At 47.1% G+C, this 60,948-nt stretch overlaps 1 protein-coding gene and 1 pseudogene across 1 annotated transcript; one reads left to right on the plus strand and one right to left on the minus strand.

Annotated features, from left to right (window-relative positions):
• Positions 1-27,491: 27,491 nt before the first annotated feature.
• Positions 27,492-37,858, minus strand: LOC135895990 (uncharacterized; annotated as a pseudogene).
• A 15,443-nt stretch (positions 37,859-53,301) lies between these two features.
• Positions 53,302-60,669, plus strand: LOC135912807 (uncharacterized). The gene is made up of 6 exons (XM_070524584.1): positions 53,302-53,339; positions 53,519-53,724; positions 54,266-54,379; positions 55,361-55,456; positions 57,064-57,186; positions 59,998-60,669. The coding sequence occupies exons 1-6, from the start codon at positions 53,302-53,304 to the stop codon at positions 60,300-60,302; spliced, it is 882 nt and encodes a 293-aa protein (XP_070380685.1). The 3' UTR covers positions 60,303-60,669.
• Positions 60,670-60,948: the final 279 nt, after the last annotated feature.

Raw genomic sequence — 60,948 nt, forward strand, 5'->3', positions numbered from 1 at the left:
CGCGCCCACCATTACAACCGCTCTTTCAGCTTGTTTTAGCAGCAAAACTGCTGCGCTGAGAAAGAAAAATATTACCGCTATCAGCCTTTTTGTGGCTATGCAGGGGAATTGCTACGAGCGTGAGAAGCCTGCTTCTGCGCTGTTCTCGCGCGCTGATGAGCCAGAGACAGGCGTGTTAGCTGACAGCTCGCGCTCTTAACTACCACTGTATACAGAAAACTGTCCACGATTATTGCATCTGATGAATATTAACACATCTTTGCGGTGCATGCTTAAAAAACGATCCGGTTTAACTCGGCCTACCGGCAACATGCCAGCGCAAGCGCACTGAAGCTAACAGAAGCATACGGCGGGCGCTGCCGTAATGAGGGTAACTTGTGGCGCCACCTGTTGCAGCGCGCCGTCCCTCCTGAACAGTCACGTGATATTTACGCGGACACGCGCCACCGTAGCGAGCAGGTTGCAAGTAATAAAGCCGGTCGTGGTTTGCTGGTTGGATGGAGTAGGCTTACTTACTTCCACCCTGGGGGCAGGAGCCAAAGGTACCTGCTCGCTGCACGCGGGCTGGGCACTTGGCAATGGCCGCTGCGACGCTGCCCCCCGACGCGCCGCATCAACATATGGCGTGCTGTGGAACAGTGAGCACCTCTTACGGGCTTCCTTAAACGAAATGTTTTCTTTGTCTTTGAGGGTGACTATTTCTTTTTCTTCCAGTTCGGACAGGAACATGAGTAGGCTGGATGGTCACCACTGCAGTTCACACAGTGAGGTGTGCCACTCCAGTTGTCGGAGGGGTGGCCCTGGACTACACACTTTGCACAAGTTATTTGACCACGGCAGCTCTGCGAGCCATGGCCGAACCTCCGACTTTGGAAACATCGCCTAGGGTTGGGGATATATGGTCGGACAGTTAACCTGATATATCCCGTTTCGATGGTTTCTAGCAGAACGCTGATGCAAATGTTAGGACAAGATGCTTGGTGGGGATTTTCTTGTTGTCTCGTTAAGTATAATTCGTTTTACATTGGTGACGTTTTGTTCTTTCCACCGATCCAGGAATTCAGCTTCTGTCAAATCTTGGAGGTCTGCCTCTGACACGACTCCTCGTGAGATATTCATTGTTCAGTGTTGTGTAACAGAAATTGGTATATTACGAAATGTCACAAGACTGCCAAGCTTTTCGTACTGATGTTTCTGAGGGATCTCAAGAAGAAGGTCTTCGCTAGCCATTTTCGTTACTTTATAACCTGATCCTATGGCTTCGGTTAAAGATCTTGCAACTATGAAAGGGGAAATGAATCTGGCCTGTTCTTCAGTTTTCAGTGTGTACAACATGGTATTTTGGGTAGGTCTCTCTTGTTCTGTTGAAGCATGTAATTAGGTCATCGGTGCGTCCCCTCTTTTGAGCGTGACGATCAAGTATGCGGGGGAATGCCGATGTTCCCATAGTACTTTCTTTTGTTTTCGGCAGCAATGGCGGCCACCCACCATGGAGCCCAACTTGGGGACGCTGCAGCACTTGACGGGTAAGGTTGTTTGGCGCCAAACGTACATTGTCACTATAGCCTAACATATTACGCCAAAGGGGCACCTACACAAGGTTAACCTTAGCCGCCTAGGAAAATTAGGAAATGACGGAAGAGATGAAAGGACAGTAAAAAAAGAAGATAGGAAAGCAAAAGGTTGAAGAGGCAGACAGGAACAGGCGCCTGCTGATTTCCCCCGAGCGGGTCAGTTCGGGGGTGCTGTCTACGTGAAGAAGACGCCAAAGAGGTGTGTTGCCTCCACCGGGGTGTTTTAACGGTCCGAACACCCGGCATCGGCTCAACCCCCAGGACCCCCCTTTCCCCGGACACGGCTAAGCCGCGCACGGCTACACGCGGAAGGGTCCAGCCCTCATGTGCTCAGGTACGTGGTGTCGCAACACACCAAACGCCTGCTGATGCAGACGCCCCTGCGGGGGAGTCGCAAGGTGACCAACCGCCTCCGAGCCCTGCTACGCCTGGCAGCGGCTCACCGAAGACCATCTCGTCGAGCAGCTTGACCACCCTGCAAAGCATATCGCTCCCTGGGGAGCTGTCTCCGACGAGCGGCGACAAGACCCGGGAGCCTTACCCCCAGGAGCCCGGACAGCAAGCGTCAGCTTCATCAAGACTCCCACCGTTCACCCAATACCACCCAGAAGTCGAAGCGCTCCTGTCTCTAGTGCACCTTCCCACCTCTTAATCTAGTCGTCCGTTGCCGTCAGCAATCATTCATAAATTTCAAGCCAACCCTTGGCTACGTTCACTTCTACAGTAGTCAATAAAAAAATATATCTCTCTTGAGAGCACGAAAAACTAGAAAAAAGTTGTTGTCTTTCAAGCAGGAATTAAATTTCTATAGCCCAGGTATTAAATGCGCGGCATATGCATTACACCGAGGCCCCAAGCCAAGTATCAAGCCAAGTATCAAGGGGCTTTAAGGGTGCCTCGATGCCAGCGCCGGCGGCGCTGGTATCGAGGCACCCTAACTCCTCCTAAAGTCACTGACCCTTCTCTTCCCTGCGCGCTGCCCCCGTAGAACCGGTAGCACGTTGAATCACGGCTGGACTACAGGCAGCAGCGTGCGCTTCTTTTCTTGAATTTGCGAGTTATGGGGCACTCCGGCCAGCGAATCGTCGGAAGAAACCTGCGGCACCGCGGACGTTATGGTGCCCTTGCCTGTATGCGAGTGCTCTTTGTCCCGCATACCGTGAATCGTACATCGCACCATGCTGTACTGTTGTGTTCCGTTTTGCAAATCTCGGTCCGGGAAGGGTCCCGGTGTTTCTTTCCATCAGTTTCCTAGTGATGCAGAACTGCGCGCTAAGTGGCTGAAGAACATTTCGAGAAAAAAATCTCGTCATCAATGACAAGTCTGCATCAACTGTAGTATGCAACAAGCACTTTCGTGACAGTGATTATGCTCCCGGATGTCGCATCAAAAAGCTCCTCCCAGGGGCTGTTCCGACCATTTTTGAAGCGTGCCCCTCCTATCTGGCACCTTGCTCTAAGAAAGCTCGGAAAGATCCCACAGATCGAGACCGTGTACCCCCTCGGATACTAGTCAAGCGGAAAGCAGACGCAGCAGAATGTGAGCACGATGTTCCCAGCACAGCAAGCGATGTCCCTGAAAAGCGCACGATGCTTGATATCAGCACACAAACGACAAACAGCGCCACTCAGCGCGCCAGTCGATACCTTGCAGTCATCGGAAGACTTCGCTCGCAAGTTACGTATCACCGTTGTAGGTATACGAAGGTCCTGCAAGATCTCAAAGCCGAAGAGAAAGTGGTCGAGTACTACCGTAACAGCAAAAGCCATGCTTCGGTCAAGAAGATTGTTGCGGATTCGCAGGAAGGAAACAAGAAGGCAGTATTCCTCCTTCATCAGATTGAAAGCTATGGACTGCAACGACCATGCTACTCGGAGGAAATCATTCGAGAGTGCGTGATATCGAGATTTCTATCGCCAAAAGGCTATGACCACGCCCGAACATCCAGTCTTCTAACACTGCCAGCCAAGTGCACGATCCAGAGATACATGGGCCCAACTCCAACGTCATCGGGGATGAGCTCCGCGATGCCAGAGAGGCTGATTCACGAAGCTTCGATGCTTAGCAGCAAGCAGCACATGGCTTCGCTAATAATAAGCGAGGCTGCTATAAAGTCTAAATGTCTTTATGACAGAAAAGCTGACACAGCATTTGGCTTCAAAGACAGACCGAACGACAACGTGCCATCCAGCTCAAAGGCCACTCTAGCAAACAGAGTCTTGTGCTTTGTGCTCCACGGTATCACTAGCCAGTACAAAATACCGTGCGATTAATATTTTACCAGGCAGCTGAGTGGAAGGGACTTGCTAGCATGGACGAAAGAGGTCATAGCAGCTGCGGAGTCATGTGGCTTCATTATTGTCTGCATTGTTACGGATAATTACTCTGCCAGCACGACAACGTTCAAGCACTTGAGAAACGGCTGCCTCTCGACGGTAGTGGAACACCCCCATAATAAGGACCGAATAATCTTTTTGAGTTTCAACCCATGCCACGTACTCAAGAATATCCGAAGCCAATTTCTAGAGCGTAAACTGACGGACGGCGCAAGTGCCATCAGTGGTATATTGGTGCAAAAACTATATGAGTACCAAAAAGACGTGACGGTGAAATTGGCAAGGAATTTAACAAGGAAGCATGTGTATCCGTCAAATCTGGAGAAGATAAACGTGCTGCGACCTGTGCAGGTATTCTCGCCCCCCAGTGATCGCAGCGCTGGAGCACCTTCAAGAAAACTCGCACACTGACCGTGCTCTCTTCGTTTTCAAGGAGGCAAGCTCTTCAATTCACTTCATGACAGTGATGAAGAAATGGTTTGACATTCACGATACAACTTACAAAGGAAGTGGACAAAAGGTGCCGATTCCTGAAGAAGACGACGTTCGTTTGCTGTGGCTTGAAGGCCAATTTCCCAGCTACATAAAGAATATCCAGAACGTTTCAGTTGCCACGGGAAAGGATGCTTTCACGAGTGAAACATTCCAAGCCCTACTATTCACGTCAAAGTCAACTCTAGAGACAGTGCGCTGCCTGCTAAGGAGAGGTGTGAACTATGTGCTCACAAAAAAATTGAACAGAATTGAAGCATTTTTCGGCAGACTAGGATCGATGTGTGGTGGCAACGATATGCTGGACGCAAGAGCTGTTACGGCTGCACTGGATCATATCGTGAAAGAAAAAGTCTTACGTCCAAAAGACGTCAATGTACTTGAAGTTGACGCTCAGGAACTGGCTGCAACACTGTCGCCAGCTCTGTTAGAAGATCTCAAAAACGTGACAGAGGATTCTGCTCCTCCGACGCCCTCCGTAACATGATCGGGCCTCGCATATGTAGGCGGTTATATTGCAAAGCTAATCGCTGAATTTGGATGCGATGTCTGCACTCTGCTTGTCAACACTAGTAATCGCAGTGATCCAGTTTTCAAGCTTCCGCTGGGCCAAGACAGAAGTGGGCTCTATTATCCAAAACCAGGACTGTTAGCCCTTTTGGATAAAATAGTGATTTTCTTTGAAAAGGCTGTGGAGAAGTTGCCGCGGACAAATGTTCTTGAGGTGTTTCAAACAATACTCGAGCCACAGCTTGAAAGGTCGTGCCTGCTCAGATGTCCAGAAGGGGTCGATAATAGCCATGCTAGAAGGTCAGTCTGCTTAATTGCTGAGAAATTCGTAAGTATACTCCTCATTAATTACACGAAAACGGTCACTGATAAAAATGATAAGTCGTGTACCTATGTGCACAAGCCTTCAAGAAAATATTTCAGGCTCTAATGTTCCGTAAGATAGAGTTACCGCTGCATGTGTGCTTGAGATTTCATATTGAAGTAGTCCTTTGTAACAGAAAAGCGCGTTTCATAATTCGAACTTATTTTCATGGCAAAGGCGTGAATCCATATCTTAGTGTTTACATCGTAAAAGCATTATGAATCAGAGATGTTTTGCCATTTATATTATTTTAAGGAAGCTTGCTCGTAGTGTCGGATATCATTGATGTGAACTGCTCTGATAAATTAGTTTACTGTAAATAAAATATCTGTTAAACATTTTATTCTGGGTTCTTTAGTAAGGGGAGTGCTAACGTTTCCCTTCCTTTATTGCAAAGCTTGAGCAGAGTGTAACCGTTTACCGGTACCGTTGCCGTATGGCGGTGCACGTGCCGCTCACATCCGCAGTACCTGGGCAGCTAGAGCTTGACGTAACGGCAACTGCTGCAGAATCCAGTCCCGCTCTGCATTACGTCCCACGTATGGCGGTACGGGCGCTGCAACAATTTTGAATCAAGCCCGCGTTTCTTGAAGATATTTAACGGTGTTGTCATGTACGAGTAGTGATGTGAATGAATGAAGGGCATACACGGGTGTGCGGTAATCTGAAACATGTTCCTTGATTGGCCATGTGTCAACGCGAGTAAGATTTTTATAGCCTAGTGATCTCGTTTTTTTTTTTTTACGAATGCGATAGTTTTCGCTTTCTGCTGCGTCACTTGGTCTAGTGAACCGTAGGTATCTTTTGTAACAAGTTTATTGTTTTCTGTTCGAATTTTAGTTGCGAATAAAAAAACTTCATCTCACTGTCCGGTGGATTATGTTTCATTATGTTGGCTACATTTTGGCTACTAACTGTCTTGGCCTGGTTGTATGGTTGGCTATTTTTGGGCTACAATTTTCCTATACTTTGGCTACGGCACTTTGCGCCATCTGGCAACACTGCACATCGCACATTTTGGCTACTTCTTCGAGACGAGGGCGGGCGCACGCGGACGGAGCCGAGACGGACGGATGCCTACAGCTAAGTTCTATTTCTATTTTTATTTCTAATTGCAGCGGCGGGAAATCTGAATGGAGATAGGGCCAGCATAGAAACGTAGGTTGCAGAGAATTGGAGCACTGCGAAGCCAGGCGAACACTTAGCCGAAGTAGGGCGATAAAGTAGATCGTGGCCAACACATAACAGTTAGGACTAAAAGTTTAATAGTTAGGGCTAAAAGTGTGTTTTTTTTTCTTTGTCCTTTTTTCCCCCTGGTTATTGGTTTGGTTATTTTGCTAGCTCTCTTTATTCTTCTAGAGATTTCCAGTGGTCTTTATTATAGTTAATGTTTTCCCTCGCTTTTACACGGTTAAATAACAGTAGGACAAGAGAATTCATGGGACGACCGGCTAGAAAAGCCAATGAGGAAGGTGGGGACCTCGTCCAGTGTGAGAGGTGTGAACGATGGTGTTATTTGGATGAAACGACATTCAAAACCGTGGCGGAGGCGGAAGGGAACGGCTTCGTGTGCAGGCTGTGTAAGGTGATTGAGAATTTGGAGAAGCAGCTAAAGAGTGAAATAGCGAGGACAAAGGAGGAACTCGAGAAAGATAAAACGAAACGCGCAGAGTTTGAGGAAAAGGTCGAGAGGGAGTGGGCCTCAAGAATGGAGGCTGTAGAACGGATATGGAGTGAGGAACGAGAGAAAGGGCAGCAACTGAAAAAACAATTGAAAGAGATGAGAGAGCGAGAAGCTGAGAGGGAGGCACAGCAGGAATTGAAGGAAAAGGAAGCGGCAGGATCACCCAGTGGAGCAGAATGGGGGCGGACACGTTAACGTGGTGACCGCGGGAGACACAGGTACAGAGGGATGATACGACAGCAGGTAGAGAAGGCAAGGAGGCAGGGAAGACCCAGCCGACAGAGACAGGAGGGAGGCAAGATTTGCTTGAAGACAGAAAGGTGTGGGTCGTTGGAAGCTCTAACGTAGCGCGAATGCAAACAGCACTCCTCAGAAGTGTGCAGTATGACAGACGGGTGAAGGTTGAATGCATGCCGGCGGCTCGATTCGAAGCTGTGGTGGAGAGAGCCAAAAACAAACTGAATGAAAACAGAGAAGGAAGAAACCTGGTAATTTTGCACGCTGGGGTGAATGACGTCCTGCAGAACAGAGGGCGAATGCTGGGCAGACATATTCAGGACGAGTGCCGAAATTAAGGGCGACCTCTGAGGCGGTGCACATTGCCCTGTGTACTGTCCCAGAGGTCAGGGGACAGGGCCCTTTCATTGAAGAACAGGTAGTGGCGGCAAATGTAATGATTAGGGAGTTGGGGCGAGCCCTCAGGTGTGATGTGGTGGAGGTGAACAGAATGATTGGGGGAAAAAACTTCCCCCCTTTCGGCCCGGATGGCATTCACTACACTACACCAGCGGGATGGCAGGTAGGACTGAGGGTGGGTCGTAGGGCTCAGGCTTTTTTGCAGGCGCGCAGGGCGACCCTGCAAGCCAAAACGTAAAAGATGAAGGACAGGGAGGGGGGGGCAGGACAGGAGCACGGAGGAGGAAGAGGAAGGCAGTAAATGTAAGGTTCATCAACATGCAGGGGGGAAGAAATCGCAATAAGTGGTACGAAATAGAAGAACAGTTACAAACGGAAAATTTTCAGGTATATGCAGTTGCCGAAACCCATTTAAGAGATGAGGAAGAGCCACCATACATTGCGGGATACACCTGGGTTGGGTGCAAGAGAAAAAGGAAAGAACGCAGAGGAGGAGGCCTTGGGGCGCTAGTGAAGGGACAGGACTGGGAAAGGGTAAGGGAGAGCTGCAGTGAGCACGTGTGGCTCAAGGGCACCGTAGGGAATGTTGAGACAATCCTGGGAGTTGTGTATCTGAAAAGGGGGAATGAGTCGAAAGAGGAGAATGCAAAACATTTCAAATGTATGGCCAAGGACATCAGGGAGTTAGCTATGAAACGGGAGATAATCATCCTAGGGTACATGAATGCACATTTGGAATACTTTGACGGGGCGACAGATGCAACAGGGCAGATGTTAGTAGATTTTTGTGAGGCTCATGATTTTGTGTTAGTTAATACTGAAATTAAATGCGACGGGAAAATCACATGGGAAAGATTTAACACCCACTTGACAATTGACTACTGCCTAATGTCCCACAAGCTGTATGAACGGTTGGGATGTATGGAAATTGATGAAGAAGGTACAAAAAGCCTGGGGAGTGATCACAAACGAATCAAAATCAGTTTTGGAAGGACAGTACCACTGGTAGAAACTAAAGAAAGGAAAGGAATGAGCAAATTGAATGACAGACAGCTACAAGAAGTGGCGAAAAACATTGAAAGCATGGTATCCAAGCAACCGCAAAGGGCATGGACATACGACGAGTTAATAGGTATGTTTAAACGAGAGCTAGAGAAGGGACAGATTAGGAAACTAGGAAGTAAGCAGGGAAAATATAAACCGAAAAGCTGGTGGGACCGAGAAGTTAAGGAGGCCATAGAGCAAGGCAAAGATGCGTGCAGAAAACACAGAGCAGCGAAGGGGAGCCACACCAGAAGAGGTGGAGACAAAATGGGAGGATTACCGTGCAATGAAAAGAGAAGCATAGGCATTAATTCAAGCCAAGATAGCAAAAGTTGGGGTACAGTGGATGTTAGAGATACGAAAAAAAGACAGAAATGCCTCTAAGAAATTTTGGGAACACATAAGGCAACAGAGTAAGAAGACAGAGGTGGTTCAGGACTCACTGACCACACCAGAAGGAACAAAAGTAGAGGGAGAGGAAGCTCAGGAATATATTAGGTTAACAATCGAGGCAGCATTTGCAGAGCCAGTGGGTAGCGAAATGGAGAACAATGACAACAGCAGGACAGAATTAGAGGAGGAGTACAGAAGGATGACAAGTAAGGACTGGGACAGAATTGAACACAAGGTCCCCTTGGGAACAGCGACAGGACCTGATGGCATACCTATGAAATTGATAAGCATATTAGGACAGAAAAGTAAATTAAAATTACGACAACTTATTGAACAAATAGTAGTAGGGGGAGATGTTCCACAGGACTGGAAATCAAGCAGAATGATATTAGTTTACAAAGGTAAGGGAAGCAAGGACAACATTAAATCCTACAGGCCAATACCTATCACATCACTCATATAGAGTAGGAATGCAGATGGTGAAAGAGAGAATGGAGGAATGGGCTGAACGTGAAGAGATCTTGGGAGAACTGCAGAATGGATTTAGAAGGAACAGAAGGCTAGATGATAATTTATTTGTAATAACACAGTGCATAGAGATAGCGGCAGCCAGGCAGAAACCGCTATGGATAGCTTTTTTAGACGTTAGAGGAGCCTATGATAATGTAAACCGAGAAAAAGTTATGGAGCCAGTTGAGGGAATATGGTCTAGATAGAAAGATGATTGAGTTCCTACAAGTTTATACAGCTAATGAGGTGGAGATAACATGGGAGGGGGAAACTACAAAGCCAGCTAAAATAAGAAGTCTCAGGCAGGGCTGTCCATTGTCGCCTCTGCTTTTTATGATCTACATGAGCCAAATGGAAAAGAGACTAGAACAGAGCACAATAGGAACTGACATAAGCGATATGCTGGAAGGGCAGAAGGTAGCTCAAGTACTAGCCGGACTGATGTATGCAGATGATATTGTACTGCTTGCTGACACCCGAGTAGGGCTGCAGGAACTAATGAGCATATGTGGAGAGGGGGGAGAAAAATTGGGACTGCAATTCAGGAGAAAGAAGTCTGGGATAATAGTATACAATGAAGAAAGGGGGGAATCATTGGAAATACAAAGCACTAAAATTGATCATGTTGAAAAATACAAGTATTTAGGCATATGGCTAAACGAGGGCAAAAAGTACTTGGAAGAACAGGAAAAAATTATGACTGAAAAAGTGAAAACGAACTCAGCTGTAATAAAACACAAGGCACTTTGTAAATATAATAGGTACGAGGTGGTTAGGGGCGTATGGAAAGGGGTTATGGTACCTGGCCTTACATTCGCAAATTAAGTACTGTGCATGAAATCGGAAGTTCAGGCATGCATGGAAACGAGACAGAGAAGTGTAGGCAGGTTGGCCTTAGGAGCACACGGGAACACCCCTAATGAGGGAGTGCAGGGGGACATGGGATGGACGTCATTCGAAGGTAGAGAGGCAATAAGTAAACTAAAATTTCAACAGAGACTCCCAGCACTGGAGGAAAAAAGGTGGGCATGAAAAGTGTACAAATATCTGTACATGAAAAGTTTGAACACAAAGTGGACACTCAGAACGAGGAAGCTGAGGAATAGATACCTACAGCCGAGGGAGGGGGCCCAACGTGGTGCTAGTGTGGGAAAGGAGGTGAAGGAGACGGAAAGAAAAATGTGGGAAGAAAGAATGCTCGGAAAGCCAGCGCTATCAATGTATAGGTCACAAAAACAGGAGATTAAGAGAGAGCTCTTATTTGATAACTCGCAGGGCAGCTCACTATTATTCGAAGCTAGCACGGGGGTTTTGAGAACGAAAACATACAGGGCTAAATTTGAAGACGTGGACCTTCGGTGCACAGCTTGCGGAGCCGAAATGGAGACCACTGAGCATATAGTGCTAAGATGCACAGACCTTCGCCCGACCCTGGCAGAGGGAACAGTGGCAGATATGGAAGGGGCACTAGGTTTTCCCGGGGAACGAGGGCAAATAGACGAGAAAAGAGTGGCAGTAACGAAGGGGATCGAGGCTAGAGGATTGGTGGAGGAAGTCAAGGGATAGATAATACCATAAATCGGGGAGATAATGTTTCCTCTACTGTTCTAGATAGTTATTTTTTAGGGGGGGAGGAGGAGTGAAAACTAGGTTAAGAAAAAGAGGATATAAAGAAAGGAAAAAAAGAATAATAATAAAATAGGAGGGGGAGCAAAAGGCTAGGTGGCGCCAGCCGCCGCCCGTTACAAAGGGTATAGCCGCCATACATCCATCCATCCATCCATCGATCCATCCATCCATCCATCCATCCATCCATCCATCCATCCATCCATCCATCCATATCCCTGTTCCCTTCCCGGCGCGTAGCTCAAAGTTGTCTCATGTTGTGTGCGGTGAACGTCAGTGCGTGAAAATGGCAACGCAAAACGAGCCCCGCTTGCTGTTTTGCGGCTACGGACGAATAGCAAACGTTTAGGAATACTTCAAACGAAGTAGTTTGCTTCGTGGTGGCCACTTGTACTCTGCTAATCACGTTTACTGCGTGAGAGAACTACACAGTGCCGTCGGTCCGTCGCAAATCATAGGAAAATGCGTCGCACAAACGAAGAGCGTGGAGTACGACGTGCGTTTAGAGGTGAGTAAACTTTTTTCTTGGCATGCGATAGAAATTACTAGGCTATCGCCAGCCTGGCGCGCATTAGCAGGAAGCTGGGATAGTTGGCATATTAGCAACAATAAAAAGACAGAGACCGCAAAAAGTGCCCGTCTCATAGATTTCTAGCAACGCTAGTGCTTTAAATGAGCGCATTAGCTTGTACGCGGTGGCCGATTAGGTTCTATGAAACCATTCTCGGATTTTACTTCTGTGCGGGCATAAACAGACTATTTTTCTTCCACTAGTTATCAGCGCACGAAAGGAAAATTGTGCAAGCTTATTGCACGTGCAAGGTTGGATGTCGTGGCTGGTGCAAGCACGGCGCGGCGCTGGCTCTGTATGTCAACGACCACCAACACACGTCGTGCAAGGACCTGCCGTGTGCTTGGCAGACGCTATCGACCCGCCCAACGGTTGACACAAAGAAGTCCATCAGTGAACTATTCTTGAGTAAGTGTGAGCGTCCGTTTACACTTTGTGAAATCATGTTTTTGAACATGTGCAACTGCGTTTTTCGTTCAGGTGGTCCCATCATAAAGCCAATCCTGAGGCCCCTCAGCCTGACAGTCGTGCACAGCCCGTTTCCCGACGTGAACTGCGTGTTCAGGCATGTCATAAATTTTGAAGAGTTGCGCGATTGAGGCACCTGACGCTGTTGACGCCGTTGCTGTCAAGAAAGTTGACGAGTTGCACTGCGACCTTGTAAAAAAAAATATTTGATAATGAGCGGCAGCTTCACCATAACTTTGAAGTTTCAACCACATTACCTCTGAGGCTCAAAAAGAGTGACATGTTGTCCACGCTTTTAGCAAAGGAGAAATGCTTTTATGAGAGTGTGATAAGCAAACGCATGGACGAGATGGATGAAATTGCTTTAGCAACAAGGCGGCAAGCATCAGTGACAAGGTTTGTTGTCATATACCTAGTGTGTCCACTTGTGTTTCCTCTTATTGATGAGCATACCTAATCACAGATGGCACACAGAACGCCGTCTGCGGATAACAAGCAGCAGTGCACACCGCGTCAAAACCAGGTGCAACCATGAAACTCTGGCAAGTTCCCTTGCGAGGCCAAGGTTCTTTTTATCTTCTGCAACTTCTTATGGTAAGCTAGAATTCAGAAATAGGCTAGATAATCTAGGCACTGTGCGAAATCGTATGAAAGAAGTTCACGGATATTTAACGCATAGCATGACAAACATTTACTGGTGCTGACTGTGGAGTCACCTTTTACTGATGCTTTATGCAGGAAAACAAATGGAAAATGAAGCCAGAGCTGTCCATTGCACAAGGCACTGTCATCCACAAAGTAAAGATGCATGCATACTTTGAAAGAGAGTTTGAAACTTATGCTACTCTTTTGATTTGCAGGTTGGCCTTTTCATCGACCCGGAGCAACCCTGGCTATGCTGCAGCCCAGATGGCATTCTGGATTCAGATGGAAGAATGTGTCTGGTCGAGATAAACTGCCTATTTTCTTTAAAGGATAAAAAACTCGTCAATCATGAACATGAAGAAAGCTTCATGCCATAGATCCACTATATGAATGGCCAACTTCGTCTGAAGAAAACATCAGTATTATTCTCAGATGATGATTATGCTGTACATTTTAGGTATGAGAGAAGCGTTTGCTTATTATTTATTCATCACAGCAAAGCATCACTGTATGTGTAGAGTGCGATGAAACATTCCTCACAGAATATGTGCCCAAACTTTAGACCTTATATTTGAAACATTTCTTGAGTGAGATAGTTAAGCACACTTGAAAGCATTCTCATTGTTTTGCTTCTGTTAAGTACAATGTGATGCACCAGTGATATTGCTCTAGTGCTTTCAAATGTTTGAGAACACCTGAAAGCATTCTCATTTTTTTGCTTCTTTTATGCACTATGTGATGCACCAGTGATATTGTCCTAGTGCGCCAGTAAGTGTAAATGGCACTCTATGTTGGTTTATAGTGTTAACGTCCAAAAGCGACTCAGGCGGTGAGAGACGCCACAGTGGATGGCTTGGGATAATTGCAACCAGCTCAGGATCTTTAACATTGTCTGCTATGAACGGACCTTTTATGTTTGGAGCTGAAGACAAACCGACAACACCGTGAGGGGTTCGTTCTGAATAATCCATGGGAAAGTTGATAAGCTTGGTGACTAAGCCAAGCGGCCAGATGGCTGGTGCAAAGAGAGACAAAGAAGGTGACTCACCATAATGACATGCTCAGCACCTTTTCATGTCCAGGTGCAGGGATTTGTCACCCTGCGTTAAGGTACTGACGGCTTCGGCATTGTTGCATTGCCACCACCACTGATAACAATCGGCTTTGTCAAGTAATAATCACCTTGGGGTGTCGTATTGAGACTGATACTGCATTTGACAAATGAGGTGAACAATGTTTCCCCTATTAAGTGGTCTAGGGAAAGCAAGACATTTAAGCCACGTATTGAGACATTGGAGAGATTCCCGCAACCAGCATGATGTGAATCAACACCTTTTCGATTTAACGATGTATTCCTCACTGATGCTTGAGGGCTCCTGGCCGAAAGGCGACAATGAATCCTGGCAGTACAGACATCGCAGCGTACACGAGCTTCTGTAAATAAATAGTAGTCTAGTCACCAAATCACAGCATTTGTTTGTTTGCACTTTTGTGTGTCCTGGAAGAGCTACCTCAGATCCTGAGATTCACATACCCAGATCCATTGTCCACCTGATGCGGCTAGGCGCGGCTGTGCGGAGGGAACAGGGACATTTCCCAAGCCGCCGCCGCAGTGGCGCTGCATGTCTGATTTGAAACAGCAGCGCTCGAGGCCTATAACGAACGTTGAAGCAGCACGGCCTAGCATTTGCCACGGTGGTGAGGTAATAAAACGGCGGCAGTGGTGGCTTTGATTAGTGCAGTATCGGAGCTGCGGTCACAGCAAAAAGTCCGAAGTTTCAGACCTTCTTAGACATTGATTCTATGGGGTGCGTGATATTGCCGCGGAGCCGTCGGGCGTCCAGAAAGTCGGCTATTGACTGTAAACTCCTCGAGTCAACGGCGTCAAAAGATGATCCATTACGATCCCTCTCTGTTGCGCAAGCGAGCATTACTGCGACTTTCGTTCCCTTTCAATGAAATTAGAGCTAATTTTCTCTGATAGAAGCAAATTCCCCGAGTTTTCCCTGAGTATTTCCAGACTATTCAAAATTCCTGAGAATTCCCGGTTTTCCCAGTTCATAGACACCCTGGTATTACGGTCCTCGCTGTCGCACGGGCCATTTAGTTTGGTTTGTTATCTCGAAGGGCACGCAGCTTTCACAGTGTGCACATGGTAATCCCATAGCCTGCTGGCAAGCACTGTTTAAACATAAAAAAATGAAGTACCTGATTAGTTACCTGCTAAGCAAAATAATAACTTAATTGTTTGCATTAACTGTGCCGTAATTAATGTACTAATGGTTCTAACTGAGCATCCTCAAAATCGCATCTGAACATATTGCTCTTTGCTTATGAATTATTTGCACATTTCATTCTTGTCTCCTGCAGGTACAACTTGAGTCAAACAAGAAAAAGAAACAGCGTGGAATGAGCATTTGGTGTATGGAAAGGGCGCTTTGCATGCCTGAGGGTAAACCTGCTGACGGAGACTGACCGGTCTGCAGTCATTACAACAGCTTGTTCAGCACTGCACAACATTGCCTGTATGCTGCGAGACCTTAGTCCGCATCCTGATGAGAAACAACCAGGCAGGAGTATCCCGACACATTTCTGGGCACTGAAGCATGCAGCTGCTCAGTGTTTACTGTGAGCAGTGCATGTTAGCTGCTTGAAAAAGATATGTTCCAGCTACACTCTCAAAGCACTTGCATTCTTTGGGGTTTCTTTTTGCCTCAAAATAATAATCGTCATCTATCTTGCTTGCATTTCCTCTCTTGAAAAGGCTGCACTCACTACTTTGCTGTTACGCGCATGCCGTTTGTGACTTGGAAGTATCGGGATCGAGGCATTAAAGAAAGCAAATGTGGGCAAGACAGCCGACGATTATTGCTGTGAGGCACATGTACACCACAATCAGTGTAGTTTTTTTAAGAGTGCACCATTGGAACACACTTAAAAAAGTTTACACCCTTTGGGTTGCATTTTGTCCCCAAACAGTAATCGTCATCTGTCTCACCCGCATCTCCTTTCTTCAATGCTGCGAGCCCGGTACTTCCTAGTCATGAACGGCTTGCACATTATCAGGTTGACACAGAATTCTCGACAGGAAACGCAAGCAGGGCAGATGACGATTATTGTTTGGAGAAAAGATAAGCCCCAAATGGTGTACTCTTTTTTTAGAGTGAAATGTATGCTAGGTGCTGGAAGAATGTTCCAGCTACACTCAGTCCCTGATGCGGCTGGTTGACATATCATTGAGTAAAATGTTGTGTTCAGTCAAACATTCTTAAATGTAAACATGACGTGTTCCAGTTTAAAAAAACATTTCAGACCCACTGTTTCACTTGAAAATGACATAATTTATTTAAACTTAAACACAACACAACAGTTAGACGTGTACAATGACTAGTTGTTACCTGTGAAACAAAATAAAGAAGAACCTGAGCATTCTTGCCATCAATTGCGGTATAATGTACTGAAAACATTAGCTACTCATGCTCACCTTTACATTTTGACAAGTTGCTAGAACATGCTATCACGAATATCCTTTAATCAGAGTCGGCCACATGAAGCTGCTTTTTCAGGAGCTCCTGCTTCAGTTTTCACACCTTTTCTTTTTCTTTAATAATGTAAACCTTCATATTGTGCAGCACATTTCGTTTTTTCCTCTCAGCACCATGCTGCTCCTTTAAGTATAAACTTTTTAGCTCACATTCTTCTGTGATACATCTCATTTTTTTCGTTCTATTCACTTTCTTCATTGCTTTTTTTTCGCTCCTGATGGCATTGAGATGAGCTTAAGAGTTCAACCTCAAGCGTCTGCTGCAGCAGACCTAGCTTCCCTCCACGGACATGCCACATGCTTGGCTCAGCTACTGCACTTCGACTATTATGTGTGCTTGCATTGATTCCAGACTCATGTATACAAAGATTGTCATTGCTCCAGCGTGATGTACAAGAGCTCTGCATCGCTGCTCTGTCACCTGAGCAGACTTCAAGTGTTTCTTCTGCAAAAAAGAAGTTGTCACAGACCAGCGCCAACCATGTTACATATATTTTTTCAGAGTGTGTTGTTTCGGGCCTCCCCTTCAGAAGCTACGGGAGGAGGTCGTGAGAGAGGGCTGAGAGGACCGCCCAGGGTCGAAGGGCATCTGGAGACGGTTGGCTTTGTGAGCTGCGCAAGCGGCTGTTCTTCGAAGGCAGCTTCGCTGTCTCCTTCAACAAAGTCGGGGCTTGGCCGTGGTGTCAGGTTACCAGAGCGGAGCAGGCAGAGTGCATGGTGAAGAGAGTTGTGCGCTTTGTGTCCACTGTTCTGTCGCTTCCGCTGGTCGGGATCGCGTGGACAGCCAGGCCATAAATCGACAAAGCGCATACTCTCTTCGGTGGCACCGAGGAGGACACTCGTAAATAACCACTGGGCACAGCACTGTCTTTGACCAGCGCCTTCTGCCGGCTCGTTAGCAGATCCATGAGCAGCCGACACAGCCGGTTAGATACAGACAGCGAAGAAGCTTGTGTGAGTCTTTGCGGCGTGCAGGGCCGAATTCCTGCCGGCAAGGCACGTGCTTCATCGCACCGGGCCCACCGCCTACCACCCGAGCCTTCCCCGTTCTTCACCCGCGCTCCGATATGGTCTGTCCACCGGCTTGTCTTCTTGTTTCTGTTAACTCTCAATGATTCGTGTGCCTCTAAACTCAATTGTTTGCTTTTGTTTAACCCTGCTTGATTGTGTGTGCTTTTCGCCAATTTTGTTTGTTCCTCTGTTCAATTATTTTTTTCCCTTATTGTCCTTGATCAGTCCTGTATATGATTAAATGCTTTGTTATCCCCCTTCAACAAGTTTCTTCGTGATTGCTGACGCACCGATACCTGAGCACCTTGCTCGGGCTGACTAACCCTGAATAAATAAATGTTGTAAAAAACCTCTCGCTTGTAGCCCGGGCCAAAGCATAAAGCGGACTCCTGTACTTCGTCGGCTTGCGCCTGGCAGCCAGGTCGGCGAGCGAGTTGTATAATTTTGTGACAATAATTCGCGTCCGCGACAGGACCTGGTCAGCCGGGTGTCGGTGCTGAAGATCCGAAGGAACTCGTTTGAGGGGTCGTGCTGGTAGCAAGAAGTCCACTGTTTCTTTGAGCATGATGGCAGAGGCCAAGTTTAATAAACTCGTTGATTAGGGACAGCTACGGCTTTGAAGGTAAAGAATTGTTTTCTTGAATAGAGCGAGAGAGAGCTAGACGTCGAGAAGAGTGCAATGCAGAATGCACTTGGCACAGGGAAGAAGCTGAACGCGAAAATACTATGAGAGGAGGAGTCGAACTACGAAAGGTGCGCTCTGCTACGCTAAACGTATAACTAAAACATTAAAATCGCCCGCCGCTCCGCTTTGGCTTAGCAGGGCTACTCGGAGTGTACCGTAAAGACGCTCAACTAAAACACTCTGGTAAGGAGGAGTCTAGTCAAGGATGGTGACCTCACAGGATCCAACTTTCCCGTGTACCTCCTCGATCGGTGGTGGACACACCTTATTTCAAAGGGTGCCTTCAGGCGAAGTGTATGAAGGATCCCCTTTATGACCTGGTACTCGGCAACGCTGAAGGAGTGAGAAATGCCGCCGACCCGGATCCCGGCTGGAGGTTGGAGACGATGGCCGCAACTGTGCCCTCCTCGAAAGAAGTACAACCCTCAAGGAGTATTAGTGCTGAGTAGGAGTGCGTCACTGCTGGAAACAAGCGCTCGGCTGTCGCAGACCCGTATGATGACCAGGCAAATGCACTAGTGACGAGATCGCAAGACCGTTAAGGGGCATTCGGGTGTTGGAGAATTTGGATAACGTAAGCCAGGAAGACCTAGTAAAGGAGCAGAAACAGGACCCAACACTGTGGGCAAGCTTCAATCGACTAGTTCACGTGGTGTGCAGCAAGAAGGGAGACAGTCACCGGTTCTTTCTACAAGAAGTTCTCCAATGCAAGTTCACTTCCAAGTTTGGGGGAATACGTGCAGGTAGTCGTACCAAAGAAATTTCGGACAGCTGTGCTCGAACTCGCCCATGACGGTGTAATGGGGCACCAGTAAAACTGTGCTCAAAGTAGAAACAGTTTTTCTGGCCGGGACGGCAGGCCAACGCAAAACGTTTTGTCGCGTCGTGCAACTTGTGCCAGCGGACCACTCCTAGAGGCCACACACGGAAGCGCCCCTTGTCAGAATGCCAGTTATTCAGACGCCCTTTCAGAGGGTGGCTGTTGATATTGTGGGCCCACTGAACCCAAAGTCGGCTCGGGGAAATCGATACATATTAACAATGGTGGATTATGCTACTCAATATCCCGATGCGGTTGTGCTCCCCAGCGTTGAAACGGAGCGCGTTGCTGAGGTGCTCGTTGAGATATTTTCACGCGTGGGAGTCCCAAGAGAGGTATTGAGTGACCGAGGAACGAACTTCACCTCGGACGTGATGAACGAAGTGAGCCGACTGCTGTCTATAAAACAGTTCCAAATGACCCCTTACCATCCAATGGCAAACGGTTTGGTGGAGCATTTTAACGGGACACTCAAACAGATGTGTCAAGAGAGACCAAGGGACTGGAACCGGTATCTCGCTCCGCTGCTTTTCGCATATTGAGAGATTCCACGAGAGAGCCTCCAGTTTTCCCCATTCGAGCTCCTTGACAAGGCGGAGCGTAAGAGGGTAACTTGCGGTACTGCGGGAGCTATGGACAAATGATGCCATTCTGGATGAACAAAGGACCACCAATGAGTACGTCCTGGCACTTCGTGAGCGGCTGGAAAACACCTGCAAACTGGTGCATGAAGAGCAGAAAGCAATCGCTGAAGCCTGGTGATCAGGCTTTAATCTTCTTGCCAACTGAAAACAACAAACTGTTAAAATGTTATAAGGATCCCTTCCATTGTATTAAGTCGAAAGGGAAACTGTGACTATGAAGTTGATCTCGGGCACACCACCAAGGTTTTGCATATAAATATGCTTAAGAAGTATCGTCGAGAGGAGAACCCGAGCATGGCCGCGGTGTCCACTGGGGAAGCAGATACAAGTGAAATGGGAGTGCCTCATGACTATCAGTCACAGACGTCAGCGTTGGAGACCAGCTGACCAATGAACAAAGGGAAGAGGCCCGGCAGCTTCTTCAAGAGTTTGAGAAAATATTCTCAGATCATCCAGGTCAAACCAAGCTAGCCGAATGCAAGCTTAAACTGCGGACCGAGCAACCTGTAAACGTCAAACAGTATCCTATGCCCTTCGCAATCAGAGAGGTCGTAGAGAAGATTTCCAGCATGCTACAGCTTGGAATCATTGAGCGGTCTGAGTCGGCATATAACTCTCCGGTAGTAGCGGTGCGAAAGCCTGATGGCACGCACCGACTATGCATCGACTTCCGACGGCTGAATCAGGCTTTGGTAGATTACACCGAGCCCATTCCTCGCTCAGACAAGCTGCTTGCTACTGTAGGGTGCAAACATTTTTTTTTCTAAGTTAGACTTTGCCAAGGGGTATTGGCAAGTCCCTGTGTCGGCTGACTCGAAAGCAAAGACAGCTTTCACCTCCGGTAACGGACATTTCCAGTTCTGCTACATGTCATTTGGCAAAAAGACAGCCCCTGCGGTCTTCATTAAGTTGATGCGCAGCATCTATTTGGGATTAGCGGACGTCGCATACTACTATGACGACGTCCTCATCGCGAGCACGACATGGGAAAAAGCACTGCGAGGTGTTTAAGCGGTGTTAGGAATGGCCGTACAGGGTGTCAACGTGCCAGCTTTCAGCCCGCTGCACGTGTTCCAAGCCCACCAGACAGGGAGCCCTTCCGAGAACTGCGGATGACCGGCAGCCACGTGGCGCGCGGTCAGCTCAGGAATGTGGTACTCCGCCGCGCCACCCGAGACGGAGCACAGTTCTACGAAGCCCTCGGTCGTCGACTCCAGAGCCTTTGTGTGTGTGGGCTCGAACTTGTGTGCATTAGTGTGTGTGAGCCATACTGCGGGGTGGCGGCAAGTTTACAATGATTGGACGAACATTCCCGACCATTCGTGCTCCGTCCACGCCGAACGATGACGTCGAACTATGACGTCAAGGGGAGAGCTTATAAGCAGCGTTTGCCGGCTGCTAGATTGTGCTCGTGTCGTGCTCGTCGTTGGGAGCTGAGTGCTCGTTGTTATGCTCAAAATGTAGTAGTGAGCAGTGTGCTCGAATGCTGTTTGCTGAATGTTAATCTTGCGGGCTCCATATGGGAGTCGCGCTAGACTGCCGATGTATGTTTTGTCTTAAAATATGTTAATATGTAAATAAATCCTGTTCACCGAATTCATCTCTACGACCTTCGACTCCTTCAAATGGTGGCAGCGGCGAGGTAGTCCGACGACTCCTATATCTGCTTGACAGCCGTAGGATCGTCCGACGAATCTAATAGCGGATCAAGGAGGCAGGGTTGACCGTTAAACCTGCTAAATGTCATATTGGAGTGAGCGAAGTCTCTTTTCTGGGCCACCAGATCAAGGCCGGAGAAATGTCACCCCTTACTGCCACCCTCAAGAAAACGCAAAATGCCCCAGGACCAGAGAGAAAAAAACAAAGACAGGTCTGTTCATTCCTTGGGCTAACTGGATATTATCGAGATATTATTTCAGGGTATGCAACTTTGACATGCCCGCTCTCTGGCCTGACCCGAAAGGGTTAGCCTACGGCCGTTCACTGGAGCTCCGACCAGGAAGAAGCATTTGTCAAGCTAAAACGTTTATTGACAATTGCCCCCATTCTCAAACTTCCAGATTTTGAGAGACAGTTCGTTCTCAGGACTGATGCTTCCGACCGGGGGCTCAGAGCCATCCTACTTCAAGAGCATGATAAGGTGCTCCACCCAGTAGCTTACGTGAGCCGCAAACTACTACCGCGGGAGCTAGCCTGCTCGACTGTGGAAAAGAAGGCACTGGCTCTTGTGTGGGGAATTGAGAAATTCCAAGTTTTCTTGTATGGAAGGAAATTCCTCGCTCAGTGCGACAATTAGGCACTAAAGTTCATTCATGAGACAAAGTCAGGGAACGAAAGTGTCTTTCGCTGTAGCCTAAAGCTCCAAGAGTATGTCTTTCGGGTTGAATACATCAAGGGCAGTGACAACGTTGGAGCAGACTATATGAGTCGGATAGACTAATTTGCCGATGCGGGTTGTTATCACTGTATAGTGATGCATTTGTTTTTCAACGTCAGTGCTTCTATGTATTCATGTCACTGACAATCTCATGCAGTGATGTGTTCTGTATGGAGGCATTAGGTCTAGCTTTGTGTAGGTATGATATAATACAGTGTGGTTGCTGTCTTTGTGTCGTGCAATATCACGTGCTTGTTAGTATGTACAATACTGTGGACTTCGTGAGTGCAGTAGGGTACGCGTCAGATGACAGTGCCCATGAGGCTGGGTCCAGATCCTGATGCCATTGGGATTAGACTATTTCTTAGGACAATGCAACTGTGAAGTGTGCATATCCACCTGTGCGCCCATAGATTCTACAATAGTTTTGAGAGTAGATTCCTGTACCGACGTTTGACGCTCACAGGCTTTCTGTTGTTATTGTGCGATTTGTCGCTGGCCTGTGCCTCGTAAAATATTACACTGCAATATTCTTTGAGCGGGGAGCAGTGTCACAGACCAGCACCAACCATGTTATATATAGTTCTTTAATGTGCATTGTTTCGGGCCTCCTGTTCAGAAGCTACGGGAGGAGGCCGCGAGAGAGGGCTGAGAGGTCCGCCCAGGGTCGAAGGGCATCTAGAGACGGTCAACTTTGTGAGCCGCGCAAGCAGCTGTGCTTCGAGGGCGGCTTCGCTGTCGCATTTGACGGAGGCGGGACTTGGCTGCGGTGTCAGGTTACCGGAGCAGAGCAGGCAGCGCGCATGGTAAAGAGAGTTGTGCGCTCGCTTCCGCTGGTCGGGATCAGGTGGACAGCCAGGCCATAAATCGACAGAGCGCATACTGTCTTCGGTGGCGCTGAGGAGGACGCTCGTAAATGACCGCTGGGCACAGCACTGTCTTTGACCAGCGCCTTCTGCCGGCTTGTTAGCAGTTCCGTGAGCAGCCGACACAGCCAGTTGGAAACAGGCAGCGAAGAAGCTTGTGTGAGTATTTGCGGCGTGCAGGGCCGAATTCCTGCCAGCGAGGCGCGGGCTTCATCGCACCGGGCCCACGGCCTTCGAGCCATCGCCGCAACGACTACCACCCGAGCCTTCCCCGTTCTTCACCCGCGCTCCAATATGGTCTGCCCGCCGGCTTCTCCTCTTTTTTCTGTTAACTCTCAATGACTTGTGTGCCTCTGAACTCAATTGCTTGCTTTTGTTGTAACCCTGCTTGATTATTGTGTGTTCTGGTTGCGTGTCGAATTGTGTGTGCTTTTCACCAATTTTGTTCGTTCCTCTGTTCAATTCTTTGTTCCCTCATTGTCCTTGATCAGTCCTGTATATGATTAAATGCTTTGTTATCCCCCTTCTACGAGTTGCTTCGTGATTGCCAACGCACCAATACCTAAGCACCTTGCTTGGGCTGACCAACCCTGAATAAATAAATGTTGCACAAAAACCTCTTGCTTGTAGGCCGGGGCAAAACGTAAAGCGGACCCCTGTACTTCGTCGGCTTGCGCCTTGCAGCCGGGTCGGTGAGTGAGTTGTATATCTTTGTGACAGAAGTGATTTCATCCGTGAGAACGACTTGGGATAAAATATCAGGAAGCACTTCATGAAATAATATACAACTAAACTAGTTAAACACTTGCCGTTTCTCTTTCATGGATTTCAGGAATAGTTAGAAATAACATACACCAATATCAGTGCACCTGTCAACAGTTCAGGCATACTGTTAAACCTCTATAAAGAATTTTGTCATAATGAAGTATAACTTTTCTTAACCTCTTGACCATAGAAAAGTGCATTTAAACTTCAACATAACGAAGGGTGTTTGTGTGCGACTTCAATACATTTAAACCTTGATATAACAAAGGTAAGATCGGCACTTTTCTTCGTTATATCTAACTTTCATTTTACCAAAATTTTACAATCAAGGCGTCATTCGTAGCGTCAAGTGCGCCTACAAGGAGAGGCTGATTCAGCGTCTGCTGCTGAACCTCCAGTCGAAGCGTCCCGCTGTAGTGGACATGTTCTTGGCGCTTGAGATGATGGCCGCCGCATGGGTTGCGATGTCGCCAGCCGTGATAGCTAATTGTTTTAATCATGCCGGCTTCATCGCCACTCGGCAAGCATCATGCGCTGATCCAGTGGCATCGCAAGAAGATTCGCCTGAAGGTGCACTAGTTGACAGTGCTGACGGCGCAGTGCCGCCATCGCTGGCCCACGCATGGGATGAACTTTCTGCCGTGACAGATGGTGTTCCGGATGGCCTCAGCATCGATGAGTTCGTTCGTGTGGATGAAGGTGTTGTCGTCCATGAAGAGATGACTGATGAGGTCATCATAAGTAGCGTTTGCCAAGGTGCCGACGACCACCAGACACCAAATCAAGAGAGGACTGCGAACCCACGGGATGTGTTGAATGCCTTCGATGTAATTCGATCATTTTTCGGTGAGCATGATGACGACGTGGCAATGGACCACTTCTTGCAGTGCGAGTCGAGAGCAGTAAAATTGCTGCAAGGCAAGGCTCGGCAAAGTAAGCTGACTGACTTTTGGCAATAAATTTTTTTTTTTTGCAAGCCAATTTCCTTCCCTGTCTTTTCTGCCTCATTCTCGCGCTTACGAAATTCCCGCAAAAGCGAAATGTTTTGCTTTCCCCAGCGATTTCGTTATTGCGGGTTTCGACTGTAGTGTAATGCAGGGATTTTTTCAATAAATTTGCTAGCAATCAATGAAAGCCTGCTGTATGTGCTTGATGGTGCAGTCCGGACAAAGCCCTGGCCAGTTTCAGTTTTAAACATGGAGTTGCAGTCGTAAGCAATGCACATTTTCTCAGCACTGCACTGGCACAGACTGCGGTGTTGGTGGAGTTGCAACATGATACGGTGCGGTGGAGTTGCAACATGATACACGGCACAATTGCAGCAATGTGCATCCGTGTATTTTCTTACTTTTGGGGGGGAGAAGGGGCACTTCCCGCCGAGACTTTAACAAAACATTTTACAACTAATCTGCTGCGGCAGGGCTCATGCGTCATATGCCATGAAAAAGGTGCATTCAGGGAACCAGTAAGTCTACTCTGTAGTGCATGTCACACTGGCTGTAGACCTTGACTTTTTGTCCTCCAGAAGGCTGATGAAAAAGGCACCAACAGCGACTGAAGAATGCATCCAAGGGCCACCAAACAAAAGGCCCAAGAATATGCCTGATGGTAAAGAGGCCAGGCAGTACAGCCTTGGTGTATTTTAATTAAATGTACACTGCTTGTAAATTCTTGCAGACCATTTACTACACACAGAGAAAACAGTAACTCGTGTAGTGATTCCGTGGATAGGAAAAGGACAGGCATGTGGCAGATATAACTGTCTGGACATTGCAGCGGTGAACCCAGCTTTCAGTAATGGCTTGATGCAAGTGCCAGCAAGACTTTGTGAAGCAAGGCAAAAAAGGGACACAAAACACTGCCAGCAAGTGCCGATGCCGCAGTTGCAGCAGACGCTGTAGGCCAAGCCACAGCACTTGTGAGCAGTATTATGTACAAAGGGTCTGTTCGATTCAGCTGCACTACCTGAACCAGTTCACGCGGTGCCGCTCCTTGCCGTTCGTTTCAGCAGTGCAGCTTAGCGCCCCCTGCACCCTAGCATTCGTTTCAAAAAGTGCAGCAAAGGTGCAGCGCTGGTTCAGGAATTTTCAGAACCTGCTCTGCCGGTGGAGCCGCGTTGGTGCACGCACAGTTCACGAGCTTCCACACTTGAGAGCCGACCACAGCAGACGATGTCAGCGAACGACTTGCCGACGCTGTTTGTACTTGTAGACAGGGTGCAAACAAACGCAGGTTACCCCTGTAGTCGACGAGGATGGGAGTCGCGTTCCCTTCGGCGATGGTTTTGCCTACAGAACACCAGGTATGTCAACCCTTCTTAGTCACATGGGGTCAATTTCTTGTTGTAAGCTCCTTCAATTCAGCTGTCAGCGCCTGTGAATATGGTGAACACGATGTAGTCGTTGTTTAGCTATAGCAGTGTGCCTGTTTGTCAATATGCCAGTACTGAAGTTTACAAAATGCACGTTATTCCGATCCAGAAATGTATCGCGCTTTGTTTCCCATGCAACAAAGGCGGAGGGAATAGTAAATACGTAGTAACATGCGTAAAAATTAAGAACGTTGGCTGCGACAAAAGAAAGCAGACGTTAACGTTTATTTGCTGCACTGCACACAACAAACTCGTATGCCAATCGAAAAAAAATTGAAGTAACTATTAGTAGGCTTCGCTATGGCATTCTGGCACCCTCACCGATTTGTCACATGTGTAGTGAAGATGAGACCACAGAACTTTTAAAGTTCTTGTCAACAATTTATTAACTTAAGTAAACGAACCCTACAAACACCACTCCGCTTTCTTGGATTAGATTTAACTGTTCATACTATCTTTGGGTGCCCCTACACTTCGCCATAACGACGGGAAGGTTAGCGCTGCCACCCAAGATTTTCTATTAGGATCAATGATATTTCAACTCTGAATACAAAATTTTAAGCCTCCTTTTCTTTCACTAAAATTGAATTTGAACTGTTTTATTATAATTATGGCAGAAATTTCATTTTCATGAAATCATGCAGGCTCTACAATCATTGCCTTTTGATTATTATTTACCTATTATGCAATTTTGACTTATTTTACACTTTCATATAAACTACCCAATTTTTGGCCAATCCCCCAGAGTGGGTACGTGCCACTAGGCCACAAGAATCTACATGTACATCTACGTCTGAGTGCGTAGGTTGACAAGTAGCTCCTCTTTACTACTGAGCCCACGTGTGAAGCTTTGAATAAGTTAGTCCAGAGTAGATGCATACCTACAACTCGGTACTATTTTCTGTCACAGATGGGATGGTCATCACAGTGATATTTCGAGAATGTGACACTGACACGTCATCTGCCATGGAGGCAACACCTGTGGACCTCGGCGGCGCACCGATGGAGGAGCGATCCAGATCCCCCAAGTCTGAACTTTGGAGTGCTCGGAGGACCCGGTTCCTCATTTTAAAATACAAAGAGCTTCATCCTCTCGTCAGGAAAAAAAAAAGGCGGCCTTAAGCAAGTTTCATTCATTTTCTCATTGACGTGTTAACAAAAAGGTAAATTTCAACTTTGTTTGCTTTGCCACTTGTCAGCATACTTCAGCAGCATTTAATGTGCTAGAATTGCCCATTTTTAATCCATTACTTTTTTTTTTACAGGACAAAAAAGGCCATGTGGCAAGCAATTGCTCTGATGATCACTACAGAATTCTCAGCTGTGATGACTGAGCTGCAGGTGCAAAATAAATGGAAGAGCCTTGAACGCTCTTATAAGAAGACGAAAACAAAAAACAATTCATCCGGGCACTAGATGGCTTCGTGCGAATATGAAGAGTGAGCACTGTTGACTATTGCATACAGTCTCGGGCTTTTGTATTTGCAACTAATTCTTTTTTTCTTTCATACAGAGCTAAGTGACGTTCTTGAAAAAGAACATCACATCACGCCTACAGTGCTGATGAAGCCTGGAGCAACAATTGAAAAAGACAGCAGGTGTAGTTGCCTCATTTTGACAGAAGTTAAGTTATCCGCCTTAATCCTGCACATTGTTTTTCAGCAAGTCTCCCGGCGCTAATGATGGCATTGACAACATGGAGCCAGAACTATCAATGGGCAAACCCCTGCCAAGCCCTGCATCAGCTGCAGTTGTGAATGCACACCCAAAGGATGCCTTGCCAAGAAAAACGAAGGACAGCACATCGTTGAAGCTCTTTTAAAAGAATTTAAGGAGGCAAAGGAAGAGCGGGCCGAATGCTTTGACAGAAAAATGGCCCTATTAGAGTGGCTGGTTACAGTTGTTGAGAAGGTTGCCAAAACGACTCCTGAATAAAAATTTCAAAAAAAAACACTGATAGTTATGTGTGTGCATATTGTGTATTATTACCACACAACACAAGACAACCATACAAAGTAGCCTGGGGCTTGCAGGCTCTAAATGTCTCGATTCTTTATCTTTCACAAACGTCTCAGAAAGTATATTTGCAGCATCACACAGAGTGAAGCAAAACTTATCTGCATAAGTACTGCTAGCGGAACAAGGATATGCACTTAAGTGTATTAGCACTGCTTTTTGGCAATTACCTTTCGCAGGCACTCACTGTAGCCTGCCACACTGCGGTCAACAACATGGCCACTGTCCTCATCGTTTTCGACTTCCTCCAAATCCGGGAGTTCCTGCAGCTCTTCAAAGAAATCTCTCTCGTCATCGCATACGTTGTGGAGGACGCATGCGCCCATGATTATAAGGCAGCACTGCTTGATGCTGGCTGCGTCCACCAAGTACAGCCTGCGAAATCGCCGCTTAAGTATTTGAAATGTCACGACCGCCGTCTCGACGCGCCGCACTAGCCACGTTGGATACCGACGGCGCACGTTCACGTTTGGCTGAGAGCGGGACACTCCGAACCGCGTCTGACACTCTTCGCAAGGGCCGGAGCAAGTAGCCGCGCTTTACTTATCGCCCAGTGGTTTTGCACAGCCGAGGCCTCCGTACATTGCGTGACACCACGGCTGCTGCGCGTACGCATTCTCTGCGGTCTCTGCGACGCGCCGCAGTAGCCACGTTGGATACCGACGGCGCACGTTCACGTTTGGCTGAGAGCGGGACACTCCGAACCGCGTCTGACACTCTTCCCAAGGGCCGGAGCAAGTAGCCGCGCTTTACTTATCGCCCAGTGGTTTTGCACAGCCGAGGCCTCCGTACATTGCGTGACACCACGGCTGCTGCGCGTACGCATTCTCTGCGGTCTCTGCGACGCGCCGCACTAGCCACGTTGGATACCGACGGCGCACGTTCACGTTTGGCTGAGAGCGGGACACTCCGAACCGCGTCTGACACTCTTCGCAAGGGCCGGAGCAAGTAGCCGCGCTTTACTTATCGCCCAGTGGTTTTGCACAGCCGAGGCCTCCGTACATTGCGTGACACCACGGCTGGTGCGCGTACGCATTCTCTGCGGTCTCTGCGACGCGCCGCACTAGCCACGTTGGATACCGACGGCGCACGTTCACGTTTGGCTGAGAGCGGGACACTCCGAACCGCGTCTGACACTCTTCTCAAGGGCCGGAGCAAGTAGCCGCGCTTTACTTATCGCCCAGTGGTTTTGCACAGCCGAGGCCTCCGTACATTGCGTGACACCACGGCTGCTGCGCGTACGCATTCTCTGCGGTCTCTGCGACGCGCCGCAGTAGCCACGTTGGATACCGACGGCGCACGTTCACGTTTGGCTGAGAGCGGGACACTCCGAACCGCGTCTGACACTCTTCGCAAGGGCCGGAGCAAGTAGCCGCGCTTTACTTATCGCCCAGTGGTTTTGCACAGCCGAGGCCTCCGTACATTGCGTGACACCACGGCTGCTGCGCGTACGCATTCTCTGCGGTCTCTGCGACGCGCCGCACTAGCCACGTTGGATACCGACGGCGCACGTTCACGTTTGGCTGAGAGCGGGACACTCCGAACCGCGTCTGACACTCTTCTCAAGGGCCGGAGCAAGTAGCCGCGCTTTACTTATCGCCCAGTGGTTTTGCACAGCCGAGGCCTCCGTACATTGCGTGACACCACGGCTGCTGCGCGTACGCATTCTCTGCGGTCTCTGCGACGCGCCGCACTAGCCACGTTGGATACCGACGGCGCACGTTCACGTTTGGCTGAGAGCGGGACACTCCGAACCGCGTCTGACACTCTTCTCAAGGGCCGGAGCAAGTAGCCGCGCTTTACTTATCGCCCAGTGGTTTTGCACAGCCGAGGCCTCCGTACATTGCGTGACACCACGGCTGCTGCGCGTACGCATTCTCTGCGGTCTCTGCGACGCGCCGCACTAGCCACGTTGGACACCGACGGCGCACGTTCACGTTTGGCTGAGAGCGGGACACTCCGAACCGCGTCTGACACTCTTCGCAAGGGCCGGAGCAAGTAGCCGCGCTTTACTTATCGCCCAGTGGTTTTGCACAGCCGAGGCCTCCGTACATTGCGTGACACCACGGCTGGTGCGCGTACGCATTCTCTGCGGTCTCTGCGACGCGCCGCACTAGCCACGTTGGATACCGACGGCGCACGTTCACGTTTGGCTGAGAGCGGGACACTCCGAACCGCGTCTGACACTCTTCTCAAGGGCCGGAGCAAGTAGCCGCGCTTTACTTATCGCCCAGTGGTTTTGCACAGCCGAGGCCTCCGTACATTGCGTGACACCACGGCTGCTGCGCGTACGCATTCTCTGCGGTCTCTGCGACGCGCCGCAGTAGCCACGTTGGATACCGACGGCGCACGTTCACGTTTGGCTGAGAGCGGGACACTCCGAACCGCGTCTGACACTCTTCCCAAGGGCCGGAGCAAGTAGCCGCGCTTTACTTATCGCCCAGTGGTTTTGCACAGCCGAGGCCTCCGTACATTGCGTGACACCACGGCTGCTGCGCGTACGCATTCTCTGCGGTCTCTGCGACGCGCCGCACTAGCCACGTTGGATACCGACGGCGCACGTTCACGTTTGGCTGAGAGCGGGACACTCCGAACCGCGTCTGACACTCTTCGCAAGGGCCGGAGCAAGTAGCCGCGCTTTACTTATCGCCCAGTGGTTTTGCACAGCCGAGGCCTCCGTACATTGCGTGACACCACGGCTGCTGCGCGTACGCATTCTCTGCGGTCTCTGCGACGCGCCGCACTAGCCACGTTGGATACCGACGGCGCACGTTCACGTTTGGCTGAGAGCGGGACACTCCGAACCGCGTCTGACACTCTTCGCAAGGGCCGGAGCAAGTAGCCGCGCTTTACTTATCGCCCAGTGGTTTTGCACAGCCGAGGCCTCCGTACATTGCGTGACACCACGGCTGCTGCGCGTACGCATTCTCTGCGGTCTCTGCGACGCGCCGCACTAGCCACGTTGGATACCGACGGCGCACGTTCACGTTTGGCTGAGAGCGGGACACTCCGAACCGCGTCTGACACTCTTCGCAAGGGCCGGAGCAAGTAGCCGCGCTTTACTTATCGCCCAGTGGTTTTGCACAGCCGAGGCCTCCGTACATTGCGTGACACCACGGCTGCTGCGCGTACGCATTCTCTGCGGTCTCTGCGACGCGCCGCACTAGCCACGTTGGATACCGACGGCGCACGTTCACGTTTGGCTGAGAGCGGGACACTCCGAACCGCGTCTGACACTCTTCGCAAGGGCCGGAGCAAGTAGCCGCGCTTTACTTATCGCCCAGTGGTTTTGCACAGCCGAGGCCTCCGTAAATTGCGTGACACCACGGCTGCTGCGCGTACGCATTCTCTGCGGTCTCTGCGACGCGCCGCACTAGCCACGTTGGATACCGACGGCGCACGTTCACGTTTGGCTGAGAGCGGGACACTCCGAACCGCGTCTGACACTCTTCGCAAGGGCCGGAGCAAGTAGCCGCGCTTTACTTATCGCCCAGTGGTTTTGCACAGCCGAGGCCTCCGTACATTGCGTGACACCACGGCTGGTGCGCGTACGCATTCTCTGCGGTCTCTGCGACGCGCCGCACTAGCCACGTTGGATACCGACGGCGCACGTTCACGTTTGGCTGAGAGCGGGACACTCCGAACCGCGTCTGACACTCTTCTCAAGGGCCGGAGCAAGTAGCCGCGCTTTACTTATCGCCCAGTGGTTTTGCACAGCCGAGGCCTCCGTACATTGCGTGACACCACGGCTGCTGCGCGTACGCATTCTCTGCGGTCTCTGCGACGCGCCGCAGTAGCCACGTTGGATACCGACGGCGCACGTTCACGTTTGGCTGAGAGCGGGACACTCCGAACCGCGTCTGACACTCTTCCCAAGGGCCGGAGCAAGTAGCCGCGCTTTACTTATCGCCCAGTGGTTTTGCACAGCCGAGGCCTCCGTACATTGCGTGACACCACGGCTGCTGCGCGTACGCATTCTCTGCGGTCTCTGCGACGCGCCGCACTAGCCACGTTGGATACCGACGGCGCACGTTCACGTTTGGCTGAGAGCGGGACACTCCGAACCGCGTCTGACACTCTTCGCAAGGGCCGGAGCAAGTAGCCGCGCTTTACTTATCGCCCAGTGGTTTTGCACAGCCGAGGCCTCCGTACATTGCGTGACACCACGGCTGCTGCGCGTACGCATTCTCTGCGGTCTCTGCGACGCGCCGCACTAGCCACGTTGGATACCGACGGCGCACGTTCACGTTTGGCTGAGAGCGGGACACTCCGAACCGCGTCTGACACTCTTCGCAAGGGCCGGAGCAAGTAGCCGCGCTTTACTTATCGCCCAGTGGTTTTGCACAGCCGAGGCCTCCGTACATTGCGTGACACCACGGCTGCTGCGCGTACGCATTCTCTGCGGTCTCTGCGACGCGCCGCACTAGCCACGTTGGATACCGACGGCGCACGTTCACGTTTGGCTGAGAGCGGGACACTCCGAACCGCGTCTGACACTCTTCGCAAGGGCCGGAGCAAGTAGCCGCGCTTTACTTATCGCCCAGTGGTTTTGCACAGCCGAGGCCTCCGTACATTGCGTGACACCACGGCTGCTGCGCGTACGCATTCTCTGCGGTCAGGGATCTTGAACTACTATCACTGCAAGGGAGCGGACACTGCGCACCTGTGTTGAAGCAGCGCCACCAACGTGACGTCATTGTGCCGGACTACAAAAAGCCGTCATCGACAAGCGTGGCCTCCACTTGGCAGCAGCGGCAGCGCTGGGAAGCATCGGCCTAATCTTCTGTTACCCTGTTCTGCAGGTCAGTCTCGCAAGATATTTTGGTGCATTGCTTTTTTGTGTGTAACGCTGTTGCTGCTGCCTGAGTGTTTTACTTGCTGCGTGATTTCATTGCCATTTTTGATTACTCCTTACTTGTATCGATTCCTTACATACTATGTCAAAAACAATGGGAGCATCGCAGAGATAACCGCAGTGAAAATCGTGACTCCCGGACAGAAATTCGGGAGTTAAAGGATGGAATGGGGTTCATAAACCAGCAATTTGAACTATTCAAACGTGACCTTGAGTCTGTGCGTGCAGAAAATAGGGAGTTGAAGAAAGAAAACGAATTCCTGCGAAACAGGTGCCTAGAGCACGAAAATCGCATCAAGGATCTTGACAACAGACTGACTCAGTGTGACCAATACTCGCGCCGATTCAACCTGGAAATCAAAGGAGTGGTACAAAACAAAAATGAGGACGTAGTTGCACTCATGTCTAAGTTGGGTGACGCTTTGTCAGAGCCTATTTCACCCTCGGATATTGAAGCCTGCCATCGTGTGCCTACACGCAATGAAAGCCAAAACAACATAATTGTTCAATTCAAGAATCGGGAAAAGCGGGACCGTGTCCTTGAAAAGGGGAAGAAAAAACGCATAAGCAATAGTTGCCTAGCCATGCTCGGACCGGATGGTGAAGCTGCGGACAGCGGTTCTGAAAGTGAAAGCAAACCCGCAGATAGCAGTCCAATATTTTTTAATGAGCATCTATGCCCCAGTTTGAAGCGACTACTTTCTGCTGTCGTGTCTAGAAAACGCCAGTTCAGGTGGCGCTTTGTCTGGACGCGGAATGGTCGAATATTTGCACGTAAGGCTGACGGCACTACCGCCGTTCAAATATCTTCTGACGATGACCTGACTAAAATTGCTTAAACTTCAATTTTTTCGAAGGGTATATTAGATAGTTCTCTTTTTCAAATAACATGCTTTACCAGGAATTCGTCAAGCCTGAATGTATCAAGATCTGCAGCCAATACGCTCAGAACATTCTTACGGTGCTACACTTAAATGCGCGTTGACTAAACAGGAAACACGACGAATTCACGTCATTGCTTGACAGTTTTCCCTTTAGATTCAGTGTAATTATGGTGACTGAGACATGGTGCAATGCACTTAACAGCGTACCCACTATAAATGACTACAAACAACATTCACTTAACAGAACAGATCGACGCGGCGGAGGAGTGGCCATATATGTTCGCAACACAGAGAGCTGTACGACGTTGGATGAATTCACCAAACTCTCATCAGATTATGAGTCCCTTAGCTTGCAAGGCGATGGTGCTATTTTCTCTGTAATTTATCGTCCTCCATCGGCAAATATCGCAAAGTTTTTAGGTTTTATTGATGCACTTTTGGAATATGCGTCGTTTAACAGGTGCCGCCTCGTTATTGGAGGTGATTTCAATATTAACATTTCCCCGGAAAACAAATCCTCGGAAGATCTTTTAAATAACATAGCTTCGTACGGTTTCATTAATATCGTTACTACGCCCACTCGGGTATCGCCAACAAGTTCAACTATTTTGGACCTTTTAATCACTAACATAGATACGCACGTCATCGCTGCAGGTACAATCAGCAGCGATATAAGTGATCACTGCCCGATATTCATGGCCTTCGTAAGTTCTGCAACAAGAAAAAAAACTGCTTGCAGCCCAAAGCTTGTCTACCAGGCTATAACGCAGTCATCACTGGATATATTTCGATCCAAAATTGAAAGTACGGACTGGGAGCCTGTTTTAAGAGAAACGACTGTAGAAGCCGCGTACGACAAGTTCATAAAACTCTTCAATGGCCACTACAGCAGCTGCTTTCCGATGAAATCATTTAAGACGGGAAAACGCACACGAAAGCCTTGGATTAATCCGGAACTGAAGCGCATGATAACAGAAAAGCATAAACTCCATGATTCCTTTTTGAGAACGCGTGACGTCAGTACTTTGGCGACCTTTAAAAAGCTACGGAACCGTTTAAATGCTTTACTAAAGAAAGCAAAAAAGGAATATTATGAGAACCTTTTCCAGACAGGATCGACTTGCCCACCTGATCGTATGTGGAAAATAATTAATTCTGTACTGGGCACAAGTTCAGTGACCAATGAAGTACAAGAAATTTTCATTAATAACAAATCATTGTCAGGGACGGCCCTGTCAGAACATTTTAGCGAATATTATGCATCAGCAACAATCAGCCATGCTCCTCCCACAGACATGTCATACAGACTGGAACGAAATGTTCGGGAAACGGCAGTTTTTCCACCCACAAATTCTTCCGAAGTATATAACACCTTCATTGCATTAAAAAACAGTAAAGCCACTGATATCGATAATATCCAGATAACACCCGTAAAATATGTGATCGACATTATCTGCCCGTTCTTGGTCCATATCTTCAACCTAGCGATTGCTTCAGGGACGTTTCCTGCTAAAATGAAACGAGCCAAGGTATCTGTTATATTCAAAGGCGGGGAAAGAAACAACATCGGAAACTACCGACCAATATCTATTTTACCTATATTTTCCAAGGGCCTTGAAAAGATAATTTTATGTCGACTACATAGTTTTTTTTTTTTTAAGCACGAAATTATGTCTGAATGCCAGCACGGTTTCACAAAGGGTAAATCGACTGAGTCTGCACTCCTGGTACAAAAAGAAATAATTCTCAAAAACATTGAAGCGGGAAAGTTAACTCTTGGAATCTTCATTGATTACAGCAAAGCATTTGATTCACTTTATCATGACACACTTTTAAGAAAACTAGAAGAATATGGCGTACGAGGTGTCGTTCACTCACTTTTGCAGTCATATCTCTCCGATCGACAGCAGTGCGTAGATATAGATGGTTCTACGTCATCATTTCGCCAATTACTGAGTGGCGTACCCCAGGGAAGCATTTTGGGTCCTTTTTTATTTAATCTATATGTAAATGACTTACCTTCTATTGATACGTGTACAGATTTTGTTCTATACGCAGACGACACTAGCCTCTTCGTTTCTGCTGATAACGAGTCAGACTTATTTTTACACGCTAATAATGTTCTGTCCAAAGTGTTCGAATGGTCATTATGTAACAGCCTACAAATCAATATAAAAAAATCAAAGGCCGTTGTTTTTTCTGCAAAGAACAGATCTGTGTCATGCATCGATTTAAACATAGGTTCCCACTCGCTTGAAGTAGTACAGGAACACAAAATTTTGGGTGTTGTATTTTCTAGTCACATGATGTGGAACTCGCACATAAACCTTGTTGCAAAGAAATTGTCTGCTGCTTTATCTGTGTTATTTAGATGCCGTCATATGTTCCCACCTCGTGTAATGTTCCAGCTTTATCATTCCCTTTTTCGGTCGCATATAAACTATTGCACCTTAGTATGGGCTACGACTACACAACGTAACATTAACAGGCTGTTGCTGCTCGAAAAGAAAGCTATTCGTTGTATTCACAATGTTCACTATTTGCACCCTACAAAACCATTATTTCAAGAAAGCAGAATAATTAACGTCAAAAATCTTTACGCATACCGTCTTCTACACCAATTACAATTTGCAGATAACAAAACCATACAATTCCTAAAAAATGTGTCAGCCCTCGTAGAACGACCCAGCACCCGTGTAACACGAGGATCGGAAAAATGGATGATAAGGCACCATCGAACAAACTACTTTATGCAAACCCTGATATACAACGTACCCGCACAATTAAATCAACTGCAGAAATGTGTAAATGGAGATATGGTTCTATCACGCAGGCTATTTCGCGATATCTTTGTCTTTGATAAATTTCACCTGACTGTCTAAAATTTGCAAATTAGTTGGTTTTCATACCTAATCACAATGTACGCATCACATGTATATTCATTTCATTTCTTTTGAGTTGCACGTGCAGATTCTTTACTGTTGTTTAACTTTCTTTTAATTATTGCTTTTAATAAATGTTCATTTTTAAAGTGTAACAGTATATATTTCCGTGGCGCTAACATTAACCACCCGAATTTCAATGCGCTGTTAATGATTATGTATGTATAAAGATCTACGCATGCCCAGTGAAGTGGATATGTACCACGTGTTGTACTACTGCAGCTACTTACGAAAGCTTATTGTTTGCACTGCGGATGTGTGCGATGCTGATGTTGCCTGGTGGTGGCCCCCTGGCCTCGTCAAGCTGTATGTTTACAGCTTTCTTGCCAGGGTGGCCTTCAACACTGTACCTTGTACATGTTGTAAATAAACTTGACTTGACTTGACTTGACCTCAATGGCAACTCGCTGCTGGTAATGGCACTTGTTATATTTCCTTTTCCAGGAGGGGAAGCTCCACTATGTATCCTTGTAAGGCATCATAAGCCATGGTAGCAACGGATAGGCTGAATCCCCCAGGATGTAACCATTGCTGCATTTCGTTGCTGCAGCTTCAAAAAAAGGGGTCATCGCGGAGCACCCTGGCGTCGTGCGCCGTGCCAGGAAATCCAATGAGCACATCTATGAACCTGTTCTCATGGTAGCATATGCCTTGCAGGATAAAAGAAATACACTTTTTTCGGTTGAAGTACGAGTGCAGGGATTCGGTCGGGGTGTTTATCTCTAGGTGGCTTCCGTCCACGCAGCCAATTGTGTTTAATGGCCCCTTCCCAGTGCTCTTTATTAAGAAGCCACCCTTGCTACATTCTTGCTGTTGCTGGTCCGGCCATGCGATCACTTCTTCACTCATGCTGTGTAAAACGTTGAGCACCCTTTCAATGCATGCATGCACAGATGACTCCATAACATCAAATCTGTCTGCAATTGAGTACATGCTGCACTGGCTCCCAAGGTAGCTCAAAACGATGAGACACACTTTTTCGGCACTGATTCGCATGCGCCCTCCACGAGCTTCTGGGAAGAACAGTGATGCTTGATAGCGGTCTGCAAGACAGTTACAGGTCTCGCGTGACAGTCGGAAGAGCCGCTTAAACTCAAAATAGCTGCCAACGACGTCTTCATGGTATCGTGGAATACGATTTCGGTCTTTCCTCACCAGCTTTACGGCCAACATTACGACCAAGTCATCAAACTCCGCATCACTGTCCAAGTCCACAAGGTCCATGGCTACTTGAATGAAAGTTGAGAATGTGGCACAGTTCATCATCGCCGTCCAGTGCAGCTGCGATGCTCACACACACACACACACACACACACACACACACACACACACACACACACACACACACACACACGCACGCACGCACACATGCAGACACAACAGAGCTCACCAATTTTTTCTACAGCCACAAACAGCGCAACGCAAATAGCACAAGTCACATACAAATTCAACAGCGCGTAAACAACGGGCGATACGATGCAGAAGGCCTGCACAACACCCGCACCTTGGCATTCTTTTCTACGGGGTGCTAGTGTTGCGCTGCAGCTGCACCACTGAACTGGCGCTGCAAAAGTGCGGAACTCGCCGTGAACCACCGTGAACTGGGTTCAAGTGGTGTGGCCGAATCGAACAGACCCAAAGGTCGTTTGCCAGAGAAGGAACATTCTGTTAAACTATTATCACGAACTCGTAGTTTCCCAGGACTGAACGCAAAAGGTGCATTGCCCGCAGGCAATGTTCCATACTCTACCACTGTGCAGTAGCACCCTTGCAATTAAGAGGCAGTTTGGTAGAGCAAAAATACATAATGATGCGTGGAGACAGTATTGTCACGAAGGGCAGCAGTGAATGTTACCTCCTCTGTATTCCTGTTCCTTTATGGTAGTGGTGTAACATAGCGTGCATCACCTATGTTCTTGCATAGAACATAAATATAGGCAGTTATGAGACCACAAAACAGAGGTCCCCACCTAAGCCTTGCCATCTCCCCCTTTCCCCCAGAAAGGTATTCCCTCCACCCCACTCAAAGCTGATGCAACTCTCCTCCCCATTCCAAAAAAACTTGGTGACTAAAGCAGAACAAGAGAAAGTCCTTGCAAAAGCAATTCATTTAATGTTTTTGACGCGTGGGTTTACTGAATAAGAAAATATTTTAATGCGTATAAAAAGTTGTTCTATTTCAGACTGTGTGGTCACTATAAGCCAAGAAAGGGCTTAGCCAGCTTAGTAGCTGATAAATTCAAAACAAACAATATGGCTGACATGGTGATGCTGGGCTAGAGTGTACTAGAATGGGGGAATGGGTCCAACGGAGGCCACGGCATGCAGCGAGAGTGAAGCAAAAAAAATTACCGACGATTACGTTACTTCCTAATGCGAAATTTGAGCGCAGCAAATAAGCTGTTTCACCTTTTCGATAGATTGAGGCAAAGAAATCGAGCAACACATGTATGCGCTATCACAGAATTTTTTTTTTTATTTTTCACACGTATTCCTTTAACAAAGACTCCATTAACAGTTCTTGACAGTCATGAAGGAAGCTTTGTGGTCGGAGAAATAGACTGATATATGTTCGACTTGGTACACCAATGCTTGATTCTCAAAGACGAGATCTATACAAGTGCCTCGCGAGGTTGTCACAGCCGTGGGACGCGTTACGAGCGAGAGGAACGGGATGTTCTCCCGCATAAGTGTTAGGAAATTGCTGTTTGTTTTTATGTCAACATTAAAGTCCCCCACTACTAACATCGGTGTGGATCGATGGACGGTTAATGCGAGTTGCAGGAAGTGCACGACGTGTTTCGTGAGTGCGGTAGCGGACTCACGAAAGCGGTATCAGTCGGTCGCTGCTAGCGCTGGGGGGATGAAAGGGGGGCGGAGCTGGTTACGAGGCCGACGACGACGCGAAACCCAGGAACGGACGCCAAAGAGCCATTTGTGTAGCCAGCCCTCCTTCACAGTCTCTCCTCCTCCCTTCCATCATCCTCCCTCGCCCGGAGAGCCGACAGCGCGCATGCGCGGCGGCGGAGCAGCGGCGCATGCGCGGCGGCGGAGCGCGGCGGCGGAGGCGAGCTGGTTACGAGGCCGACGACAACGCCGACGCCGACGACAACGCCGACGACGACGCCGACGACGACGCGAAACCCAGGAACGGACGCCAAAGAGCTGCGCTCTAAAACACTGAAATTTGCAGCGGCACTGCCGTCAACTTCTTCTGAAGTTCCGGCCAATCCGGTGCCTTGGCGGCTCAGCGGAACTGCGCGTACCGGCAGCAGTTACAGTGCTGCCGAGCTGTCTGCTTGACACACCATTGTGTTTGCATTTTTTACGTGATTTTCTAATTGATTTTTTAGTACCTAGCATGTACAAAAACAATACAATAATATTACTGCTTTGCCATGAATGGAGGTTCATCGCTTCCGTCAAACGATGCCGTCTGCATAATGTATAGGCGCGCAGACGGCCTACGCATATGTACATATGTTGAATATGTCTAGAGTTTGTCCGGTAACTCGGCAACTTGGCAGAGTGTTCAAAGAATTAAAGGATGAGCACACCTAGAACACCTTGGTGAAAGAACTACTGTTGCGTAGTGGGTTGCAAAACCATATACAGTAGATTGAAAGGTCAGGCCAAGCTGTCGCTTCTTGGAGTCCCTAAAGGTGAAGAAAGACGCCACATGCGGGAGCGCAATCTTCACAGTATCGATTGGGCCTTTGGAAGCCACCGGCTGCATTTGTGGACTGCACTTCGAGGCAAAGTACACGCTGATGCATTATGTACATATTGAAGGCCGGGAAGTATATACACAGCATGGAAGGCCTGCACTTCGGTCTGATGCGGTACCGACAATCTTGCCGGGTCTTCTGGAGTATCTCTACAAGCAGCCCACGTGAAAGAGAAAGGCCTCACAAGCAATAGATGAAAATGCCGGTCATCAAAGAGAACACCCCTGCCATCAGTTGAACAGTCTTTGACACTGGAGACATGTGACAGTGGAAACCTGTGCGAGCTCGAAGACAGACAACCTATATATTCAAGCAAATATAAATATATTTTTCTTTATTCACCCCGGGGACCTGAAAAACCACCTATGTCCAACCAACCAACAATGGCTATTCCGTAAATATTTTCGAAACAAACAATCAACCTACAAAAGAAATGTGCTGCGCCTAATAATGTGGCCTACATTCTCCCTAAATGTCAAATTGCTGCCGTTATTAGGCCATAGGGGAAATTTTGCTCGCATTCAATATATTGCCTTGAGAGAAGCAGAAAACGAAGGTATACTAGTTTTTATTTAACACCAAATTAAGCCACACAATTCATTTATTCATGTACCTCATCCCATTCCTGTACATGATTCCCATTTCTTAGCGATATGAGCTTTGAATTTCGTTCCCTCACGACGCAGTGGAAACATGCACATAAGGTTTAAAAATGAAAGCAAACTACAAGCGCCATCCATCTGATTACGTAGCTGTGGCTGCTCCAGGCACGACCACACTCGAACACAACTGCAACGCTGCGTTTCAGCGCAGCCGTGTTGCCATTCGGCATGCTCTGACGCTGCCGGCAGGTGCGTGCAGCCGTGGCATTCAGAAAGCAACGGTGGCGCCATCTGTATTTTCAATAAAAAATTCCTCAGCGCGGAGCCCTCGTTGGACTCACTCCCCCAATCTAGTAGACTCTAGCTAAGTTGCAGCAGGTGAACCGCTTATATTGCTTACTTTGCATTACGAGCAAAGCATAATAATAAGAGGAAATGATTAGACCTTCAAATAGATGCACAAGCAAGACACAGTGACGAAGCTGAGTAGCACATTCAAGCAAACTCGTTCAGTGTTGCGGCTGTGATGGCTACTGCTTCTATTATTCACCAAGAGCGTTGGACTTTTCGAAGAAATGAGCGTTGGTTTGAAGACACTGCCAAACCCTGAATAAATCATTTCAAGCAAGCCTTCCGTGTGTCACCCTCTACCTTGAGATATTTGGTGGAATCCTGCAGATCTGTATTGGTGCAGCAAACCACACGATTGAGAACACCTATTGCTGTGGAGAAGCAAGTGGTAGTAGGATTGTAGAGAATGCGTTCCCATGCAAAGGACAAACCATCGCACACCTTTTTGGCAACCGTAAACGTGCTGATAGAGAATACTGCAAGACCATAATTGATCAGCTCGAAGGGGAGTGGCTACGTATGATCTGTCGCCAAGAAATGAAATAGCACATGAAGGAGTTCTTTGCTCTAAGTGGCTTCCTCAGGGTATTGGCAATATATCAGACATGAAATACTCCGCCACTATGCCGACTTGAGCATACTTTCCCCCGTAGAGCCCAGTTGCCCAATATTTTAGATGCCTACTAGCGCCTTGTATGAAGTTTTGTTGAAGTTGTGCCAGCAGATTTGGCGATAGGGGAGATAACATGGCGGCGTTCTACAGCAATCACTAGAGACCAAAGTGCTGTTTTTAGTATATTTTTTACAGTTTTAACGTGAGAGGTGTGATGTGCCAAAAAGACAATAACACAGAGAGCTTGCTGGGAAAAAATTTAATTGCCTGTACGCTTGCTTTTCTTTGCTAGTGATTTGATTTTGCGTGTCCAACGCGTTGGACACTGGCACTAAAAGCCATAATCTCGAATGTACTGAAACGATCATCAGTGCATTGAACGCGCGTTCCTGTCGTCATCACATGGTGTTTTTTGCTTGTCTTTTTTTTATGCAGTGCATGAATGAGATGCCTTTTTTTTGTTGTTGTTCAGGGGACAGGCCTTGTGTCGGACGACACGGCATCACAGATTCTTCAGCGAGTAGCCCAGGGGAGCTCGCCAGACATCAACTTATCAGATAGCGACGACACCATCATGGACCCAAGGTTTTCTGCATCCCTTCAGGGTGTGAGCTCTGAAGAGGACGAAAGTGGTAATGATGATGGCCCATCCACGTCTAGCAGCAAGTCAGATGGGGTGTTTTGGAAGCAGCACTAAGGGTAAGCATTGTGGCGCAATGTGTCATGTCTCCGTCATCACTGTTTAAGCAAACTTGTGAAAACGGGATTATGCTCTTTCACGCTGATTCATTTTTAAAATTTTAATACAGGCCTGTTCTAATGTATGTTCTAACTGCTGATTCTGCTAACATATGGATTTCTTGGACTCCTTCGAATACTTCCTTCAAGACTTACCCAAAGAGGTGTACGAAAAAATGGTGTGTGCAATGAACGGAAGCTATGGCGAGCTCTTGGGTCGTTCTTTGAATGTGCCAGCAGGAGAACTTAAGGTATGTTGCTGCTCTTGAAAACGACGTTTTTTTTTTCAAAAATAGTGAATTTCATTTTTTAACAGTTTAAGAATCTACAGGCATTCAGAATTGTGCAGCTGCAAAAATTATGCCTCTATCTGGTTCTGTTCAAAAGTTATGATGTTGTTTACAACTAGCAGCAGACCTCTCTGAAACCGAAACTGACATTTTGTGAAAACGAAACCTACATTTCAATCATTAAAACAAACTTATGTTTGTGCTCAAATAGGCAGGATACGTTTAGATTAGTTTGCGGTCAAGTATTTTTAAGGTTGATAACATTGAGCAATGGTGATCGCAATAATTTTTTTTATTCAAATGGAACAAATTGCCACGTGGGAGTGCACAGTGTGTCATCGTGTTTACACTGCGGCGACGTGTTGTATTGCTATTTAAAGCTATTGTTTCAACACTTCAGTGTCCTGGATTGTTGTCTTACAGAATATTTTTCCGGCTTTGCATCTTTATGTCTGTTGCTGTCTGGTGACGTAGAAATGAACCCTAGGCCAGAAACGAAGGTGATGTTAAAGGAATTGTGTGATGGCCAAAAGGCAATACAATCAGATCAGCATGAGCAAGCGACTAAAGGTGGTTGAAAACAGCCTTAAAATATTTAAAGAACAGGCGAGTACAATTGCTCAATTGTCTAAAACAGTAAAGCAGTTAGAAAGTACACTTCGGCAGCAGCAGGAAAGAATGGACAGCTTTGAGGACAGAAGTAGGCGGACTAACCTAGTGGTATTTGAAATAGCAGAAGGCGAGAAGGAATCCTTAACTGACCTTGAAGCGAAAGTGTTAGTGGGTGTATTCGAAGAAAACCTTGGCGTCAACTTGAGTACCGTGGATCAAATACATCGGATAGGAAAAAAGAGTACCCGGCCTCGACCTGTAATTCTCAGGTTGTATGAGTACAGGGAAAAAGCTAAAATTTACAAGCAATGCAGAAAGCTGAAGGGCAGCGGCGCCTCCATTTCTGATGATTTTTCAAAAGAAACGCTGGCAAAGCGTAAAATGATCTGGGATTCCGCAAAACAAGAAAGGGAAGACGAGCATCGTGTTCACTTGAATTACGAGAAACTACATGTGGACTCTGACGTTTACACATGGGGTCAATCAAAGCGCAGCCGTGCGAAGGGTCCGTATCCTAACAGACGCCCTACTGCTGGTAGGGGTGACTGACAGAACAACGAATGTGATTCGAATGCCTTCTGCTTGATCAACTTGAATGCTAGAAGTTTAGTAAACAAAATTGGAGGCCTTGAATACATCCTGGCTAATTACGATCCTCACGTGCTTACAATAACTGAAACGTGGTTGCGGCCCGAAATACAAGACCAAGAGCTCGGATCGCCTAATTATAAAATCCTACGAAGAGACCGCGGTGCTCGTGGGGGCGGAGTTGCTATTGTATTCAAGGCCGATATTGACTGTGTGCAAATGCCTGGTATTCCAACACATGAAAGCATCTGGTGTGAAATTAAGCTAGATAAAACAAGGGTAATACTTGGAACTGTTTATTGACCGCCTAAATCACCCATTTCTTATCTTGAAGATCTGCAGCTTTACTTAGAAAGCTTTAAAAAGCACAGCTGTCGCATAATCATTGCTGGGGATTTCAACTTGCCAGGGATTGATTGGTCCACCCTTAGCATTCAGCCTCGCAAAGATGCCCATTGTGAACTACTTCTAGAAATAGCTTTTAGTAAGGATTTACAACAGGTACAGTAGACTCGCGATATTTCAAACTCTGATAATTCGTACTTTCGGTTAATTCAAACAAAAATCAAATTTTTGGTTGGTTCGCCATGTTTTCAATGTATTTTAAGGCCGCTTAATTCAAACACCGCAATTCGGTTAATTCATACTTTTTGCTTGTCCATACCGAAAAATTATCGGCTATCGTTGCCACCACTGGTGAAAAATCTGACTTCTTATATCACCACAACAGCGGAAAATGTTAAAATAAGCACACTATGGCCTAAAAAAATAAAAGAAAGCAAACAAACAAAAGCCTCCCGAAGGGCACATTGTTGCTCAACTTTCCGTGGCTTGCTAGCATGCTTGCTAGCCAGTTCAAAGCAGGAAGTTCGAAATTAAAACACATAACCCTCAAAACTTGTGGAAATGACTGTCCACATGCGTTTGTCAAAACGCTCAAAACTGACGTAAAACCTGACGTAAAAACAAAGAGCAGGCGAAAAGGAAAAAAAAAAGGTGCGAAAGTGACGCGAGTAGCATCGGCCGATTCCGAATCACGTGACCGCTCGCGCTTTTCTTTCCCTGGTCAGTCACCCACGTTGGTAGCATCATGTCTCCGCGGGGGAAGTACCGAACCCTTTCTGTGAAAGAAAAATTGGCAGCCATAGAAGAAGTTGAGGCTGGAGCGAAGAAGACTTCTGTGGCATTGAAGTATGGAATCACAAAAAGTACGCTGACAACAATTGTGAAAGCGAAAGACAAGCTGCGAAACAACGCAGGCCATTTCGCTCCCGACAGAAAAAGGCTTAGGGAGGCGGCGCATCCGGAGCTTGAGAAGGCAGTTTTTCTTTGGCTGAAGCGCGCTCGGAGCTGCTGTCTACCAGTAAGTGGACCAATCCTGCGAGAGAAGGCCGAACAACTGTCTTTGCGCTTTGGAATTGAAGACTTCAAGTGTAGTGATGGATGGGTGTCGCGATTCAAGGAGCGACATGGCCTCACTTTCAAAACAGTAAGTGGAGAAGCGGCAGCGGTCGATGAGGCGGTTACTACCGACTGGCAGCAGACGCGTCTTCAGAGCCTACTGCTTGAATACTCCCCGGCTGACATTTATAATGCTGACGAAATGGGACTGTTCTTCAAGTGCCTTCCTCAGCAAACATTGTGTCCCAAGGGGGAACGTTGCACCGGCGGAAAGCTGAGCAAGGAGCGGCTCACAGTCATGGTTTGTGCCAATATGGATAGTAGTCACAAGCCCAAACTTTTCGTTGGCAAATTGAAGCGCCCGAGATGCTTTAAAGGCCTCCGAACTCTTCCTGTTTCTTATGCAGCAAATACACGTGCATGGATGACGCAATCTTTGTTTGAGGATTGGCTGCGGAAACTTGACGTGCGGTTTAAGCGCGATTAAAGAAAAGTGCTGATGATAGTGGATAATTGTCCCGCTCACGGTGACGTGGAGGGGCTGGAGGCAATTCGTCTTGAATTCCTCCCTCCAAACACAACAGCTGTCCTCCAGCCTCTGGATCAGGGGGTAATCAAATGTCTGAAGATAAACTACAGAAAGCTACTCCTTAAGAGGATGCTAATATGCATGGATAATTCCATGTCGTACAGCGTAACACTGCTGTCGTCTGTGGGAATGCTAGCTGACGCATGGAGTGCAGTAACATCGGCAACGATATGGAACTGCTTCCAGCATGCCTTCCGCATACCAGGCCTCACCAGTGATACCTTGCCTGACTGCGCTCGAAATGAAGGTGAAGACTGCCTCCAAATGGAGAGCGATGAAGCAAGGCTAGTACTTTCTGCACTCCAAGCACACAACATAGCTGCTGACCTCAGTGAATTTGCGGCTGCCAATGATAACCTCTACGTGTGCAGGGAAGACACCCTGGACGACTTGGTGGCTGAGGTGCTGCCAGCACAGTACAGCAGCGAAAGTGAAGAGGAATCAGAAGAGCAATCCTCTGTGACAGCAGCACAGGCCTTCCACTACCTTGCCGAGGTCCACAAATTTCTGACTGTAGAAGAAAATTCTCAAGAACAACTGGCTGCTCTTAACTGAATAGAGAACTTTGTTCTTAATGCACATGTAAAGAAAAAACAATTCATGATTTCTTCAAACGGTCTAGTCAGCCATAGATTTCCATTAAACTTGTTCTGGATCCTTCACCTCTGCTCTTCACCTCTGTTTTTACTGTGTAATTAAAGAGTGGAATGTTTAAAATATGATTTAAGTGGATAATTAATTGTAATGTGCGCTGTAATCTTGCTCAGAGTCATATATGCGAGAACTTCAGATAATTCAAACTTCCTGATAATTCAAACAAAATCCTGGAGTCCCTTCGAGTTTGAATTAACGAGAGCCTACTGTAGTTCATGAGTGCACACACGTAGTTGGGAAATCAAGATCTATATTAGAATTGGTGTTCCTAGACAGGCGATTTGAAGACTACGACGTATCGGTTGAAACCAGCCTCTCGGATCATAAGCTAGTTTATGTCGAGCTAAAGTCTACCGCTGTATACCCGAAGGCTGGTAGTACTACACATGTTCTGTGCTTCGATAGAGCCGATGAAACAACCATTATTGATCATCTTTCGCTGTGTTTTGATGAATTCACTTCGACAAATGACGTCAATGCGATATGGATTGCATTCAAAGATATTGTTTTTCACTGCGTAAACAGATTTGTGCCAACTCGGAAGAAGAAAATAAATAAACAGAACCTGTGGATAACCCGCGAAATTATACATTTAAAGCGGAAAATTAACCGTGAGAGACAGAAGTATAAAAATATCATATTAAAATTTCGGCACTAAGCTCTATATTGTGCACAAATATGGCTGCTGTAAAACAAATTACTATGACATGACATTAACTAATTTTATGAAGCACGATCCGCACCGCTTTTGGCACCATTTGTCGCATAATAACGAAGGTCCAAGTAGCTTTGTTGCTAATGGCGAACTTGTGTCGGTCAACTCGCATATAACGTATGTCTTAATGATTTTTTTCAATCTGTCTTTACTGACATTTCTGCAGATGGTCTTTCTCCCATCTCACTAGAATCACCGTACACATCACCAATGCCTAATATTCATGTTTCTCATGAAGGCATTGTAGCTCTTTTGCTTAAAATTAACGAGAAGAAATCTGTAGCTCCGGACGGCATACAGTTATTCTAAGTTCCCAAAAGCTTTCATAGAATTAGGGCAGAAGAAAAAGGTGACTGTATATTCCTGTCTTAATAAAGAAGTATATTTCATCGGCTTGACAGGTTCTTGGCCACAGGAGAGACGCAGCGGGACATGTCGTTAAACTTCCAGGTGGCCAGATCAACTACATGCAGCATTGTGTCAGCAGTGTCCGATGCTCTGTGGACTGCGTTAAAGCCACTGTATCTTCAGCATCTGCAAGGAGCTGATGAATGGCTCAAGGTACGCGATACTTATTTCACTAGGTGTTTCATAAGAATGATTTGTAACGTATTGCTTGTTCATACCACTTGTTTGGCATATTTAATAAAAGAAACCACATCAAACATTATTTGCCTTATATGAAACGGCCATGGAATGGCTCTTATGCTGCAGGTATCCGCAGAGTTTGAGGAGCGGTGGAATATGCCACACTGCGTCGGGGCCATTGATGGGAAGCACATGAACGTTGAGTGCCCCGCAAATTCTGGAACCCTTGACCATAACTACAAGGGTTCATTCAGCAAATCACTCCTTGCTGTCTGCGACGCACACTACAGGTGAGACTGGGTCCTTGCATCCCAATCTTTACTCAACGTTAGTGGAAATGGCATTTCAAGATGGTAAACATCCAGCTCCTTAAGTGTAATGACAGGCTTGTATGTTTATAAAGTATCACGTAGCAGCAAAAAATATCCATCACAGATGGTGATATGCAGATACATGTGCATGAGCACACACTGAACGTGTTGTGCACGTTGCACATTTTTAGTGGCTATGTGATGCACTTCAGAGTGTTTATCACAATTACCTCTGCATGTCACGTTCTATTTCATACTTATCACGTGCAACAGTTTTTTACGATTGCGTCGTTTCTGTGCAGGTTCCTGTACATGGAAATTGGCCACAGCTGCAGCGAGAGTTATGGCGGCATTTTTTCACGGTCCACTCTACAGAAAGAGATCGCCAGAGGGACATTAGGGCTGCCACCGCCAAGACCTGTTGGGAGTGAGGGGCTTCTCCCATACTTTCTTGTTGGCGATGAGGCCTTCCCACTCAAGGAATACATGATGCAGCCATACCCACGACGGAGTAGGTGCACAGCATATTACTGTATATATATTTCTGTCTGTTATGCTATTAGCTGTATGACAAAGAAACTTATCTGTGTGATAGGCTATAGAGGTGAAACTAAATTGTGTGAAAAAGCTGTGAAATCCCACTACACTGACATTCTCTAATTTCAGATCTTGTTCAAAGGGAGAAAAACAAAGCAACATTATAAGAGGTTACATATGTTATTTTTGGTGTTACTAGGGCTCATTTGTGCACAGAAGAAGGTTTCCAAAAAGAGAGAGAAGCGCATTAGTGGCAGGCTTAGCGTCGCAAAAAAGAGACGCTGTGCTGTGCAATGTACTCGGAATATATTACGTTACATGTCGTTTTTGCCATAGGGTATGCCATACTGCATTGCAGCAGTTTTTCTGTGTTTTAGTGATGAATTTTTATTACAACACAAATTGTGCATTTTTCCTCACTTCATTGATAAATGTTTTTTTTTTTTTTGCAGCACTGTATGAAGACTCACGCGAGACGCACAAGCGGCGAGTTTTCAACTACTGCTTGAGCAGGGCCCGGCAAGTCATCGAAAATGCCTTTGGAATCCTGGCACGATGGAGAATTGTGCGGCGACTGTTCAAAGCCACGACCGACAATATTAATAGATATGTGGGAGCCTGCACAGTGCTGCACTATTTCTTGATGAAGGAGTCATCAGCCTCTTCTGCTGCATACTGCCCGCCAGGTTCTTCCGACAGACTGGGAAGGGTGACTTTCCCCTGGCAGCTGGAGGGAGGAGGAATCAGCTGGTGGTGCCCTCTTGCCATCAGTCTACTGGGTGTCACGCTGCTCGATGCGAAGGTTACTTGTATTTCAAAATATGTTTGCTGCTAGCAATTTGAAAGCTAGGCAAATTAAACCTGGCATATTATGTTTATAGACCTTTGCACTGAGGCTTCCACGGGCGCCACCATATTCGGACTACTGGCGCCGCCTAGCGTCTGCTTGGCGGCGATGTCATACTGGACTGTCGTTGCTCAGCCTCAGCCGGCTCAGCGCTGCTGTTGCTATCAACAAACATATCTTAAAACGTTGGTTGCTATCTACATCTGTGTTTCTCCGTATCTTCGGCCTTCACAGAGTCGCCTTGCCATTTTCGTGCTATTCTCACCAGTGTCGCGAGGCATCGGCTACACATAGAGACGGAAACTTTCCTGCTGGCAGCGGCGGTACGACTGCGTGCGACTGCCGGATGGCGGCAGCAAGCGTCAGCTCAGCGCTGCAGCTGCTTTCACCTATGGCTCTCCATGTGTTAAGTCTCCTCAGCGTCGTTTTTGGACCTTTAGAGCAAGTGTCCCCAGTGTTGAGAGGTGCCACTTTACGCATTAAGCCGAATACTTTCCTGTTTTGAGCGCCCATGGCTGCAAATTGTTAATAAGCTGTGGGCACATACCTTAGAAAAAGCAGCAGAGCAAAGCAGTTGCAAGCTAGCATTGCAACTTTATTTGCTGTGTTGTACCTGCAAAAAATGCATTTCGTTATGTGTAGTACTTGAATGAACATAAACAGATATTAAACGCGCTTCGGCACGTTTAGAAAAATCAGTCTGACAGTCGTGCATACATTCGTCAGAGGAGGCCTGGGAGACGGGGCCGCCTGTGGCACAAGGTTTTCTTTTGCTCTCTGGAAATAAAAGGGGAGCGCTTATTACCGATGTTATCGCCAACATAACGTGTGAGCCTAGCTGCTTCGGCACTTGGATGTATCTTTCGTGACGCGCCGCCGCCCCTTCCCGACCTACAATTAATTCGAAAACGCCCACTGTCATCACGCTTGCCAAAACTTCATCTTGTTGGCTCACATTTGCATATTTATAGCCTATCTAAACATTAGGGGCTGACGATGGAGACACACACTGCGCATCTGACCTTCCTCGCGTATCCGAGCTGAAGCGTCGGCTCTGGATTCTCAGATGTCCACTTCCCGTCGATAAAATGAATCAAGCAGTCGCGCGACAACTCCGTATGGACGAATCCCTTGCGATTTACAGCGCTAATCCAGCGATGCTTCAGTACCGCGTCGGCAGGAAACCGATACAACAGGTAGATGTTGCAGCCGCAGACCTCTTGCAGAACATTGTGCATGTTGCACTGCTCTTTTCTTGCTGCATTGTGCTTCTTCTGGTTGTTCGAACAACCGTACACAGCGAAGTGCTGCCCGGACGTTCGCATAGCCTGTGCGGATAAGCTTAAAATCGCGAAAACGTCGTGCAGTCAACGCAGGAACTGTGCGCGTGATAGTCCAGCAAGAGAGGGCAACTATGAGACGCTAGCTACTCTTGCTATTGGGCGCCTGATATCCGTTTCCGACTCTCTGGTTCAATGCTTCCGGTGCAAAGGTCTACAGGTATGCGAAAGAAGTTCGGGACAAGCTGGCATACCACTTCGTCACAGCCGGCCAAGTTCCCTGGCAAGATAAAGCGGTCACCAGTACTTGAACTGCACAAGGTGTGTTGTCAAATAAGCTTATTCAAAACAAACACTCGCATTTTACATAGGAATTTCCTGTGCAAGAAATATCACAAATGCACAGGGAAACGAGCAACAGGAGTGTCATACCAAGTTAATCCTTGAAATTGAAATATCACATATGTCTTACCCGGACACATGAAAGTATTGCATTTTCATCTATGATTGACAAAGGCACACATAAAGGAATATCGCATTGACACCTCGAATACAAGGCAATAATTGATAAAAAAAGTTGCAACAGTTGCAGTTGCAGCTTAAAATATTCCTTTATATTTCAGGCTGTGTGGTGATAATATAACTACAAAGCTCACCACAGATCTCTAAAAACGGTTACTGTAAGGCACTGCTTCAAAAAGAAAGTTTTCACAATACTAAAGCTTAGCATGAGAAAAATACAAAAAATTTACCTAAAAATACGCTGATGAGGATTATGACTAGAATATGTAACAGCACCCAAAGGAAATGTTCCTTTCAATTGCTGGTGTTCCTATTTTCCACTTCTGCCTGATATATCATGGACTCCCTCAGGTGCATCAGGTCTTGCGCTACATGAATTGGCAGTGCCCGCAGGCGCGCATCAGTTCTCAGCACGAAATATGCAATGTCGTCCCTTTTGTTTGCGGTTTTGTGCTCCTTTAGTTGCACTAGATGCTCCAGACTGCTTTACTTCATACCACACACCATAAACGAAGCGCACGGCTTTCAAAAGGCTGACCTTCATGTCAGGGGGCCCATATGCATGACCTAACGTGCCAGGAGCTGCGTGGTCAATGGCTAAAATTAGCCACTCCAGCATGCGCCGCCAATAAGTTGATGATCACGCCGGCGTCCAACGGCTGCAGGCCTGTTGTAGTGTTCGGAGGCAGAAACATCAATTCGACAGATGATAGCTTCGGGCTAACGCTGTGTGCGCTACAGTTGTCAAGTAGCAACACTACTTTTCTTCCTTGGCCTTCAATTATACTGTCGAACTCGAGCAGCCTTCACAATCGCGGTGCTCCCGGCTTTCAAGATGGTTGATAACGTCGACTGGGCGAGCACATACTTCCTCACGAGGGCACTCACCTTGAAGCCGCGTCAAGAGTCTTGCAAAATGTCCATCTTCGTGTCAAGGGACACAGCTTTGTGCTTTGTCGGCGCCATCTTCGAACTGGGTTGTACCGTTGGTTGCACGATGCTTCGATGGCGTCAGCCTGCTATCGCGCTCGCTGAGAGAGAGAGACTGAGTGCAGGACGGACCTCCTAGACTAGAAGGCCTGAGTGCTCGGCGAGTGACATCATGGAGAAGAGGCCGGCGGCACACTTGGGGATACGGGTTCAATGAAGGGATCACGACTTGGTTCACCTAGCAGCAGTATGCTTCCATTGACTACTCCACACTTTTTCTTCAGTCGAAACTGCGGAATGAGCAGCAGACACTTTCCAAAGCATTTACATAGAGGCACAGATACAAAACAGCTTTGTAAAGCTTGTGCAGGTATTTATGCCAGCAGCTTTTTATAGCGTAGCGCTTTGTAGTCTGCGTAATGTACGTTTTTTGTGAATTATTATTAGAGAGGTTTAGCTTGTCCGGAAAGCCGCCCCGTTAGCGTTGGGGCGTTTTACCGGGTGCGAACTGCGCATGCGCATGACTTTACCGGATACCGTATTGCGTTACCGGATTGCCGGATCCCGGTACCGTCCGCTCCGACCCAGGTGGCCAGATTTTTCTACACCGACGACCGAATAAGCCGAGTCAAGACAAGCCAAAAAAACAAAACAAAGAACTACAAGATGGCTGTCGCTCCCGGCGTTCGCTCGCGCAGGCGATTCTTGCCGAGCGATGATATTATCATTCTACAAGAAGTGTTGGCACACAACCCGTTTGAAGACCCCACGATGTGGGTGAAGATCACGGATATACTTCGCGAACTCACGTAAGTGGTTCGCAATATCCGCAGCGTGAGAGAACGGCTTGACCTTCTCCTCGCACAGTTCTTGCGCGACGACATCAAAAACAGGAAAAAGTAAGTGTTGCAGACGTTTATTACTCGTCGATATCCTAAGCTAACACGTTTCGGCCAAATTTTCTAAACGCGCCTGTTTGCTTTTCTAGATCAGGGACGGAGGAAGAGTACGAGGCTGTGCACAGGCTGCTACAGCAGGTCGCAGACCTGGCACGCGAGTGCAGTTACCGCCCGCCAAGGTCAGCGGTGCGGAGCCACCGCGGCACTAAAAACGCTGCTGCGAGCGCCGCACGGGCAAAGGAGCGCCAGCCCAGCACCCGCAAGACAGCTGCCGTGGACAGCTTCACCGATTGTGGTAGGAGACTTGTTACTTCACTTTTTCTTTTATTCTTCTTTGGGGGAGGGGGGGGGGTGACGTGCATGAGTTGAGATGTTAGCACTTAACTTGATTGCTAAATACAATGCTTCATGCCCTTGTGCCATACCATATGTATTGCTATCTTTATTCATTTCACACCTAAGATTGGTCGCTGTATGGCTTCCTGAAAGATTGCATTCAAGTATGCAAACCATGTTCATTTTATTTAGCCGTGTAGTTGCAGTTTTGAATCATGAGAGCCAAGTAATTACTGTAATTACCATAATAATAATGCCTCAAGCCTGCTATTTTTTATGGGACTGCATTTTAAAATGTGTAAATCATGTAGAACTGTGCTGCTGCTTCCTCTTGAAAGTGCAGTTTTCTCCCACAAATTCTTTAGGCAAACATTTCACCACACGCGCCTCCATATGACTGAACTGTTAGGAACCAGTACAAGGAACCTGCCCTAAGTGTTAGCAAAGCTACTGGTTTTGTTTTAAATTTCATGAAATTTTATGCTCTTTTCTATCTGTAGGGGAGAACAGCGACGCACACATATTCGTACCGGAGCCAGAAGAGGAGCCTGATGACCCGGGCAGGTGGGCCTCAAGCGGATGGCCTGCATCGCCTGAGCCTGAGCCATGTTGTCGTATGTAAAAGTACCTTATTCTCAGTGCATATGATGAAAGCTCAGTAAAATAGTGCTGCTTGTACTCGATTCTTCAAGTAATCTGTTACCTGTTGTCTTGAGGAAGACATTGTTAATGTGCTCATATAATAGGCGCCACTTCGTGGGTTTCTGCAGAACTCGTTTACTCTATCAGTATCCTGGTGCTTTGAATTCTCAATTAATTCTTCCTCATCTTGTCTTCTGGTTAGCTCAGTCAGTGGAGGAACTCTCCTGGAAAGGCATTAGTCCCAGATTGAATCCCAAGGCCAGGATTAATTTTCTTGGAACTGTGCAGCTTTCTTTAAAGAAAAAAAAAGGGAGGGGGGGGGGTTTCCTAGTCGCTGTAGGCTACTTTCAGATGGATAACACAATTCTTTCCTTTCATGAAACTTCCCCCACATTGCTGATTTCCACAGAACAGTGCATTTGCTCATACTGTGTTCCGAGTTCGTTGGATAGCAGCATTTCTTGAAGCTAGTCTGGATAATCTCCAGACTGACTTTATGGCCTGCGCGTCGAAGGAACTCCATTAGCTCATGAATATTGTTAGCTTTTTCATGAATGTAGATCAAAATTTGATGCAATGAGTATGAGGCAATAGGTCATTTTGCATACCATTCCAGAAAATAAAGGGTGACCTATATTGAAATAAATACGGTAGTCCTGCATAAATAAGAAAATATTGCCAGACACTGCAATTATGAGCTGTCAGTCAGTAACATAAAACTGCTGATGTGAGTGGCAGATTTAGGACTTCTGAAATATCGGGGAACAATTTTTTTAGACGCTTAAACGTGCAGATAACATTAAAATGTTAAAACACTAAACCATAGAAACAAATAACATCAATTATATTCCTGAATCTATGGAAGCCACATAGAGAGTTCGATTGTACTGTGCAGATTTGTCAATGACCTGATTCATGTGCAAATCTTATACTCCATTTTTTTACACCTCAAGGGCAGCCGGCAAGTCCCAGTGACTGCACACGCGAAAACCCCGCACAGAGGTCACCAGTGGGCACAGATGGCAATGACGGCCGTTTGCCATTGCAAGGTAACTATCTTATTCGTTTCACTCCCTCTTGCACCATAAATAAGGTATATACAGTATATATATACTGTATATACAACTGCTTGTATGTATATACAAGCAGTTGTGTATACAGACTCCCTAAGTGTCGTGAAAGCCTTGTTGTCAATCTGTAAGCATAAAAATCCCGTACTTATTTAGCTCTGTTCCGAGCTGTGTAAAGCTTATCTTGCTAACCATCATATCATTATATGCTGTGTACACAGCCATAGGGGAATCAAGGGTAACGTTCTGGCGGACCAGATGGCCACATCAATTGCATCACATGCTGTTAATCCTACCGCTGCTGTCCCTGTCACAGACCCGAAGCCTTTCTTACGAAGGAAACTGCGAAACCACTGGCAATGCATGTGGAACATAGAAACAAATAATAAACTGCAGGTGATAAAGCCACAATTAGGTTCTTGGCCCTCTGCAACAAAAACACGACGAACAGATTTCCTATTCTGTCATCTCAGAATAGGACACACATTTGGGACCCATAATTTTATACTTTCTAGAAATGAACCTTCAACCTGTGGTAGATGCTGGGAGAGGGTGACCGTCCTCCACATCTTACTTGAGTGTCGGGAAGCCGAAGCTGAGAGAAAGAAACATTTTCCTCTGGCATAGCGCTATTGTATCCCGCTTCACCCGGCTATGGTTCTTGGCAAAGAACCGCATTTTAACGCCAAAGCAGTCCTCAGTTTCTTCAATGGTGTTGTGCTACATGTTATTAGTCCCATACATTCGTAGTGCTCCCTCTCTTCAGAGGATGCCGCTGTGATAGCAGCATTGCATAACATGCCTCCAGGACCTTGTGTCTCAAGGGCTCTGGTGAGGCCATAGTGCTGTGGCCAGTATTTGATTCTGACATGCTTTGTATATCTTCATTTTCGTAATGTACTTTAAGGCTGATAGTACACGTCGTTAGCCATCGCCATAATCTTACTACATGTAGATTTTACAGCCTTTAGAGCGACTATTTTTTAGGCCCCTTTACAGCCACGTCACATCAACTTAATAGAATGTATCACTCCACTGCGAAATCACTAACACTGGCATGGCACTCTTTGGCCATACCTGGCCCTTGCGCCAATAAAAACCACACATTCATTCATTCATTTCCCTCTGGCACCACAGACACGCTGTATACATTGTGGTACTAGCAGTGCAGCCAGTAATAGTAAGGCCAGTATTTTACGCTTCAATAATATAACTGATTGGATGCTGCCAACTGCCTGCTTAACACATTCCGAATGCTTTCTGTCAGCACTTGCATAAATAATAATCAAGTGAGGCCACATTGGTAATGATGGTAGTTTTTAAACACACTATTGGTGTATGTCATATAACTGTCCCCTTGCCTATAAAAGTATTGTCACACCTATATGGTCATACTGTTTGTAGTATGTACAATTCAGCAAAGCTGCATTAGTCCAGTGAATACTGCATGTCTGAAATTCAAGTGAAAAGCCAATTTTCCGCACGGCTTTACTGCAGTTAGTGCCAGTACTGCCTGATGTTACAGAATTCCTAAATGCACACTCAGGCAATATTAAGGTTAATTTTATTAAATTTTGCATTTTAAGAGCTTCCTGCAAATGCAACGGGCACCTGCCATGGGACCGTGCATGGCAACAGCAGCAACAGACCATTGCCACCTGCTGCCCCTGTACTAGCGACCCCTCGTGTACGAAGGACACCACTGAGAGGTAAATAACTTTCTTCACAAAGAACCTGGTGTCACAAGCGCTTGTCTGCATTACTGACCAAGTCTGGCAGTAGGGTGCAGTGGAATGCAGTGAAGGGCTTCGTGTTACGCTCATGTGTGTTTTGCGCACTGTTGTTACCACAGTCTTCGGTTCCGGTGGCCACTGCAAACTCGTCAGTTGGATTGGTGCATAGCGTAGGCTCGTGCATTGTGCAGTTCGGCACATGTTTGCAGATAGTTGCATATTCCGACCATGGTTGAGCTTGTGGTTCTGCAGTGTTACACCGGGTGCGAACTGCGTGGTGCTTTCTTTTGCTTTCATTGTAGCAAGTGTGAAGTGTTATTCATGTATGAGTGTACAATTCTGAAAATTAGTGTGAATGCATTGAGGATTGGGCCAGTTCCATGACATGACTGTTTGGTTTTCTGCATGCTGTGCAAGGAGCTGTCACTAAAAAAATTGGGAAGGAGAGCAGGACCGAGCCATGCAGCAAGCAAGGAACATAGAATCATCACGTAGTTAACTATTGCGACCTTAAGAGGAAGGTTTAGCTCAGGAGCTTCAATCTAAATCCACAGAAAATGAGATATCATTTTTATTAGCAACCATTGCACCGAATTTGATGAAATTTGTTGCATCTCAAAGAAAAAGGTTAAATATAATGACTGTTGGTAGTAAATTTTTTATTTACGCTGTCAATTTTAAAAATAAAAATGGCTCAAAATCCAAAATTTTCTGAAAAGGTTACTGTGAAGTTTACGGCAATGTAGCACAGTAAAGAAAAATTTTATAACTCTGTGAATTGCATCTAACTGTACATTTAAAGCGGACATAGTTGACATAGTATGCATGCTTCTGAAATAGACCACTAACATGTGAGTAGGACTTTCGCAATACTCTTATAAACGGTGTAGCAAATCCATGCACAATATAAGTTGATGTCGAATTTGTTTTGAATGCTGTAATGGGCATAGCTTACAGAACTGCGCATCTGTTCTTGGTGCAGAGCTACAAAGTTGTAAACTTCGTGCTTTTATTTTTTTACAAACTTACTAAGTTCTTGAAAAAAAGATTCAGGCCTTAAATCATAGTTTCGCTTCCAACAGTCACTAGACTTTTTTTCTCTCAAGTGCAACAAATTTCATAAAAATTGGCCTAGTGGCCGATTGTAATACATGGTTTCAGTAAGCGTTTCTGCGTTCTGCGACCACGCTAAAACTTCTACTTTACATTTTTGGGTGAGCTAAACAGTAGTTACTGGCCCGATGTGGCTTCTGATGCATTCAGAAAGGGGAGTTGTATTTAGCATGCGACAGAAAGAGGGTGGTGGGGGTTTGTACACCCAGATCAGGCTGTTCTATTATTTTTTTTTCAGTACGGCCATTTATTTGTTTTTAATGGTACCTTGAACAATGTTGCACGTTGACCCCTTAATGAACTGTACACGAGGCATCAATGCATCTGTTGTGCAGGTGCCAGTATGTCGTGAATATGTGGCACGGGGTACCTGTCGGGCATTGTGACACTGTTCAGCGCTCGATAGTACCCGCAAGGACGCCAGTCACCGGATGATTGCTTAGGGAACATATGAAGGGGAGATGCCCAAGGACTGGAAGATGGTTGGATGATACCCAACTCCAACATATGGTCGAATTCCTGTCGTGCCACCACCAGTTTCTCGGGCGACAATCGACATAGTCGAGCGTAAACCGTTGGTCCAGTAGTGGTGATGTGGTGAAACACATTGTGTATTACTGGGGATCCCACTTGGCGCTGGTGTGTCTGGTTAGAAAATTGGCTCAGTATGGAAGTGAAACGAAGAGGGCCTGCTGGCTTGATCAGCATAGGGCTGAGCAGCGTATGTCTTGAAGGCTTGCCTTTTACATCGCTTTGTGACACAGGGTCCTGTAACTTCCGCTTATGCACGTCGACTAACAGTCTGAAGTGGCGCAGAAAATCCGCCCTGAGAATGGCGAATTTCACGTCGGCTACTATGAAAATCCATTGTAGCATTCTCTGCAGGTCCAGAGTGACAGTTAGGACCTGCCAGACTGACGGATGTGCGTTGCAGCAGTCAGTAACCTACTGGAGCAAAGCTGCGGTTCGCAACCGCTTTCTTGATGCTTGAAACTCATCGCTTTCGAAGGCTTGAAGAATCTGTTCATTTTCACGTACGTTCCCAACGTGCTCTGCTTCACGTTGTACTTGGTCATCATGTGCTGTCGCAATTCGCCGTTCTTCAAAGCCTGCAAAATTTCCACCTTAGTCGCCAAGTTGTTGGCTTCGTACTTCTCCCGCTTTGACGGCGTTGCCATCACCGTAGCACAGGATGCTTGTGGCATGCAAAACATGGTCACAACGAAAAGAGACAACTCCGCAAGAAGAGATGATGCCGACTTGACAACACAAGGAAAAATGGCATCGAAGGCGCAGTGGAGCAAAGAAAGAAGACACTGACATTCGGCGACGCTGCGCTGCTTTACCACACTTTCGTGTAGCGGCAACCGTCAGCATTTGTCTGAATTAAGCGGTGCGGGGCCGAATTCTGACAAATTAACGAAGGTTTGGGCCCATAGACTACCATACACTTTGGCCGGTACCAATAGAGCCATCCGAATTACCCAAATTTTCAAATTAACGGGTGTCGCATTAATGAGCTTTTACTGTAGTGTCCCTGAGTACAAGACACACGTGTGTCCTTGTACTCAATGCTGCATTTGTCACCTTCAAAAAAGCACTGCTTGTGCTTCTAAGCATGAAGTTCAGAAACGTTTCATAACATTTCTTATGTCCCTTGTTTGATTTGTGCAGGCACACGAGGGCATAATGAAGCCACCCTGGCGTATCTGGAGGCCCGGTCAGACCAGGAAATGCAAATGCGCATGCTTGGTCATGAACTTGACCGGGAGAGACTGGCCCTCCAGATACGCCAGCACGACGACAAAATGCAGCTCCACATCCGCCAGCATGACAACAACGTGAGGCTGAGGGAGCAGGAGCTTGAGCTGCGAAAAACTGAGCTGGCTGCACTTCTTGAGGAAAGGCGGAGCAACCAAGTGTACCAGACTGCCCAGCTGGAGTTGATCAAAGCTTTAACGGAAAAGCTACAAAAATAGTATTAATCGTACCTGATGCTCCAGTTTCTTGTTCAGTGCTCTTTTTTCTTTCTTTTCTTACTCTCAATTCACATGCATGACGCTCCCATTTCTTGTTCACTGCTCTTTTTCTTTCTTTTCTTAATCTCGGTACATACAGATCATGGTGCACTATTTTAAAACAATTAAATTAGGGGGTTTTACGTGCCAGAACCAATATTTGATAGTGAGGCACGCCGTAGTGTGGGACTCCCGAAAGTTGCACCACCTGGGATTTTTTAACGTGTACCTAAATTTAAGTACACAGTGTTTTCACTTTAGCGCACTGTTTTAGCATGCTCTGATGGGACAGTGAAGGGTACACTACCTTGCACAAGTTGAAGTGTAGTATCTTTGCTGTGGAGTTTTTAAGCCATAAGAATGAATGCTCGGGTTTTGTGTTTAATTCATGTGTTCCTCATCAGCCACACTGATTCTGCTTATTTAGCGATGATTTATTGAGTTGCCATAAGTGTTCAATGTTTTGCTCATGCATAGAGGATGCCTTGTCTTCAGAATGCACGATGGCCCAATTTTTATTTAATATTTATTTTCTTTTTCTGTTGTTAGTCGGTTCGTACAGATCATGGTGCACTGCTTTAACTGGTTTAGTTTTAATAGAAATCGT

This window comes from Dermacentor albipictus, chromosome 8, assembly GCF_038994185.2.
Source record: "Dermacentor albipictus isolate Rhodes 1998 colony chromosome 8, USDA_Dalb.pri_finalv2, whole genome shotgun sequence".
NCBI lineage: Eukaryota > Metazoa > Arthropoda > Arachnida > Ixodida > Ixodidae > Dermacentor > Dermacentor albipictus.

What these genes read in the sequence shown, in the direction of transcription:
- LOC135912807 (XM_070524584.1), top strand. Translation starts at nt 53,302, where the DNA reads ATGTGGGTGAAGATCACGGATATACTTCGCGAACTCAC. An exon ending in GATATACTTCGCGAACTCAC is followed by an intron (nt 53,340 to 53,518) that starts GTAAGTGGTTCG and finishes TTGCTTTTCTAG; the next exon opens with ATCAGGGACGGAGGAAGAGT. An exon ending in TGAGCCTGAGCCATGTTGTC is followed by an intron (nt 54,380 to 55,360) that starts GTATGTAAAAGT and finishes TTACACCTCAAG; the next exon opens with GGCAGCCGGCAAGTCCCAGT.